Source organism: Hemitrygon akajei, chromosome 6 (assembly GCF_048418815.1).
Source record: "Hemitrygon akajei chromosome 6, sHemAka1.3, whole genome shotgun sequence".
In the NCBI taxonomy this organism is placed as follows: Eukaryota; Metazoa; Chordata; class Chondrichthyes; order Myliobatiformes; family Dasyatidae; genus Hemitrygon; species Hemitrygon akajei.
Window position 1 is genome coordinate 84,875,403 of NC_133129.1, and position 72,089 is coordinate 84,947,491.

The 72,089-nt window shown below is 47.9% G+C and overlaps 1 long non-coding RNA gene across 1 annotated transcript; it reads right to left on the bottom strand.

The window, feature by feature from the left end:
* Positions 1-14,150: 14,150 nt before the first annotated feature.
* LOC140729209 (uncharacterized) lies at positions 14,151-54,634 on the bottom strand. The gene is made up of 2 exons (XR_012099286.1): positions 54,336-54,634; positions 14,151-14,277 (listed from the first exon to the last, which is right to left on the bottom strand). It is a non-coding gene; the product is annotated as an uncharacterized lncRNA (long non-coding RNA).
* Between the last annotated feature and the right edge of the window lie 17,455 nt (positions 54,635-72,089).

The window sequence follows — 72,089 nt, forward strand, 5'->3', positions numbered from 1 at the left end:
GGTAGTCAGGGTGGCAAAGAGGCACTCACCTTTATTGAGACAGGCACAGAGTACAAGTTGCACACTGTGCAAGAAGTTGGAAGGACTTGCACTTGGAGTATTGTGTGCAGTTCTGACCAGCTAGTTATAGGAAGGGTGTTGTTTAAGCTGCAGAAAGGATTCACAGGACTATTACAGAGTTTGTTAAAAGGAGAGATTGTAAGGGTAGGACATTTTTCTCTGGCCTTAGTAGGCTGAATGGTGATCTTATAGAAGATAATAAAATCACAAGGCACACCGAAAATGTGGATGGTCACAGTCTTTGCCCCAGAGTAGGGCACTAGAGGGTTCAGGTTTAGAGAAGAACTGAGGGGCAACCATTGAGCACATCTACATGAAATGCTGTCGCAGGAGAGCAGAATCCATCATCAGGGACATGGTCTCTTCTCACTACTGCCATCAAGGAAGAAGGTACAGGAGCCTCAGGACTCACACCACCGGATTCAAGAACAGTTATTACCCCTCAACCATCATGATCTTACACCAAAGAGGATAACTTCATGTACCCCATCATTGAACTGTTCCCACAACCTATGGACTCACTTTCAAGGAGTCTTCATCTCATCAATATTTATTACTTATTTACTTATCTCTTTCTTTTTGTATTTGCACAGTTCGTTGTCTTTTGCACTCTGGCTGAACACCCAAGTTGGGTGGTGATTCCATTATAATTATTAGTTTATAGATTTATTGAGTACACCCACAAGGAAATCAATCTCAGGGTTGCATATGGTGACTTACATGTATTTTGATAATAAATTTACTTAGAACTCTTTCAGACAGAGGGCAGTGGGTACGGAGCTGGGCACAATTACAATGTACAAGAGACACTTGAGCAGGTACATGGATAGAAAAGGTTTAGAATGACATGGGTCAAATGCGGGCAAATGGGACCAGCTCAGTTGGACAACTTGGTGAGTATTGACAGGATGGGCCGAAGGTACTTTACTCACAGAGTACCAGCTGGCAGCCTTACAACCGCCTCTTCTCCCTACCAGTGGCAGAGTCTCATCAGGACACACAGACTTGGGAGGGAACAATGCCAATCCCACCCCCCCACCCCCAATTCTGCCAGCGAAGAAGATAATAAATGCACCACTTTAACATGAAGGCCAAGGCCATAGATTGTTTAATGCAGCTTGGAGACAAATTGTCTGATACCTACCCACTCCTGTAGGAGCCTTAAGCTTTGTTGCAACATTTCAGGGACACGGGAAATGTAAATCCAAGGTGGAATGAGTTAAAAACTCATCAAGTAACAATCAACAACTGATTATGTCATAGAATAAACTACAGGCATTGTTTAGACAAATAACACAATGTGGTTAGCTGTTCAGCAGCGTGGATCAAATCCGTTGGAACACTCACATAAAGGAATTGCAGAAGAAAACTTGTAACGGGGGAAGTTGACTGGACATTCATAATAAGGGAGAGAAAACTCGTCAAATGTATTGACGGGATTGCGTTGAGAGCTAGCATAGATGTGATAGCCTGAATAGCCTCATGAGCAATATAGCCTCATAGCCTCCTTTAATTGGCAGGAGAAAATAGCAAAGGGTGTATCCAACAAAACAAAACTGGTTCAAATAAAGAGATATTAGAAAAGGCAAAAAAAAACCTGCAGATATTAGGAATCTGAAATAAAGACCAGAAGGTATAGGAGCAGAATTAGGCCATTTGGCCCATCGTATCTGCTCTGTCATTCAATTATGGATGATTTTCTTTTTCTCAACACTCTTCTCCCGTCTTTTCATTATAACCCTATTATTGATCAAGAAACTCACTCTGTCTTAAATATATCCAATGACTTGGATTCCACAGCCTCCCTGGCAACAAACTTTTACAGATTCATTACCCTCCAGCTGAGGAAATCTCCCCCGTCTCTGTTCTAAAGAGACACCCTTTATTCTGAGACTCGGATCCTAGGCTCTCCTCCCGATGGGGACATCCTCTCCTTTAACTGGCAAGAGAAGAGAGAGCAGGGAATTCTGGAGAGCGGGCGGGTCAGACAGCGGCTGCGAAGAAAGCATCTTTTCCTTGCTGGGCAGTTCCACAATATCGAGGCCAGTTTACATCCACTCTGACCTTGTGCATTCCGAGGCGGATGATGTGGTGTGTGCAGATCCCCAGCGATAGGGAGACCAGGGGCTGTGGCTTGTCCATTCCGTCACCTTTGACGCTGTGTATATCCTCAGTTCTCAATGGCCACTGTAAATTCCCTCAGTGTAAGAGGCAAAGTCATCAGATCAAAAAGAAAATCACTGTGCAGGTGAGAGAGGGAATTGCTACGGTGGGGGAGGGGTTTGTGTGAATGAGACCAATGTGATTGTTCTGCTGGGAGGTAGCATGTACTCAAATGGGCTGAATGGCCTCCTCTGTGTGAGATGAATTTTGAATGGATGCTTTCTCTAAACTGACAACTTGACTTTCTGGACTCTGAAGCTGAGGGCAATCACCAGCCCCCTCTTAATTTTTAAAACAACTGATAATGGCTTGTGAGCAGAACAGCAGCTGAGACACAGACACAAAGGCAGACAGAAACAGAGACAGACATAGAGACAGAGACAGATACAGACAGAAAGATCGAGAGAGACACAGAGAAACACACTGAGACAGAGTTACAAAGGCAGACTCAGATACACAGACAGAGAAACATTTACCTTGAGAGATACTAAAGCAAGCACAAAGAAGCCAAGATGTGGATGCAGACACAGACGGAGAATCAGACACAGATAGAGAGACGGACGTAGAAGCAGAGGCAGCCAGACACGGAACTGGAGGCAGATGCAAACACAGGTACAGGTACAAAGACAGATCACAGATGTGAACACAAGCTCAGATGCAGACATACTGTAGATACAGACACAGGCCCAGACGCAGACACGGGATCAGGCTCAGCTACACAGTGGCAGACACTGCTCTACAGTGTACACACACATGACTGTGGCTAAGCACAGCTCCAGACCATCTACATATTCAGCAACAACACCACAGCTGTTCAGCTCCTACATCTTATGATAAGGAAAGCTATGCACTGTTCTTTCGTGACTTCTTGTACGTATTTCTTTTTTGTGAAGAGTCTATTTTTGAAAGAAAGGGATCGATCCTAACCCCTCTCTGGTGTGTGTGTGTGTGTGTGTGTGTGTGTGTGTGTGTGTGTGTGTGTGTGTGTGTGTGTGTGTGTGTGTGTGTGTGTGTGTGTGTGTGTGTGTGTGTGTGTGTGTGTGTGTGTGTGTGTGTGTGTGTGTGTGTGTGTGTGTGTGTGTGTGTGCTAATTTTGAGTTTGCATGCTCACCCCTGTAACCATGTGGGTTACCCTCAGCTGTTCCTTCTTCCTCCCGTATCCCAACGATGTGTGGGATTGATGGGTAAGCAGCCACTGTACGAAAAATGTGAGGGTGAGGGGTGGAATCAGAGAGCAGACTGTGGGAGAGTTGGGAGAAACTAATGGAAAATGGGATTGCTCTGTGAGGCCGGATGGATTTCCTAAGATGTTGTAAGGAAAGACAGGAATATAGTGCAAGCAACTGGGAGATGGAGTGGGTTCCTGATGCATAGGTAATGAACTGTGACCAGATTGGCTGCAGCTACAGTTTCGGGAAGAGAACCAGCCAAGGGGGCTCTGTCCAGGATGTGTGGACCAGGAGCAAGACTCATGGTCACAACACCACCTCACTGACCCAACACCAGTCCAAATAACATTCGAGGTGTCTGATCAGAAGTTCCACGAGTATGTACACAGAATGTGGACATGGATGAACATACGAGGAGCTTTTGCTGTCCCTGGGCCTGTACTTAACGGAGTTCAACAGAATACGGGCATGGGTTAATATACGAGGAGTGTTTGCTGTCTCTGGGCTTGTATCTCATTGAGTTCAGAAGGATGAAAGAGGAGAAAATCTCATGGAACAATATATTCACCCACACAGTTGTGCCAAACTAATTAAACCAGTAATTAAATACATAACCCAACTAATCTCTCAGGATGAGGACGAAGGACATGTCTTCCTTTTTTAAACAAAGGGGCTTCCTTTCGTCCACCATCAACTCTGCTCTCAAACGCATCTCTCCCATTTCCCGCACATCTGCCATCACCCCATCCACCCGCCACCCCACTCGGGATAGGGTTCCCCTTGTCCTTACCTACCACCCCACCAGCCTCCAGATCCAACGTATAATTCTCCGTAACTTCCGCCACCTCCAACGGGATCCCACTACCAAGCGCATTTTTCCCTCCCCCCTCTTTCTGCTTTTCGCAGGGATCACTCCCTACGCGACTCCCTTGTCCATTTGTTCCCCCCCCCCATCCCTTCCCACCGATCTCCCTCCTGGCACTTATCCTTGTAAACGGAACAAGCGCTACACCTGCCCTTACACTTCCTCCCTCACCACCGTTCAGGGCCCCAGACAGTCCTTCCATGTGAGGTGACACTTCACCTGTGAGTCGGCTGGTGTGGTATACTGCGTCTGGTGCTCCCGGTGTGGCCTTTTATATATTGGTGAGACCCGACGCAGACTGGGAGACCATTTTGCTGAACACCTACGCTCGGTCCGCCAGAGAAAGCAGGATCTCCCAGTGGTCACACATTTTAATTCCACATCCCATTCCCATTCTGATATGTCTATCCATGGCCTCCTCTACTGTCAAAATGAATCCAAACTCAGGTTGGAGGAACAACACCTTATATACCGGCTGGGTAGCCTCCAACCTGATGGCATGAACATTGACTTCTCTAACTTCCGTTAATGCCCCTCCTCCCCTTCTTACCCCATCCCTGACATATTTAGTTGTTTGCCTGTTCTCCATCTCCCTCTGGTGCTCCCCCCCCCCCCCTTTTTTTCTCCCAAGGCCTCCCGTCCCATGATCCTTTCCCTTCTCCAGCTCTGTATCACTTTCACCAATCACCTTTCCAGCTCTTAGCTTCATCCCACCCCCTCCGGTCTTCTCCTATCATTTCGCATTTCCCCCTCCCCCCACTACTTTCAAATCTCTTACTATCTTTCCTTTCAGTTAGTCCTGACGAAAGGTCTCGGCCCAAAACGTCGACAGCACTTCTCCCTATAGATGCTGCCTGGCCTGCTGTGTTCCACCAGCATTTTGTGTGTGTTGTTGTCCCAACTAATCCTTTCTGCCTACACAATATCCATAATCCTCCATTCTATCTACACAATGTCCATATCCCTCCGTTCAACCTACACAATGTCCATATCCCTCTGTTCAACCTATACAATGTCCATATCCCTCTTTTCTATCTATACAATGTCCATTTCCCTCCATTCTACCTACACAATGTCTATATCCCTCCATTCTACCTACACAATGTCTATATCCATCCATTCTATCTACATAACATCCATATCCATCCATTCTACCTACACAATGTCCATATCCCTCTGTTCTATCTGTACAATGTCCATATCCCTCCATTCTACCTACACAATGTCCATATCCATCCATTTTATCTACACAATGTCCATATCCATCCATTCTATCTACACAATGTCCATATCCCTCTGTTCAACCTATACAATGTCCATATCCCTCTGTTCTATCTGTACAATGTCCATATCCCTCTTTTCTATCTATACAATGTCCATTTCCCTCCATTCTACCTACACAATGTCTATATCCCTCCATTCTATCTACATAACATCCATATCCATCCATTCTACCTACACAATGTCCATATCCATCCATTTTATCTACACAATGTCCATATCCATCCATTCTATCTACACAATGTCCATATCCCTCCGTTCTATCTATAAAATGTCCATATCCCTCCATTCCACCCACACAATGTCTATATCCATCCATTCTACCTACACAATGTCTATATCCATCCATTCTACCTACACAATGTCTATATCCATCCATTCTACCTACACAATGTCCATATCCATCCATTCTACCTACACAATGTCTATATCCATCCATTCTACCTACACAATGTCTATATCCATCCATTCTACCTACACAATGTCCATATCCCTCCATTCAACCTACACAATGTCCATATCCCTCTATTCTATCTACAGAATGTCCATATCTCTCCACTCTATCTACAGAATATCCATATCCCTCCATTCAACCTACACAATGTCCATATCCCTCCATTCTATCTACTGTGGTCTTCCAAGCCCTCACTTCAGGAAGTCTGATCACCTAGCTGTACTTCTACTCCCTGAGTATAGGCAGAGATTGAAGACTGCAACACCTGCAGTAAAGACCAAGAAGGTTTGGACAAGGGAAGTGTAAGAGCGCCTACAGGACAGCTTTGAATCGGTGGACTGTATTGCATTCAGGGATTCGTCTTTGAATCTGGATGAGTACGCTGCAGTTGTTACCGACTTCATTAAAATCTGTGTTGTTGAGTGTGTGCCTACAAGGATTTAAAGTACATTCCCAAACCAAAAGCTATGGGTGAACCAGAAGGGATGTCATCTGCTGAAGGCTAGATCTGTGGCATTCAAGTCTGGCGACCCAGGTCTGTACCAGAAATCCAGGTATGATTTGCGGAGGGCTACTTCAAGGGTGATAAGACAATTTCGAATGAGGTTGGAGGCAATATCAGATGCACGGCAACTCTGGCAGGGTCTGCAAGACATTACTTCCTACAAAGTGAAACCCAACAGTATGAACGGCAGCGATGTTTCACTACTAGGTGAATTCAATGCCTTCTATGCAAACTTTGAAAGGAAGAACGCAACTACTGCTGTGAAGATCCCTGGTGCACCTGAGGATCCTGTCATCTCTATCTTAGAGTCCGATGTTAGACTGGCTTTAAAGAGAGTGAACCCTCTCAAGGCAGATGGAGTACCTGGTAAGGCTCTGAAAACTTGTGCCAACCAACTAGCAGGAGTATTCAATGACATTTTTTAACCTCTCACTGCTACAGGCAGAAGTTCCCACTTGCTTCAAAAAGTCAACAATCATACCAGTGCCTAAGAAGAATATTGTGGGCTGCCTTAATGACTATCGCCCAGTAGCACTCACATCGACAGTGATGAAATGCTTTGAGAAGTTGGTTATGAATAGACTGAACTCCTGCCTTAGCAAGGGCCTCTACCCATTGCAAATTGCCTATTGCCACAATAGGTTAATGGCAGATACAATCTCAATGGCTCTTCACACGGCTTTAGACCACCTGGACAAAACTAACACCCATGTCAGGATGCTGTTCATTGACAATAGCTCCTCAGCATTTAATACCATCATTCCCACAATCCTGATTGAGAAATTACAGAACCTGGGCCTCTGTACTTCCCTCTGCAATTGGATCCTCAACTTTCTAACCGGAAAGCACAGTCTGTGCAGTTTGGTGATGACATATCCTCCTCGCTGACAATCAACACTGGTACACCTCAGGGGTGTGTGCTTAGCCCACTGCTCTACTCTCTGTATACTCGTGACTTTGTGGCTAGGCATAACTCAAATACCATCTATAAACTTGCTGATGATACAACCATTGTTGGTAGAATCTCAGGTGGTGACGAGAGGGTGTACGGGAGTGAGATATGCCAACTAGTGGAGTGGTGCCGCAGTAACAACCTGGCACTCAACGTCAGTAAGACGAAAGAGTTGATTGTGGACTTCAGGAAGGGTAAGATGAAGGAACACATACCAGTCCTCATAGAGGGATCAGAAGTGGAGAGAGTGAGCAGCTTCAAGTTCCTGAGTGTCAAGATCTCTGAAGATCTAACCTGGTCACAACATATTGATGTAGTTATAAAGTAGGCAAGGCAGTGGCTATACTTTATTAGGAGTTTGAAGAGATTTGGTATGTCAACAAATACACTCAAAAACTTCTATAGTTGTACCATGGACGGCATTCTGGCAGCCTGCATCACTGTCTGGTATGGAGGGGCTACTGCATCGGACCGAAAGAAGCTGCAGAAGGTTGTAAATCTAGTCAGCTCCATCTTGGGTACTAGCCTACAAAGTACCCAGGACATCTTTAGGGAGTGGTGTCTCAGAAAGGCAGCGTCCATTATTAAAGACCTCCAGTACCCAGGGCATGCCCTTTTCTCACTGTTACCATCAGGTAGGAGGTACAGAAGCCTGAAGGCACACACTCAGCAATTCAGGAACAGCTTCTTCCCCTCTGCCATTAGATTCCTAGATGGCATTGAAGCTTTGGACACTACCTCACTTTTTTTAATATACAGTATTCCTGTTTTTGCACATTTTTAAAACCTATTCAATATACGTAATTGATTTACTTCTTTATTTATTATTATCTTTTATTTTATTTATTATTATTATTATTTCTCTCTCTGCTAGATTATGTATTGCATTGAACTGTTGCTGCTAAGTTAATAAATTTCAAGTCATATGCCGGTGATAATAAACCTGATTCTGATTATGATTCTGATATCCATCCATTCTACCTACACAATGTCTATGCCCCTTCATTTACCTACACAAGCTCCACATCCCTCCATGCAACCTACACAATGCCCATATCCCTCCATTCTACATTCACAATTTCCATTTCCCCCATTCTGCCTACAAATTGTCCATATCCCTCCATTCTATCTACATAATGTCTATATCTCTCCATACAACCTACATAAGGTCCATACCCCTCCATTCTCTATGTATCCATCTCAATGAAACCACAACAATCTGAAAGGCCTGGATAGAATGGATGTGGGGAGTATGCCTCCAGTGACAGGAGACTCTAAGACTGGGGCTACAGCTTCAGAATCAAGGGATGACTCCACAGTACAAAGTTCAAGGTAAATATATTATCAAAGATCATATCTATAGGAGCAGAATTAGACCATTGAGCCTGCTCCATCATTTCATCATAGCTGATCCATTTTCCCCCTCAGCCATGACCTCCTGCTTTTACCCTGTAACCCTTCATGTCCTGACTTATCATGAATCCATCAACCTCTGCCTTAAATATACCCAATCACTTGGCCTCCACAGCCGCCTGGGGCAATGAATTACACAGATTTACCTCTTTCCGGCTGAAGAATTCCCTCCTCATCGCCATTCTAAAAGGATGTTCCTCTATTCTGAGGCTGTATCCTCTGATTCTAGACTCCCACCAAGAGAAACATCCTCTCAACGTCCACTCTATTGAGAGCTTTAAACATTCAATAGGTTTCAATGAGGTTGTCCCTCATTCTTCTGAATTCCAGTGAGTACAGCCCCAAAGCCATCAAATGCTCCTCATATGATTGTCACGGTCTTGATTGTTAATTCCCCATCTTTCTCCTAAATTCCTTTGATTGTGCACGGTTCTGACCGTTAATTTCCCATTTGCTTCTAATTCTCTTTGATGACGACACACCTGGTTTCCATCAAGACCTGCAGCATAAGAACTCCGGCGTTACAACCACTAGTCGCCAGATCGTTGGTTTTGCCTGTGTGGTAATTAAGGTTTCCTGGCCGCTTAAGATCGTGTATTCTAAGTTTTGCTCCAGTTTCAAGGTTTACGTATGAAACTCCGTCTCTCTGTGTCAAGATCCCTACTGTTTGCTGTTCAATGTTCATCCTAACCCAATCTCCGTGCCTGTGTCCTGCACTTGGGTTTGCTTTGTTCACTCATTGCAACAATGATAAACCTTTCAATCCCGGAATAATTCTCGTGAACCTCCATTAAACAGCCTCCAACGTCAGCACCTCCTTCCTTTGAAAAGGGGCCCAGAACTGCTCACAATACTCCAGGTGAGGCCTCACCAGTGCTTTATAAAGCCTCAACATTACATCCTTGCTTTTATATTCTAGTCAAAGGCAAACCGTGCAAAAACATACAAGATAGATAGATAGATAGACAGAGAGAGAGAGATTCATACATACATACATAAATAATACTGAGAATTTGAGTTGCAGAGTCCTTGAAATTGAGTCAGTCAATGGGCTGTGAAATTAGTTCAGTGTGGAGCTGAGTGAAGTTATCCACTTTGGTTCCAGAGCCTGATGGTTGGGGGGTAATAACTGTTCCTGAACCTGGTGGTGTGGAACCCAAGGCTCCTGTACCTCCTGCCCGAGAAGAGACCATGGCCTGTATGGTGGGGGTCCCTGAGATTCGATGCTACTTTCCTGCAGCAGCGCTTGAACACTGAGATGAGGTAAGATTTCTTCAGACAGAGATTGGTGAATCTTTGGGATTCGTTGTACAGGTGGCTCCGGAGGACAAGTCATTTGGATATATTTAAGGCAGAGATTGATAGGTTCTTAGTGGTAAGGGGAGAAAATGGGAGAGAGATAAAAAAAATGAGCCACGTCTGAATGCTGTAGAAGACTCAATAGGCCGACTGGCCTGATTCTGCTCCTATACCCCATGGGCACAGTCCAGATCCCGGCTGGGCGAACATCCTAGAACGTCCTCCAGGGACAGCCGAAGGTGAGGACCCGGGCAGCCGAAGGTAAGGACCCGGGCAGCCGAAGGTGAGGACCCGGACAGCCGAAGGTGAGGACTCGGGCAGCCGAAGGTGAGGACCCGGACAGCCGAAGGTGAGGACCCGGACAGCCGAAGGTGAGGACCTAGGCAGCCGAAGGTGAGGACCCGGACAGCCGAAGGTGAGGACCCGGGCAGCCGAAGGTGAGGACCCGGGTAGCCGAAGGTGAGGACCCGGGCAGCCGAAGGTAAGGACCCGGGCAGCCGAAGGTGAGGACCCGGACAGCCGAAGGTGAGGACTCAGGTAGCCGAAGGTGAGGACCCAGACAGCCGAAGGTGAGGACTCAGGTAGCCGAAGGTGAGGACCCGGACAGCCGAAGGTGAGGACTCAGGTAGCCGAAGGTGAGGACCCGGGCAGCCGAAGGTGAGGACCCGGGCAGCCGAAGGTGAGGACCCAGGCAGCCGAAGGTGAGGACCTAGGCAGCCGAAGGTGAGGACCCGGACAGCCGAAGGTGAGGACCCGGACAGCCGAAGGTGAGGACCCGGACAGCCGAAGGTGAGGACTCGGGTAGCCGAAGGTGAGGACCCGGGCAGCCGAAGGTGAGGACCCAGGCAGCCGAAGGTGAGGACCCGGACAGCCGAAGGTGAGGACCCGGACAGCCGAAGGTGAGGACCCGGGTAGCCGAAGGTGAGGACTCAGGTAGCCGAAGGTGAGGACCCGGACAGCCGAAGGTGAGGACTCAGGTAGCCGAAGGTGAGGACCCGGACAGCCGAAGGTGAGGACTCAGGTAGCCGAAGGTGAGGACCCGGACAGCCGAAGGTGAGGACTCAGGTAGCCGAAGGTGAGGACCCGGACAGCCGAAGGTGAGGACCCGGACAGCCGAAGGTGAGGACCCGGGCAGCCGAAGGTGAGGACCCAGGCAGCCGAAGGTGAGGACCTAGGCAGCCGAAGGTGAGGACCCGGACAGCCGAAGGTGAGGACCCGGACAGCCGAAGGTGAGGACCCGGGTAGCCGAAGGTGAGGACCCGGGCAGCCGAAGGTGAGGACCCAGGCAGCCGAAGGTGAGGACCCGGACAGCCGAAGGTGAGGACCCGGACAGCCGAAGGTGAGGACCCGGGTAGCCGAAGGTGAGGACTCAGGTAGCCGAAGGTGAGGACCCGGACAGCCGAAGGTGAGGACTCAGGTAGCCGAAGGTGAGGACCCGGACAGCCGAAGGTGAGGACCCGGACAGCCGAAGGTGAGGACCCGGGTAGCCGAAGGTGAGGACCCGGACAGCCGAAGGTGAGGACCCGGGTAGCCGAAGGTGAGGACCCGGACAGCCGAAGGAGAGGACTCAGGGTAGCCGAAGGTGAGGACCCGGACAGCCGAAGGTGAGGACTCAGGTAGCCGAAGGTGAGGACCCGGACAGCCGAAGGTGAGGACCCGGACAGCCGAAGGTGAGGACCCAGGCAGCCGAAGGTGAGGACCCGGGTAGCCGAAGGTGAGGACCCGGACAGCCGAAGGTGAGGACCCGGACAGCCGAAGGTGAGGACTCGGGCAGCCGAAGGTGAGGACCCGGACAGCCGAAGGTGAGGACTCGGGCAGCCGAAGGTGAGGACTCAGGGCAGCCGAAGGTGAGGACCCGGACAGCCGAAGGTGAGGACCCGGACAGCCGAAGGTGAGGACCCGGACAGCCGAAGGTGAGGACTCAGGTAGCCGAAGGTGAGGACCCGGACAGCCGAAGGTGAGGACCCGGGCAGCCGAAGGTGAGGACCCGGACAGCCTAGGATCTGGTTGGTGCAGCTCCAGAGCAAAGAGCACTGTGCAAAAGCAGGAGCAGCGACACTTCGCCCCCACCTCCCCCGCCTTCCCCAGACATCTCAGAACTTGCCAGCAGACCAAGATATTCCAGTGGGATTATCCCTCTCCACGAGACCCTTTGTCCAGTCAAAGCGCCCCGTCTGCTGCCGCTGAACCACAGAATCCTAGCCACAAACATTCAAACCAGGCACCACTTCTCCTAACGATCCAATAGGTCAACAGCCCTTCGAGCCTGGGATTCCCCTTCACTTTTCCACATTCTGCCTTCTCTCTCCGTAGCAGAACAGAAGGAGGGGGCTGCAGGGGACACCCCCCAAAACAACTTCTGCCAACCCCCCTCATTAAGTCCCCCTGATCACAGAAAAAGACACACAGGGACAGAACCTGCATTACAGTTCCCACCTTTGCATCCGATTTCAGTGCCGCCCACTTTCTGCATCAGCCTGAGAGCAGAGTATGACCTCACCTTGTGTGTTTGAGAAGGAGTTTATTGCACGTTCTATTTCAGTGATTAGAAGTTTATTACAGGTGATCGAGATCTTGCTCAACAGACTAGATTTGTCAACACCAGGGTTGTAAAAGTGCTAAGAGTGCCAGCCTTTCATCGAACGTGATGATATCTTCATTCAGCAGTGGTTGCCAAATGTTCGACGGATGATAGCAGGACCTGCTCGCGGGAGTTTTTAACGTGGAAAAGTCATTTCACTGGGGCACTTCCACTCTCTCGAATTCAGAAGTCCGGGTCCAGTTGTACGAACGAGAGTTTCAAACTGGGGCTCCAGTGGATGACCATGACGTCTCCTGTGGCTTGTCATGCCCTTCGCTCTCCATGGAGCGTTGCAGAACTGCTTTCCTGGCTGTTGGACCTCATTCAGTACAGGTCCAGAAATACTAGTGATTCATTCCAAATTTTATCATCCCTTTGAAACTCATTTCAACACTATCAACCTCAAGCCTCATCAATAAGCTCCAAGACCTGGTCTTGATTAGTCCTTGAGTAACTGGGTCTTCAGTTTCCTCACTTGTGGCCCCCAGTCAGTTCAAACTGGCAACATCTCCTCCACGATCTCCATCAGCACAGGTGCACCACAAGGCTGTCTGCTTAGTCCCTGCTCTACTCATGATACACTTATGACTGTGAGGCTAAGCACATCTCCATTGCTGTTGCTGATGGCACGACTGTCACTGGCTGAATCGTGGGTGGTGACGAATCGCCACATCAGAGGGAGACTGAAAATCTGTTTGAATGGTGCCACAACAACAACTACTCACTCACCGTCAGCAAAACCAAAGAGCAGATTATTGACTCCATGAGCCAGTCCTCATCGAGGGATCAGAGCTGGTGAGGGTCAGCATCTTAAAACTCCACTGTGTTACTATTTCTTTCATAGGATCTGTCCTGGGTCCAGCACGAAACTGCCGTTACCAAGAAGGCATGAGAGCCCTCCGACCTCCTTAGAAGCTTGCACAAATTCAGCATGACATCTAAAATTTTGACAAACTTCTATAGGAGCAGAGCAGAGATTATTCTGATTGGTTGCACCGCGGCCTGGCATGGAAACACTAATGGCCAAGACTGGAAAAGTCACAGTAAGAGGCGGATACAGCCCGGTCATCACAGGCAAAACCCTCCCTGTCACTGAGCACATTTACAAGGAGCTCTGCCACAAGAAAGCAGCATCCATCATCAAGGACCCCCTCCGTCCAATCCATGCTTTCTTCTGACTACTACTACCAGTGAGGCCCCAGACCATCAGGTTCCTGAACCAGTGTGGGTAACTTCACTCACCTCACTGCCAAACGGATTCCACAACCTAGGGACTCTGCAACTCATGTTCTCAATATTACTTATTATATTTTTAGATTTAAATTCTTACTGTAATTTAGTTTTTTTATCGTGCATTGCAGCGTACTGCTGGCCTACAACAAAGAAAATCACAACCCATGCCAGTGATTTAAAACCAGATTCTGATTCCGACTATTTTTACTTGCACGGCTTGTCTTTTGCATGTTGGTTGTCGGTCTTTGTTTTTATATAGTTTTCATAAATTCTATTGCATTTCTTCTTTTTCCTGTAAATGCCTGCAAGAAAGTGAAACGCAGGGTAGTAAATGGTGACGTATACTGCACGTAGTTTTATAACAACTTTACTCTGACATTGACTTTAACAAGATGACACCACCTTATAATCTATTTGCCTGCCCCTCAGGAAGAGCTTGAAGAGTCATACATTAGCCATTCCAGAAGCCACAGCACCAGAGTGGAAGCAAGTCAGCCCCAAATGCCTGAAAAGACCGTACACAAAGCACACTGTCGACTCGGTTACAGGGACAGGCACGAATGCATCTGTCGCTCGTCCAGAACGAAGCAGTCCTTCACTGTGTCATTTCAGTTAATAGGGCCCCTCACAACGGGAGATAAAATCTCGCCAAAGTTAACACTGGTGTTGTGGGTGCCGTTACAGAGGAAATAAACAACAATCTTTGCAGTTTTTTATTTATTATAATTGATTAAACCAAGACTGGGGGAAATCACTCTTTGCTTGACTTTAAACTCTGAGCCAGCTGTAAACGTGTGTGTTTTTTTTAAATGGAGACACTAAACTCAGAGACGCTGGCACCCAGAGCAACGTGCAATCTGCTGGATGGCCACAAGAGGGCAGAGGACTCTCTTCCTCCACAGATGCTGCCTGGTCCGCCAGCTTCCCCAGCACTTTGTTTGTAGTTTTTCCTCGATGCTCAGAGACCTTGGAACAGCACTCTCTGATCCCGGGTAGATGCTCAGAGGTCGAATGTTAACGATAAAAAGCCCTGGAGTGGGCATTTATGCTATAAAAGGCGATTCTGCTAGAGAAATAGAACATCGAATGGAACAGCATACGATCAGGCCCTTCAGCCCACAATGCCTGTACTGAACACAAAACATTCTCTTCTGCCTACAGGGGATCCATATCCCACCAATTCCTGCATGTTCGCGTGTCTAACGAATGCCTGAGCTGGTCCAGTAATTAGTTTTGCTACAACAAGTGTATGGGACATTGGAAAAAAAGTTGAATTTCCCCAATAAAGTATCTATCTATCTATCTATCAACTCTGAACAATCACAGATTATTCTTCGGCCCATTGAGTCTGCGCTGGCCATCAATAGTGACCACTGACCACCAGTCCCATTTGAGTCTCACCCTCACTGGTGGGCGGGGAGGGGTGCAATTTACAGCGGCCAATTAATCCACTGACCCCACATGCCGTTACGATGTGGAAGGAAACCAAACCATTCTGGGAAAAACCACTCCATCTCAGATTAAGCCCTCCCCACCACCGAGAACATCTACACGGACTGCTGTTGCAGGAAAGCAGCATCCATCATCAGGGACCCCCACCACCCAGGGCAGGGACTCTTCTTGCTGCTGCCATCAGGAAGAAGGTACAGGAGCCTCAGGACTCGCACCACCAGGTTCAGGAATGGTTATTACCCCTCAACCAGCAGGCTCTTGAACCAAAGGGGATAACGACACTCAGCTTCACTTGCCCCATCACTGAAGTGCTCCTGCAACCTATGGACTCATTTTCAAGGACTCATCTCATGTTCTCGATATTATTGCTTATTTTTTATTATTATTTCTTTTTTCTTCCTTTCTTTTTGTATTTGCACGGTTTGTTGTCTTTCCACTCTGGTTGTCCGCGCTGGGTGCAGTCTTACATTGATTCTGTTACGGGGTTTTTTGAGGATGCCCACAAGAAAACCAAATCAAATCAAGTTTAATTATCATTCAGCTATACAGCTGAACGAAGTGAATCTCAGGGTTGTATATAGTGACATATAGGTGCTTTGATAATAAAATTACTTTGATCTTTTGAAACCCCACGCAGTCACAGAGAGAACGTGAAGCTCCGCGCGCGCACGCACACACACGCACACACGCACACACGCACACACGCACACACGCACACACACACACACACACCACACACCACCCACACACACCACACCCCACACACACACACACACACACACACCACATCCCACACACACACACCCACACACCACACACACCACACACACACCCACACACAACCCACACACACACACACACACCACACACACCACACACACACCCACACACAACCCACACACCCACACACACGCACACACACCACACCCCACACACACACCACACACACCACACCCCACACACACACACCCACACACCACACACACCACACACACACCCACACACAACCCACACACACACACACACCACACCCCACACACACACCACACACACACACACACCACACATCACACCCACACACACACCCCACACACACACACACACACACCACACACCACATCCCACACACACACACCCACACACCACACACACCACACACACACCCACACACAACCCACACACACACACACACCACACCCCACACACACACCACACACACACACACACACACACCACACCCACACACCACACACACCACACACACACCCACACACAACCCACACACACACACACACCACACCCCACACACACACCACACACACACACACACACCACACACCACACCCACACACACACCCCACACACACACACCACCCACACACCACCCACCACACACACACCACACCCCACACACACACACACACACACACAACCCACACACACACACACACCACACCCCACACACACACCACACACACACACACACACACACCACACACCACACCCACACACACACCCCACACACACACACCACCCACACACCACCCACCACACACACACCACACCCCACACACACACCACACACACACACACCACACACCCACACACACACCACACCCCACACACAACCCACACACACACACACCACACCCCACACACACACCACACCCCACACACACACACACACCACACCCCACACACACACACACACACACACCACACACCACACACCCACACACAACCCACACACACACACACCACACCCCACACACACACCACACCCCACACACACACACACACCACACCCCACACACACACACACACCACACACCCACACACAACCCACACACACACACACCACACCCCACACACACACCACACCCCACACACACACACACACCACACCCCACACACACACCACACCCCACACACACACACACCACACACCACACCCACACCACACACCACACACACACACACCACCCACACACCACCCACCACACACACACACACACACACACACACACACACACACACACACACACACACACACACACACACACACACACACACACACCCCACCCCCCCCGAACTCAGGTCTCCGTACCTCAGCGGACCAACTCCATTCTGACCACTGGACATTGGCCACTAATCATGCATTAAAGATCAAATTATTTGAAATTGTTGAAGCTGTAATGAGACTTGGAGTACAAACGTGGGAACACTCATTCACCATGGCGACAGAGCCTGGCTTCTGCCTGCTTCTCCTGAGGGGGCCAAGGCTTTTCATTGTTCGTAATGCTGCCTGGAAATTATAAAACTGAGGCCCATTCAGTATCTGCCAGGGATAGGAATGGCCCTGGCAACGTCACCAGAGCGTCTCTTCAGTGCTCTGTGCCCAGGAAGGAAACGGGCTGCGAATGGAGGGGCCTTTCATTGTACCTGCTGCGCCCGGACAGAGTGCGCCAGGCGCTGGATGAACGAAGGGGAGCCGGGGGGCAGTGCGGGCAGCAGGGCTGCACCACACACCGAGTGCGGGTGAATGGAAATCAGGGGAAACTTCTGTGGTTCAGGGCTCAATGGCCGTGCTCCAGCACACTCCCAAAAGCATAAAGGTGGCAGGGGCGAAGGACAGGTGTCCTTCCGGGAGGAACAGCATCCCTAAGAGCGCTGCAGAATTCCTGGACCGCGTCCCTGTTGTGTGTTTAATAGTTCAGTAGTATTTGAGTCAATGGATTGTTTGATTAAGCATTCTTGGTTGTTTAAATAATTCATTACTGGTTATATTAAAAGTACTGAATTGCACACACCATGACCCTAGGTCGTGATACACACAAGCCACGCTTAAAAGCAGATAAAGTAAGACTTGCATTGCCGGCTCCTTATTTCCTTTGAATTCTTTTAAAGTTTTGAAGTTAACAGTGGCGACGAGACGAATCCTGGACGACTCCCGACCCGTGGAAGTACAGCGAGACGTTCGAGTTTTTAAAACAAAAACGGCGCAGCATCTGTCTCTTCGGAAGGGAGAGTGAGAGAGACGATTGTTAAAAAGAAGGCAGAAAGAAGAATTCACGGGTTCATGAACAGTGAGTACCGAATGATAATAATCATTTTTTAAAAAGAGCAGAAGTGGCCTGCGAAATCGGAAAGAAGCCACATTGGGCTCGAATGTGGATAATTCAGTTGTAGTTGTCTCAGCCAGTCACGTTCCCACAATGCTGGTCCTCCTGGTTTATCCACCATTTGCATGCCACATCCCCTGCAACAGAATCAACTGAAAGCGACTTACAAAGGTACCGGATGATGCCACAGTAGTGTTCAAGGATGGAAAACTCAATCTTATTAAATGAAAATGCCACACCCAAGTTTTGCAAAGCCCGACCGTTCCTTATACCATCCACGATAAAGTAGCCGGTGAGCGGGATTGCATGGAGGCTGAAGGGATTGAGTGGAGCCCATGAACAATGCCAGTGAAGAACGGGCCTGTCAGGATCTGTGGTGATACTGAATGTAGATCAGTACCCTCTGCCCAGGATTGATGGCCCAGGATTACCCTCTGCCCAGGATTGATAGCCCAGGATTACCCTCTGCCCAGGATTGATGGCCCAGGATTACCCTCTGCCCAGGATTGATGGCCCAGGATTACCCTCTGCCCAGGATTGATAGCCCAGGATTACCCTCTGCCCAGGATTGGTAGCCCAGGATTACCCTCTGCCCAGGATTGGTAGCCCAGGATAGCCCAGGATTACCCTCTGCCCAGGATTGATGGCCCAGGATAGCCCAGGATTACCCTCTGCCCAGGATTGATGGCACCTTCACAAACATTTCAGGAGGGAAACACTTCAGCAAGGTGGACTTCGCTAAGAGCTGCTTACAGATGGAGACGGAAGAAAAGTCCAAACTGCTTCTCATCGTACACCCTCACAAGGGCTTTGTTGCTGAAGAGGCTGTTTCTGAAGCACCTGCATTCTGGCAGAGAGCTATGGACCAGGTGGAGCGAGGCTGACCAAGCACTGCGCGTCACCTGCTTGACATCATTGCTACAGTAAGGATGACAAGGGACATCTCCAAAACCTCAAATCAGAGTTTAAAAGATTAGAAGATTATGGGCTCAGAGCACGACGCAACGTTGCGAATTCTTTACACCAAGCATCACTGACTGTGGTCACTCCACTGACGCAAAGATCGCACAAGTGCGCTGGGAACACTCACAGCAGTGGCGGATGCCCCAAGGCCAGAGGACGTGTCACAGTCGTGGTCCTTTTTTAGGATCTATCAATTACTGTAACAGATTCCTGCTCAACCTGGCTACAAATCTCCCCTCCTTGAACTCATTACAACAGATCGGGAAGAAACGGCAAAGGACAAAGCAGTGTGAGGTGGCTTCCAAACGACAAAGGAAAGGTGACACCAGGCACTGTTTTCTCACATTCTGATCCGCGCTGTCCTGGGAAGCTTGTCAGGATGCCAGCACTGCTAGAAGAAAGGTGTACAAAGCTGTCAAACCCACTTCCTGCAGTTCCTGAGACAACTCCTCCGACCAGCATGGAGGAGGCAGTGCCGCTGATCTCTCAGCCTGGCACAGTTCAAACCTGTGGCCGGAGTGTTGGATCCAGCTACTCCCAGGCCAGAATCTCATGTCTCGGGCTTTTCCCTCTCTTTGGCTCTTGGTACTTGGCGTTTCATTCACACAAAGCATAGAGAGCTGTGTCAGCGGGGTGCTGGAGTCAGATGCGTCAGCGGCGTTTAAATAGGCACTTCGAAGGTCAGGAAGTGGAGGGATATGACCCCTGTGCAGGCAGCAGGAACGAGGTGATCTAGTGCAGCACAGTATTGTGGGCTGAATGGCCTGTCCCATGTAAAATGTAATCCCAAACCTGGAAATGTATTTTCTCCCTGGCTGGCTGCATTCCCAGCACTTTCTGAATTCCAGATTTTCAGCATCTGCAGTATTTTGCTTGCTGTCCACCGTTGTACCCCTCCCTCAGGTACACCTCATTTCCCTGAAACTTTCATCACCTCCTCCATCCCTCCCTCTGCCCAACATGGGTCTCTGCCCACCCAACTTGCCCCTGTAGCCTTGTCCCTGCCTCAGTTCAGACCCTTCCCAGTTCTGGTAAAGAGTCTCTGAACTTCGCCAACCACTTCTCTCCCCACAGATCCACCTTCTCTCTCTGATACAATTTCCAGCAGTCACTGGTGCTGTGAGTGTGTACGTGAGTGAGAGAACAACAGACCGAGAGGGAGCTTGTCTGTGTGTGTGAGCGTACATACACGTGTGTAAGTGCACACGTGTCCACACTGAATTTTTCTGTGAGCATACACGTGTTTCTGTGGAGACACGCACCAATACGCATATGCAGAAATGCGCAGGCCCACACAAACTGACGCAGACACTCAGACAGATGTGTATACAAACACACACACAGACAAGCAGACACATGGGGACAGAGATTCAGACACACACACTTACATCTGCAGAAGAATATTCCTTTTTTGCACCTCAATGTCCCTTTATATGCCACCTGCGTAGGTTTTGAGGGAGTGCTACATGGTGGTTGGCTTTGAGGGAGTGTTACATGGTTGATTTTGAGGGAGTGCTACATGGTGGTTGGCTTTGAGGGAGTGTTACATGGTTGATTTTGAGGGAGTGCTACATGGTTGATTTAGAGGGAGTGTTACATGGTTGATTTTGAGGGAGTGCTACATGGTTGATTTTGAGGGAGTGCTACATGGTTGATTTTGAGGGAGTGCTACATGGTGGTTGGCTTTGAGGGAGTGTTACATGGTTGATTTTGAGGGAGTGCTACATGGTTGATTTTGAGGGAGTGTTACATGGTTGATTTTGAGGGAGTGTTACATGGTTGATTTTGAGGGAGTGCTACATGGTTGATTTTGAGGGAGTGTTACATGGTTGATTTTGAGGGCATGCTACATGGTGGTTGGCTTTGAGGGAGTGTTACATGGTTGATTTTGAGGGAGTGTTACATGGTCGATTTTGAGGGAGTGCTACATGGTGGTTGGCTTTGAGGGAGTGTTACATGGTTGATTTTGAGGGAGTGCTACATGGTGGTTGGCTTTGAGGGAGTGTTACATGGTTGATTTTGAGGGAGTGCTACATGGTTGATTTTGAGGGAGTGCTACATGGTTGATTTTGAGGGAGTGCTACATGGTTGGCTTTGAGGGAGTGCTACATGGTTGATTTTGAGGGAGTGCTACATGGTTGATTTTGAGGGAGTGCTACATGGTTGGCTTTGAGGGAGTGCTACATGGTTGATTTTGAGGGAGTGCTACATGGTTGATTTTGAGGGAGTGCTACATGGTGGTTGGCTTTGAGGGAGTGCTACATGGTGGTTGGCTTTGAAGGAGTGCTACATGGTTGATTTTGAGGGAGTGTTACATGGTGGTTGGCTTTGAGGGAGTGTTACATGGTTGATTTTGAGGGAGTGTTACATGCTTGATTTTGAGGGAGTGCTACATGGTTGATTTTGAGGGAGTGCTACATGGTTGATTTTGAGGGAGTGTTACATGGTTGATTTTGAGGGAGTGCTACATGGTGGTTGGCTTTGAGGGAGTGCTACATGGTGGTTGGCTTTGAGGGAGTGTTACATGCTTGATTTTGAGGGAGTGCTACATGGTTGATTTTGAGGGAGTGTTACATGGTTGATTTTGAGGGAGTGCTACATGGTTGATTTTGAGGGAGTGTTACATGGTTGATTTTGAGGGAGTACTACATGGTGGTTGGCTTTGAGGGAGTGTTACATGGTTGATTTTGAGGGAGTGCTACATGGTCGATTTTGAGGGAGTGCTACATGGTGGTTGGCTTTGAGGGAGTGCTACATGGTGGTTGGCTTTGAGGGAGTGTTACATGGTTGATTTTGAGGGAGTGCTACATGGTTGATTTTGAGGGAGTGCTACATGGTTGATTTTGAGGGAGTGCTACATGGTGGTTGGCTTTGAGGGAGTGTTACATGGTTGATTTTGAGGGAGTGCTACATGGTTGATTTTGAGGGAGTGCTACATGGTTGATTTTGAGGGAGTGTTACATGGTTGATTTTGAGGGAGTGTTACATGGTTGATTTTGAGGGAGTACTACATGGTGGTTGGCTTTGAGGGAGTGTTACATGGTGGTTGATTTTGAGGGAGTGCTACATGGTGGTTGTCTTTGAGGGAGTGCTACATGGTGGTTGGCTTTGAGGGAGTGCTACATGGTTGATTTTGAGGGAGTGCTACATGGTTGGCTTTGAGGGAGTGCTACATGGTGGTTGGCTTTGAGGGAGTGCTACATGGTGGTTGGCTTTGAGGGAGTGCTACATGGTTGATTTTGAGGGAGTGCTACATGGTTGGCTTTGAGGGAGTGCTACATGGTGGTTGGCTTTGAGGGAGTGCTACATGGTTGATTTTGAGGGAGTGCTACATGGTGGTTGGCTTTGAGGGAGTGTTACATGGTGGTTGATTTTGAGGGAGTGCTACATGGTGGTTGGCTTTGAGGGAGTGCTACATGGTGGTTGTCTTTGAGGGAGTGTTACATGGTGGTTGGCTTTGAGGGAGTGTTACATGCTTGATTGTGAGGGAGTGCTACATGGTTGATTTTGAGGGAGTGCTACATGGTTGATTTTGAGGGAGTGTTACATGGTTGATTTTGAGGGAGTGCTACATGGTGGTTGGCTTTGAGGGAGTGCTACATGGTGGTTGGCTTTGAGGGAGTGTTACATGCTTGATTTTGAGGGAGTGCTACATGGTTGATTTTGAGGGAGTGTTACATGGTTGATTTTGAGGGAGTGCTACATGGTTGATTTTGAGGGAGTGTTACATGGTTGATTTTGAGGGAGTACTACATGGTGGTTGGCTTTGAGGGAGTGTTACATGGTCGATTTTGAGGGAGTGCTACATGGTCGATTTTGAGGGAGTGCTACATGGTGGTTGGCTTTGAGGGAGTGCTACATGGTGGTTGGCTTTGAGGGAGTGTTACATGGTCGATTTTGAGGGAGTGCTACATGGTTGATTTTGAGGGAGTGCTACATGGTGGTTGGCTTTGAGGGAGTGTTACATGGTTGATTTTGAGGGAGTGCTACATGGTTGATTTTGAGGGAGTGTTACATGGTTGATTTTGAGGGAGTACTACATGGTGGTTGGCTTTGAGGGAGTGTTACATGGTGGTTGATTTTGAGGGAGTGCTACATGGTGGTTGGCTTTGAGGGAGTGCTACATGGTGGTTGGCTTTGAGGGAGTGTTACATGGTTGATTTTGAGGGAGTGCTACATGGTTGATTTTGAGGGAGTGTTACATGGTTGATTTTGAGGGAGTGCTACATGGTTGATTTTGAGGGAGTGTTACATGGTGGTTGTCTTTGAGGGAGTGCTACATGGTGGTTGGCTTTGAGGGAGTGCTACATGGTTGATTTTGAGGGAGTGCTACATGGTTGATTTTGAGGGAGTGCTACATGGTTGGTTCCGAGGGAGTGCTACATGGTGGTTGGCTTTGAGGGAGTGTTACATGGTTGATTTTGAGGGAGTGCTACATGGTGGTTGGCTTTGAGGGAGTGTTACATGGTTGATTTTGAGGGAGTGCTACATGGTTGATTTTGAGGGAGTGTTACATGGTTGATTTTGAGGGAGTGCTACATGGTTGATTTTGAGGGAGTGCTACATGGTGGTTGGCTTTGAGGGAGTTTTACATGGTTGATTTTGAGAGAGTGCTACATGGTTGGTTCCGAGGGAGTGCTACATGATTGGAGGTGCCTGTCTGAGATGTCGAAGAGCTGGGTTATGGACTGTAGTTTTTTGATGGACTCTAGATCAAAATATCTTTAGGGGCTTTGCTACTGCTTGGGGGGTTGTGCTTCTGCTAGTGCAAGTGGGGGGGCGGGGAGGATCACTGGTCCTGCTGTTACTTTGGGGACTTCAGGGTTCTGACATTACTGTCATTAGTTCTTTGGGGTTTCTTGTTCCATGGATGTCTCTGTGAAGAGCAACAAATTCAGGTTGTAAACTGTATACATTCTCTGATGTTAAATTGAACCATGTGAAGTCTCAATGTTCCTGAAGAATAGCAGAGTTTTTTCTCTTCAGTTTCAACAGAGTCATCAAACATTGCAAGCCCTTCAGCCCATCTAGTTCATGCTGGCCTGGTCTTCTGTCTAGTCCCACCTACCTGCACCCAGACCATAGCCCTCTATACCTCTCTCATCCATGTACCTATCCACACTTCTCTCAAATGGTGCAGTTAAACTCACATCTGCTGGCAACTCGTTCTACACTCTCAACGACCTCTGAGTGAAGAAGCTTCCCCCTAAATATAGTGTCACTGCTGCACTTGTAGAAGCTGGAAATATCTAGATTAACCAGAGGTTTAAAGTTCAAAGTAAATTTATTATCAAAGAAAAAATGTATGTGAAAGGGTTTGTCATGTCCCCTCAAGTCAGCTCACCCATCTTTGGTTCTCAGTTGTAGCTGCGGCCATGCCCCGATGCACTGCTTCAACAAGTGGGCTAAACCACGTGAGAGTAGCTGGTTTTCCTCAAACTTCAGTGAGATAGGGATATGTCTCTCCTGGCATGTGAAGTTAGTTCCGGCGGACTGGGAGGATGAGATCACCAGCGAGAGCCAATGGCCAGGAAGGCGGTGCTCCTGCGCTCTGTGGAGAGCGAAGGAAGTGGCGAGGCACAGGAGATACCATGGCCATCCACTACAACCAAGGAGATCTCCAGCTGTGATAACCACGTGTACTACCGACACAGGGCTTCTGAGGTCAAGAGAGTGGAACTGCCCCGGTTTAAAAGCTTTCCCACACAGGTTCCTGTCATCATCATCGAAATTGATGGACAACCAACACAGACAACCCAGAGACTCATTTTCTTGCTAGTTTACCACATGATAACACTGAGAAGACCTCAAAGTCTTTCACTGCTGGCATTCTGACACCAGGAATTACCAGGTCAGGTCTTTACTGTTTGCAAGTGGCGGGTGATCTGGAATGGTGGTGGAAGTAGATGGTGAAGATTTCAGAGAGGAATTGAACACCTTACACCCCACGCGACCAATCTCAGGAACAGTACCGTAGATGTCGGATTATAAGCCGCTACTTTTTTCCCACATTTTGAACAGCTTTGAACACTGCGGCCTTTAATACGGTGCAGCTAATGCATGATTTTTTTCATGCCGCCAAAAACATTTTGCCTCGTAACAGTAGACCAATAAAATTGATGAGTAGTTCACAGAGGTCCAATGAAATTGTACGATAAATCAAGCGCACTTTCACAATTAAATTATTGTAAATCAGTCATTTGTACTCACCCTCATCAACATGGAAAACACTCGAAGAAAAGCATTGTGCTGCCTTTATGGCAGTTATTTAGTTTATAATATTTTCGCTTAGTAATTCATTTTCTAGTTAAAGTTAGAAGTGTTTTAACTATATTTGTTTTCTGTACTACATCGCGGGATGCTATGACGTCACACCCGGTTTCGCCGCGTCTTGTGGGAAAAATGCCAGTTTGCGATAAATGGAAAGGAGGGGGGCGAGCACATTACGCGAGCGGCATTGGATCTGAGCGAACGCTGCTTTTAAGTTAAAGGCGATCAATAACTTTTCCTGGTAGGCTGCAGTATATATATTTTTTACCAGTCGTTAGGAGATATTGGAATGTTGTTCAGTAAAAAAGTATACGCAACGTATATTTAAAAGTAGCCGCGTTACAGGCACGGTTCGAAAAAAAGCATTTGCAATATGTATTTGTTTATGTTACCATATGGATTTAATTAAAAGTTAAAAAATCCTCACGTGTAATATCTTTCTGTGTAAATATCTCATATTACAACGTGGGACACCTGCGGCCGAAAATCCGGTGCGGCCTGTACAAGTAAAAAATAGATTTTCTTTCTAAAATTAGAGCCAGCGGCTTTTAATCAGGTGCGCTCTGTAGTCCAGAATCTACGGTAATTACTTTTCAATCATCAGGCTCCTGAACCAGCGTGCATAACTTCACTCACCTCAACACTGAACTTGATTCCACAACCTATGGACTCACCTTCAAGGACTCTACAACTCATGCTCTCAGTATTACTTATTTACTTATATTCTGTTATTACTTGTTTATTTTGTATTTGCACAGTTTGTCTTCGTTTGCACATTGGTTGCTTGTCAGTCTCTGTGTGTATTTTTTTTATTGATTCTATTGAATTTCTTTGTTCTCCTGGGCGAATGCCTGCAGGGCAGTATATGGTGATATACGCTCAGTGGCCACTTTATTAGGTACTCCGGTACACCTGCTCATTAATGCAAATATCTAATCAGCCAATCATGTGGCAGCAACTCAATGCACAAGCGCATGCAGACATGGTTCAGTTCTTGTTCAGACCGAACATCAGGATGGGAGAGAAATGTGACCTGTGCGACTTTGACCAGGGAATGATTGTTGGTGCCAGTTGGGGTGGTTTGAGTATCTTAGGAAGTGCTGATTTGAGATTTTCACACACAATAGTCTCTAGATTTTACAGAGATTGGTGCAAATAACAAAAAAAACAGTGAGTGACAGTTCTGTGGATAAAAACATGAGAGAGGTCAGAAGAGACTGGACCTCTCTGGATGTGGTTCAAGCTGACAGGAAGGCAATGGTGACTGAAATAACCACACATTACAACAGTGGTATGCAGAACATCTCTGAACACATAACACGTCGAACCTTGAAGTGGTTGGGCTACTGGAGCAGAAAACACTAACATTCACTCAGTGGCCACTTCATTAGGTACAGGAGGTACCTAATAAAGTGGCCACTGGGTGTTTAGAACTTTGATAATAAATTAATTTTGAACCTTGAATATTCTTGAAGGGGAGAGACTTGTACAGGATGGGGCTATAGGGCTGAGGTGAAGGACTCTGCTTAAACAACCCAGCCAACTCTTCCTGTGCTGTGGGACTCAACAAATTGCCAATCCCGCTCTGAGCAGACATTTAATCAGCCTAGTCACTAATGCTTTCACATTAATCAGGCCAACTGTAATTAGGGAAAGGATTCTTTAAAGATAATTTTAGCTCCGAGTCATTTAGTTTCTGTGATGTCAAATGAGACACCCGATCAGGGGCACGATATTCTCTCCACTGGCCTACTGAGGGTGTAGGTGGTGTGGATCACACATTAAGTGGTAACATTATAGGCTCCCAACGCAGGATGTAACTCAGCCAACGATCCCTGTGGCCAAGTGTCACTGGAGCCTCACTGCAGACTGCTCTTACGTTACCCGTGAAGCTTTACACAGGGAACTGATCTCCCTTCAACAGTGGATGAAAGGTAAATGGGGCTGACAGGTTCAGATGACTTCCACCTCTGTCTAACGTGACCCCAGCAATAAAGAGGGTACTAGCATTGTACAACGCTGGCTGCTCACATTCATACACCATCAACAGAACTTAACGTCTGTAAGGAACTGCGCCACTGCCGAAAAAATAGATCATTTTAATCACATTTATATCCTGGATACGTACGGTATGCCCTTGACAATAATATTGAACTAGAAACTAAGGTTCTCCCTGCCTCGTTCAAAGGACAGCGATACAAGAGGACTCGTGTATCCGGGACCCTCGGGTGGCCTGTCTAGGAATTCAGAGGGGAGGGTCCACGGACTGAGAAGTGTTCCCTGCTGAGTCTTCTTGACTTCAATCGGAGGAAGCTGCAGAGAGCTTCTGATGCAGCTCAGCACGTGACCGAAACCAGCCTCCCCTCCGTGGACCCTGCTAACACTTCTCATGCCTCAATAACGTACCCACCCTGGATGTTGTGTCTTCTCCTCCCTCCCATCAGACGTAAGATAGAAAAGCCTGCGAGCATGAACCACCAGGCTGAAGGGCAACTTCTGCCCTGCTGCTATCAGAATGGAGCTCTGATGCTGTTGCAGGTTTTTCATTGCACCTGTGCAAACACGGACTTGTGCAGATGACAATAAACTTGACTTTAACATCAGGACCACTCCAGCAATTAAAGCAGGTTACAAGCTCTCGTGAGACCCGCTGCAGAGGCTTTGCAACAAAGAGCCAATGAGGCAGCTTTAAGCCTTAAAAAGAAACGCTATGAGATTAACCAAGCTTTGTTTATTTTCGGAGCAGCTTGTTAAAATGGTGATTGGAGATAATCTGCCCTTTTCTACATTGAGGACGACATCCTGTTCCTACCACCTGCTCCCCACACACACCAGCAGATCTCCCAGCCGAGATTAACCACACGTCTGCGTACTAGCCCGTCTGAGAGCCAAGCAAAGGAGGGTCAAGTAGAGGGGAATCGTATGGGAGGATCCTAATGAGAAATGGGGAATATAGACCACAAAACCACCTAATCAGAATCAGGTTTATTATCACCGAGTTTTCTGTTGCCTTGCAGCAGCAGTACTGAGCGAGACATAGAAACATTAAAAGTCGCAAGAGAAGTTGGGCAGCACAGTAGCACAATGCTTAACAGTGCAGGTGACCCAGGTGCAATTCCTGCAACTGCCTGCAAGGAGCATGTATGTTCTCCCCGTGGCCGCATGGGTTTGCTCCGGGTGCTCCGGTTTCCTCTCACAGTCCAAAGACGTACCAGTTACTGGGTTAATTGGTCACTATAAATTGTCCTGTGATTAGGCTAGGGTTAAATTGGGGGATTGCTGGAGGGCCTATTCCAAGCTGCATCTCAATAAATAAATAAATACAATAATGTAAAAATCACAAATAACGAGGTAGTTCTCATAGGTTTGTGGACTGTTCAGAAATCTGACGGTGGAAGGTTGAAACGGTTCATCATGGTCACATGTGCCGAGAGGCCATTGTGTCCATACAGATCGTTCCATTGTGTCAGAGAATTCAGGCAGTACAGGGAAAAGAGTAACGAAATGCAGAATAAAGTGCTACGGTTCACAGAGATAGAGAGTGACAGAGATAGAGAGTGACAGAGGTAGAGAGTAGAGAGAGGGACAGAGGTAGAGAGAGGGTGAGGTAGAGAGAGGGTGAGGTAGAGAGAGAGAGGGCGAGGTGTAGAGAGAGGGAGAGAGAGGTAGAGAGGGGAGAGGGGGAGAGAGTGCAGTAGAGGGAAAGTGACCTTGGGGTGCAGGAAAGGAGGGAGCTCAGGGTACAGGAATGGAGTTAGATTGAGTAGGGGAGTGTTCAGAATCAGAATCAGATTTATTATCACTGGCATGTGTCATAAAATTTGTTAACAGCAGCAGCAATTCAAAACAATACATAATATAGAAGAAAAAAATAAAATAATAATAACAAATAAATAAATTACAATATACATATATTGAGCAAATTAAAGATCATGCAAAAAACAGAAATAATATATATTTAAAAGGTGAGGTCATGTCCAAGGGTTCAATGTTCATTTAGGAATCAGATGGCAGAGGGGAAGAAGCTGTTCCTGAATCACTGAGTGTGTGCCTTCAGGCTTCTGTATCTCCTACCTGATGGTAACAGTGAGAAAAGCAATGCCCTGGGTGCTGGAGGTTTTTAATAATGGACGCTGACTTTCTGAGGCACCGCTGCCTGAAGATGTCCTGGGTGCTTCGTAGGCTAGTACCCAAGATGGAGCTGACTAGATTTACAACCCTCTGCAGCTTCTTTCGGTCCTGTGCAGTAGCCCCAGCACCCCCCCCCCACCACCCCCCTGCACCAGACAGTGATGCAGCCTGACAGAATGCTCTCCACGGTACAACTATAGAAGTTTTTGAATGTATTTGTTGACATGTCAAATTCTCTTCAAACTCCTAATGAACTATTGTCATTTCTTGCCTTCTTTGTAACTGCATCTATATTTTGGGACCAGGTCAGATCCTCAGAGATCTTGACACTCAGGAACTTGAAACTGCTCCCTCTCTCCACTTCTGATCCCTCTATGAGGATTGGTATGTGTTCCTTCATCTTACCCTTCCTGAAGTCCACAATCAGCTCTTTCATCTTACGGACATTGAGTGCCAGGTTGTTGCTGTGACACCACTCCACTAGTTGGCAAATCTCACTCCTGTACACCCTCTCGTCACCACCTGAGATTCTACCAACAATGGTTGTATCATCAGCAAATTTATAGATGGTATTTGAGCTGTGCCTAGTCACACAGTCATGGGTATACAGAGAGTAGAGCAGTGGGCTAAGCACACACCCCTGAGGTGCGCCAGTGTAGATCGTCAGCGAAGAGGATATGTTATCAGCGATCCGCACAGTTTGTGATCTTCTGGTTAGGAAGTCGAGGATCCAATTGCAGAGGGAGGTACAGTGGCCCAGGTTCTGTAACTCCTCAATCAGGATTGTGGGAATGATGTGGTTTGGAATGGAGGGACTTTGGGATTTAGGAATGCAGGGACCTCGGCGTACTAGATGGAGTTAGATTGAGTAGGGCCCAGGGGAGTGTTGTGGATTGGAGGGACTTAGAGGTACAAGATTAAGTGAGGAAATAGTGAGGCCTAGGGGAGTGTTGTAGAATGGATGAACCTCCGGGTATAGGTACTTTGTTCTCTGAAAGTGGAGACCATAAGAGAATAAAGATATAGGAGCAGGATTAGGCCATTCGGCCCATCTTGCCTGTTCCACTATTCCATCATGGCTGATCCATTTTCCCTCTAGGTCCCAATCTCTTGCCTTCTCCCCATATCCCTTCATGCCCTGACTAATCAGGAATATTTCAACTTCTGCCTTAAATACACTCAGTGACTTGGCCTCTACAGTCAACAAATTCCACAGGTTCACCACCCTCTGACCAAAAAAATTCCTCCTCATCTCCATTTTAAGTGAACATTCCTCTATTCTGAGGCTGCGTCCTCTGGTCCTGGACTCTCCACCATAGGAAGCATCCTCTCCACATCCATTCATTTGAGGCCTTTCAACATACATACAGACAGACAGACATACTTTATTGATCCCAAGGGAAATTGGGTTTTGTTACAGTCGCACCAACCAAGAATAGTGTAGAACTAAATAATTAAATAATAATAAGTAAATAATGCCAAGTGGAAATAAGTCCAGGACCAGCCTATTGGCTCAGGGTGTCTGACACTCCAAGGGAGGAGTTGTAAAGTTTGATGGCCACAGGCAGGAATGACTTCCTATGACGCTCAGTGTTACATCTCGGTGGAATGAGTCTCTGGCTGAATGTACTCCTGCGCCTAACCAGTACATTATGGAGTGGATGGGAGACATTGTCCAAGATGGCATGCAACTTGGACAGCATCCTCTTTTCAGACACCACCGTCAGAGAGTCCAGTTCCACCCCAACAACATCACTGGCCTTACGAATGAGTTTGTTGATTCTGTTGGTGTCTGCTATCCTCAGCCTGCTGCCCCAGCACACAACAGCAAACATGATAGCACTGGCCACCACAAACTCGTAGGACATCCTCAGCATTTTCTGGCAGATGTTAAAGGACCTCAGTCTCCTCAGGAAGTAGAGACGGCTCTGACCGTTCTTGTAGACAGCATGTGTTCTTTGACCAGTCCAGTTTATTGTCAATTCGTATCCCCAGGTATTTGTCCACCATGTCCACAACGACCCCTTGGATGGAAACAGGAGTCACCGGTGCCTTAGCCCTCCTCAGGTCCACCACTAGCTCCTTAGTCTTTTTCACATTAAGCTGCAGATGATTCTGCTCACACCATGTGACAAAGTTTCCCACCGTAGCCCTGTACTCCGCCTCATCTCCCTTGCTGATGCATCCAACTATGGCTGAGCCATCAGAAAATGTCTGAAGATGGCAAGACTCTGTGCAGTAGTTGAAGTCCGAGGTGTAGATGGTGAAGAGAAAGGGAGACAGGACAGTCCCCTGTGGAGCCCCAGTGCTGCTGACCACTCCGTCTGACACACAGTGTCATATATTCGATAGGTTTCAATGAGATCCCACCTCATTCTTCTGAACTCCGGTGAGTACAAGCCCAGAGCCATCAAGCGCACCGCATATGATAAGCTTTTCTATCCCAGAATCACTTTTGTGAACCTCCTTTGAATCTTCTCCAACGTCAGCACATCCTTTCTTAGATAAGGAGCCCAAACAGCTTACGTTATTCCAAAGGAGCTCCCACCAGTGCTTTATGAAGCCTCAGCATTCCGTGCTTGCTGACGGGGTGACGAAGGCTGTGCTTGGCATGTGTGTCTTCATTAGTCTGGGCATTGAGCACAGGAATCAGATTGGCCCAAGACGTTGGTGGGACCACTTTTGAAATACTGAGATTATTTCCGGTTATTTGGGTATAGGAAGGATGATATTAAAGCTATAAGTGTGTGCAGAAGAGAATCACAAGGATGTTGCTGGGACTGGGGAGCTTGAGTCGTAAAGAAACATAGGACGTGCTGGGATTATCTTCTCTGGACCAGCGGAGGCTGAGGGATGACCTTATTGAGGTAAATAAAATCATGAGGGGCATCAACAAGGTGAACGTATTTTTCCTAGGATAGTGGAGCCTAAAACGAGAGGGTCAGGGCTTCATGTGAGAAAGAAAAAGACCAAAGGGACAACTTTTCATGCAGAGGCTGATGGGCATATGGAATGAGTTGCCAGAGGAAATGGTAGAAGCAGGTACAATTACAATGTTTAGAAGATATTTGGGCGGGTACATGGACAGGAAAGGTTTAGGGAGATACATGCCAAACGCAGGGAAATGAGACTTGCTCACGTAGACATGGTCAAGGTGGTCTGAAGTGCCCATCTGCATGCTTTATCTCTACAGGTTCCATGAATGGATAATCTGCACCCAAAGGTTTTAGAGCATGGAAACAGGCCATTCAGCCCATCAATTCCAGGGCAACCATCAACCGCCCTCTTACACCGATTCCACTTTCCCACCAACTCCCCACAGATTCTACCCCTCACCTACATACTGAGGGGGCAGTTTACAGTGACCAATTAACCTGCTAATCCACGTGTTGGTGGGATGCGGGAGGAAACCGGAGTACCCAGAGAGAAACGTATGCAGTCTTAGGGAGAGCGTGCAGACTCCACACAGAGACTATCGGAGGTCAGGATGGAACCTGGGTCACTGGAGCTAAGGAAAACAATTTCTCCTGGCTGATCCACTAAGTTCAGATGGAGGCAGCTTTGGAGATAGTAGATACGACGACGTTTATGTTCAAGATCCTGAAAGATTCCAAGAAACTTTCCACAGAAGGACCAAGTGACAAGGGAGGAAACTTTGGAGCCGTGATCCTGGCAATGGATGTAGGGAAAATCCTGTGACACACCGATGAGGAACAGAGCACTTCGAAGTTCAAAGTACATTTATTATCAAAGTACATATGCAGTATACAACCCTGAGATTCATCTTCCCACAGCCACGAAACAAAGAAACACCATGGAACTCGTTCAAAGGAAATCATCAAACACCCCCTCCCCATATGCAAAATAAACAACAAATCACACAGAGAAAAAATGAGCAATAAACACAAAATATAAAACACAAAAATGAAAGAGTCCAGGCATATTCAGTTTGGTTCAACCTAACACCGTGGTGTTTGTTATCTGCAAGCTGTCCCGATCAAAATCACCCAAAATAGCAACGAACTACAAAGACCAATCCACACACCGTGGCAATTAAACCTTGCACAAGACCCAGGTGCCCAGCGCAATCCTCTGGCATCATCAATCGCGAGGGAGGGAGAGAGAGAGAGGTCGCATGCACATGCACACATCTCTTGCTACTGGTGCACAAAGGAATTTAAACTGCGCGCAAAAGGTTGTCACCCTGTACCTCGTCGGCATGTTAAGTATATGTCACGATCTTACACAACCACATTTCCTTTTCCAGTTTCTGATGTGGACGGTGTCGATAACGCAGAGTTCACAATGATCAGTCTGCAGATTTTAAAACCGGCTTGTTTACACTGTTTTCATTGAAGAAATCATTCAGTGCGCACATGTTGTTGTCACCAGGGGAAAAGGTTGCACAGCACAAGATTTTTGAGCACACTGGTCATTACAAATTAAAGGGAACATTGCCATTTAAACGTAGGGACCTTTCTCTGGGAGCAATGAGAGAACTGGGTGGAGTCTACATAGCTTTTGTGAAGGGAGATCATCTATTAAAGATGATTTAGAGCAGGGGTCCCCAACCTTTCTCATGCCGTGGACCAATACCATTAAGCGGTGGTTCCATGGACTCCAGGTTGGGAGTGCCTGCTTTAGAGGTTGCTATTAGCGATATAGAAAAGCGAAGGCCAATAGAATGACAACACCACAGTGAGCCGAATCCCAAAGCATGGTGAGTCAGAGTACCGGGAGGAGATAGACAGCCTAATAACATTGTACCATGACAACAGTGCATTCTGTAGGTGGGACAAGCTGCTACTACTCTGCGTGGGTGGTGAAGTGAGTGAATGGTTGTGGATAGGGAGCCTATCAAACGAGGCAAGGAACCGTGGATGCAGCTCAGCACATCACAGAAACCAATCTTCCCTCCACGGATCATCTTTGTACTTCTCACTGCCTCAGTAAAGCAACCAGCATAAACAGAGACCCCATCCACCCTAGACGTTCTCTCTTCTCCCCTCTCCCGTCCGGCAGAAGATACAGAAAGCAGAAAGCATGCTCACGAACAACTTCTACCCTGCTGTGATATTGCGAAAAGATGGACTCTTGACCTCACAATTTACTTTGCTACAATCCCATATTTTTTCCCCTGTACTGCACTCTTTCAGTAGCTGTTAGATTTTATTCTGCATTCTGTTATTGTTTTCCCTTGTTTTACCTCAATACGCTGTATATGATTTGATCTACATGAACAGAGTGTAGAACAAGCTTTTCACTGTATCTCTGTACATATTATAATAATGATCCAATACCAAATCTTGAACCAAATCGCATGAACATTGACTTCTCTAAATTCCGTTAATGCCCCTTCTCCCCTTCTTACCACATCCCTGATTTATTTATTTCCCCCACCTTTTTTTCTCTCTCTGCCCATCACTCTGCCTGTTCTCCATCTCCCTCTGGTGCTCCCCTCCCCCTTTCTTTCTCCCTAGGCCTCCCGTCCCATGATCCCTTCTCCAGCTCTGTATCCCTTTTGCCAATCACCTTTCCAGATCTTAGCTTCACCCCACCCCATCCGCTCTTCTCCTATCATTTTGCATTTCCCCCCCCCCCCCTACTTTCAAATCTCTTACTATCTATTCTTTCAGTTAGTCCTGACGAAGGGTCTCGGCCCGAAATGTCAACAGTGCTTCTCCCTATAGATGCTGCCTGGCCTGCTGTGTTCCACCAGCATTTTGTGTGCATTACCAAATCTTCATACATTTTCACTTGGACCGCTCCTGCCTAAAATGTTAAAAGGCATCGCTATTGCACAGTGAGATCTGGAATTCTTTCATTGATTCTCAACCCAACTATTGTGGGAAACCCCATCACCATCAGTGGGAAAGTTTCAGGTCTCCCTGTGCTGACCAGTTCCATCTTAACTCTCGATTTAGACACAGTGCTAATACAGACTGACAAAATCAGGAGAGGCTGGGAGCCCTTCCGACAGAACAGGGGCTGACAGAGGTCTTTATAGCGCTCTGATTAGTAAGGTAGTGGGAAAGGACGTGTTGTCACTTGTGGATGAAACAAGAAACAGGGGCCATTAGCATGAATCAGTTACAGATAAATCTAGTCAGGAGTACAATGAGTTTAACCCAGGAGGTGGGTGAGATTAACACCAAAGCGAAGCTGGACAGACAGTTAAGGAAAAAAGGAATGGGAGGATGGGGGGACATGGAGAAGAGAGACAAGCCACTCTGGGTCAGCTGGCCTGCTGTCTTTGTACTCTGAATAATCTTATTTGTCTGGGTATTCCCTCAGCAAAACTGCTGACTCCAGCCATTGTTCAATATGGTCAATACCCTCTGGAAAAAAATCGCAGTAGAAAGGCAGAGAGTCTCACGGGACGAAAATGTGGTAAATGCTGGCTGGCTTCACTAACACATCTGTTTGTGATTAGTCAGTACAATGTAGAGACCCCAACACTTCCCCAGTCACGGGCCAACAGCCAAACACGTAGATCTCAGCTTATTAAAATGCACACGAAGAAAACAGAGTAGGGAGAGTAACTGAGAGAGACAGACAGACAGGGATAAACAGATAGAGATAGAAAGACAGCCAGAGAGAGAGAAACAAACAGACAGAGAGACACAGAGGGATAGACAGAGACAGAGAGAGAGGAGGTCAAGTCAGAGGAATAAGGGTGATTAAACAGATTGATGTGGTAGTCAGAGGTTAAGGGTTAAGAGATGGGGGTAGACAGTTGGGAAGAGGGAGGGGGTAGACTGAGGGGAGGAGGGGAGAGAGAGAGCAAGAAAGATGAAGGGGAAAGAGATAGAGGGTGGAGAGGAAGGGGAGAGAGGGGTAGAGAGAAGAAAGGGGATATAGAGGGGGATGGGTAGATGGGGAGAGGGAGAGGGGTTAAAGAGGGGAAAGGGAAAACAGAGAGAGGGTGAGTACGGGGGCAGCGGAAGGAGGGAGAGCGGTAGAGAGACAAAAGGGATAGAGAGAGTGAGATGGATATGGAAGAAGGAGGAGGGAGTGGAGTAGAGAGAGGAAAGGGAATAAAGGGGGAAGAGGCATAACAGAGACAGGAGGGGGGATAGAGAGAAAAATATTTCAGGGCAGGGAGAAGGAGGGTAAAGATGCTATAATTGGCATTAATCATTGTGGGGTAGATTGTTTCCTGGTAATACATTGCTATCTGGAAGGGAGATTTCATGGAATGACAGAATCTCATAATGCACAAGGCCATTCAGCCCATCATACTTCCTCTTCTTTCTAAACACCTCACTCCCTAAACTCTCCCAGCGATCCCCATCACTCCTTCAAAGAATGTGCCCGGTTCCCTCCAGGCTCTCTCCTCGTGACGCTGCTGGAGAGTTCCCGGCTGAGCTCAAGCAAACACACAGCCCATGCCAGTAAAAGACAATTCCTGTCAATCTCCATTCAGAGAGAAAGGGAGGGAGAGTCATATGCCGCACTTTTCATGCAGTCACGTAGCACAGATTCATTCACTTCAGCCAACAAAGAACCCCATGCCCTCTTCTCATTACCCCCATCGGGGAGGAGGTACTGTAGCAATGACGATAATGAACTCAATGATTCACAAATAACCTCCTCCCTTCCGCCATCAGATTTCTGAATGCTATAAAGTTCACGCATACACACAAAGCATTGGATCGTGCTCGTGACTGAACCCGTGTCTGAGCTCTGAGGCAGCAAGCAGCTCGACCCACTCACTGCCGATCAACACTCCTTCACAGCCCACACTCAACGGCACTGCATCACCACAGCTGGTGATTGGAGCAAGGTCAGGGAATACAGAAGCAGGGGACAGTCCCGCGGGGAGATAGGCATCAGTGAGAGGAACAGGGATCAGGCACGGGCTCCTGCAGTGTGTCAAACTTATGAAAGTCCCCAAAAGCCCTTCAGAGGAATTCTGCCAGACAGAAGCTGATACCAAGCCACTCAGGAACGTACTGAGGTACCGAGCTTAGTCAAAGAGTCTGTGTTAAGCAGAGCCTTTGAAAGAGGAGGAGCGATTGTGGGAGTAAAACGGAGAAGACCATTCAGGCATCCGGGAGGCCAGATGAGAAGGTCTACACAACTTTCAAAGAGCTTGTATGCGCTAAATCCTGAGCAGACTTGACGGGCCCAACGGCCTAATACTGCTCCCCTGTCTTCTGGTCTAATTAATTGGTCAACGGGATCCCACCACCAAGCACGACTTTCCCTCTCCCACTTTCCACTTTCTGCAGGGATTGCTCCCTACGCAACTCCTTTCTCCATTCGTTCCCTCCCCACCGATCTCCCTCCTGGCACTTACCCTTGCAAGCGGAACAAGTTCCACACCGGCCCCCTACGTCTCCTCCCTCACGACCATTCAGGGCCCCGAACAGTCCTTCCAGGTGAGGCGACACTTCACTCGCGGGTCTGTTGGGGTCATCTACTGCGTCCGGTGCTCCCGGTGTGGCCTCCGACATAGATTGGGAGAGCACTTCGCCGAGCACCTACGCTCCGCCCGCCAGTAAAAGCAGGATCTCCCGGTGGCCACACAATTCAATTCTACCTCCCATTCCCATATGTCAGCCCATGGCCTGCTCTACTGCCACATTGAAGCCACACTCAGGTTGGAGGAACAACACCTTATATCCTGTCTGGGTAGCCTCCAACCTGATGGTATGAACATTAATTTCTCAAACTTTGGTAATTCCCCCTCCCTCTCCTTCGCTACTCCCCATTCCCATTTCCCTCTCTCACCTTATCTCCTTACCTCTCTCTGGTGCTCCTCCCCCTTCCCTTTCTTCCATGGCCTTCTGTCCTCTCCTATCAGATTTCCCAATTCTCCAACCCTGTATCCCTTTCACCAATCAACTTCCCAATTCTTTACTTCATGCCCCCCTCCCAGTTTCACTTATCGTCTTGTACTCCTTCCTTACCCCTCCCCCCACTTTCTTACTCTAACTTTTCATCTTATCTTCCACTCCTAATGAAGGCTCTCGGCTCAGAATATCAACTGTTTACTCTTTTCCATTGATTCTGCCTGCCCCGTGAGTTTGTGTGTGTTACTTTGCTTTCCAGTGTCTGCAGATTTTCTCTTGTTTGTAATTAATTGGTAAATAGTTTATTATTAATCCATATATGGATTGAAATCTGCAGATCACGTAAACATGTGCTTCTGATTACCGGTTTCTCCTTTGGGCTATTTTGATCGGGGTGCGGGAGCGGGGGGGTGGCCAGCCATTAACAAATGACACTGAAGTGAACACGGCTGGACTCTCAATTCTGTGTTTTATATTCTGTGTTCTACGACTCATTTTTTTTACCGTTTGTGTGATTTATTTGTCTTGTGCATTGGGGGGAAGGGTTTAATGTTTTCTTTCATGACTGTGGGGAAGACGACTCTCAGGATTGTGTACTCTGTACTTACTTTGATAATAAATGTACTTTGAATCTTGAATCATCTCAGATAGAGTGAAAAGCTTTTGTTTGTGTGCCTTCCAACAGATCATTCCATCCATAGAAACACAGAAAACCTACAGTACAATACAGGCCCTTCAGCCCACAAAGCTGTGCTGAATGTGTCCTTACCTTAGAAATTACCTGGGCTTACCCACAGCCTCTATTTTTCTAAGCAACATGTACCTATCCAGGAGTCTCTAAAAGACCCTATCATACCCACCTCCACCACCATCACTGGCAGCCCATTCCACGCACTCACCACTCTCTGTGTAAAAAAACTTACCCGACATCTCTGTACCTACTTCCAAGCACCTTAAAACCGTGCCCTCTTGTGTTAGCCACTATAGCCCTGGGAAAAAGCCTCTGACTATCCACACTATCAGTGCCTCTCATCATCTTATACACTTTATCAGGTCACCTCTCAGCCTCCATCGCTCCAAGGAGAAAAGGCCAAGTTCACTCAACTTATTCTCGTAACGCATGCTCCCCAATCCAGGCAACATCCTTGTAAATCTCTTCTGCACCCTTTCTATCGTTTCCACATCCTTCCTGCAGTGAGGTGACCAGAATTTAGCACAGTACTCCAAGTGGGGTCTGACTAAGGTCCTATATAGCTGCAACATTACTTCTCAGCTCCTAAACTCAATCCCACAATTGATGATGGCCAATGCACCGTCTGCCTTCTTAACCACAGAGTCAACCTGCGTAGCAGCTTTGAATATCCTGTGGACTCGTATTGGAGTATAAAAGTATAAATTTACTTTGAAGTCAGTTTTGAAACTTGCTATTTGATATGCATGTGTAGGAGAATGAAATCTTAAGAATGTAGAAGACAATGGTGTGTTAATGAGAGGTAGCTAAAGAGATGTAGATTAGAACATTGGTCAGTTCTGAGTTTGCTATTTGCTAAGTCACGAAGTATTAAAAATGTAAACTTGCTATTTGCTAGAGACTGAAATCCTAAAAATGTAGAAGACAATGGTATGTTAATGAGAGGTAGCTAAGAGATGTAGATTAGAACATGATTCAGTCAATGGGTAGAAACAATAGGGATAAGATGTACGTGTGGTACGTGTAATGCGCAACTATAGATCGATTACATATGCTAATGCAACTGGACCAGGAGATTGCTATAAAAATTGCTGGGTCCGAGGATAGGTGGGCAATCAGCGACTAGCTCAATGACTGTCTCAGCTTTGATTTGCAAATTAAAGTTTAACCCTTCTTGAAGAATCTTCTGCGTCTCTTGGTCATTTGTGGGGCACGAGAAATCACAACAAAATTGGCGACTGCGGCAGGACCGGAAAGAGACCCGCGGAAAGGAAACAGCAGATTGGGGACGCTTCCCAGTCCTCTGGGGACCCCCATAAGGCTAACAGAATTAAGGGTGCACCCAAACAAAAGGTAAGCGCTTTTTGCGACAATTTGGACTAAGAATTCTGTTGGTTTGGGGAGGTCTTGGAGTCTCAGAAGTGTGTAACCACTGCCAAAGGGTCTCTCCAGTCCAAAGAATCTGGCAGAATTGGGGGTTAACGGAGGAGGCTCAGAGTATTGCTCAAGAACACTGCAGTGAGGGTAAGTACAAATAAGTTAATAAGACGTTAAGAAAAAGTCCACGTGGTGTTGGTAAATCCCTGTGGGTACCGCTTTGTATGAAACGAAGGGCTGAACGGGCAGGGAAAGGAAAATAGACTAGGTGTAGAATTAGAGTAAGTTTAGTTAAGAAAAAGTCCACATGGTGTTAGACTAGTGTATATAATATTATCCAGTAAACAAACTGTGAATCTCTGAAATACCTTAAAAAGAGAGAATAACATGACAAGTAAAGGAACGGCAGTAGAGATTCTGAGCAAAAAATTCCCGTTAATTAAAAATGAGATCACAAAAACTTCAGAAAAATGGGAAAAAAGAACCAAAAACCTGGTCACAAAGTGGCCAAGAGAAGGAACGTTTGATGTAAGTTTGTGCGAAGAAATGGAGGGACTAATTAAAAATTACAAACCAAAAGATAAATCTAAGAAAAGAGGGCAAAAAAGAGAATGAGAAGTGGAAGTGCTAAAACTCTTCAGAATGGAGGGGGAAAGGCTGAGGAGGACAGGTAGAATATTGATTACAAGCGAGGAAAACACTAAGGTGCTGGAGAAACAGCCTGTTAGAGACAGAGAAGGGTACGGTGAGAAGCTGGCTTCGGCTCCATGCCCGGATGCGAAAGAAACAGAAAAGCCCCCTCCCTATAATGAGGAAGGAACCCCTAAGCAGTGCCCCCTGCTGACGGGAACAGTAAACATGCAGGGAGAAGTACAGGTTTGGGATAATGAGTAGGAAAAAAAACAATACGAGAAGGAAAAAGCAGCGATATGGAAGGAGATACAGGCAGAAAGGATAAAGATAGAACAGGTACAGAGAGAAATGAAAGAAGGGATTGAATGGATGAAATACTTAAGAGAGGTAAAGGAGTATGAGGAGTATCGGTTATACTATAGAAATAAACAGACTAGAAAAGAAAGTGGCTCATCAGGGCAGGAAAAAAGAGAAGGTGACTCATTGGAGGAGCAAGAGTTAAGTGGAAAGAGAGAGGATGCGAGAATTTATGGGGAAGAGGTAGGAGGCAGAAACCTAGAAGGACAGAAGGAGGCAGTAGGGGAGCGACTTGTGGAAGTAGAGAGAGAGCTAGATAAGTTACTGAGAGGGGATTGCCAGGAGAGATGCGAAAAATACTCTAGGGGCCAACCAAGTATTGAATCAAGACAAAAAGAAAGGACTCCACAGGGAGACCGAGGGAAGAAGAGGACCCCGGAGACATTTGTGTGGGAGGCAGTAAAGACATACCCTGAGACAGATGGGGAGTTAGGCGAGGAGGAGAGCCAGGGCAGGTGGGAAGAAGGAGGAAGAATGATGCCGTTGTTAGTTAAAGGATCAGGACAAGTGCAGTATATCCCTTGGGGATCCCAGGACCTAGAAGGGCTGAAAAATACTCTGCCCAATCTATATGAAGGAGCAGGGAAATGGATTAGAGCCTTTGAAGAAGAAACAGCAGGACGATTATTGGCTATGGGAGATTTGAAGGCACTGTTGATAAGGTTGATGGGAACCTCCAAATTTAACGAACTAATGGAAATGGCTGGCATAGTAAACTCGAACGACCCAAGAACTGATGGAGATGGGTTTGACAGAGTGAGGCAGGGGGTATGGCAGGCCCTCAGAAAGCTTTATCCACCCAAAGTGGACCCCAAAGCCTTAAAAGGGGATCCACTGGGAGACACTGAAAACCCAGCAGCCTACGTAGAAAACCAGTTGAAAAGGTGGAGACTGGAGACTGAGCAAGAGGTGGAAAATAGCTTATTTATGACCTCACTGTTCCGACATAGCATTTTGGATGCAATGCCTCCACAAGTAAAATCCAAACTGGAGGAAGTGGTTGGGCTGACGTCAATGACCCCACAAGAATTTAGCGACCATATAGTCCATGCGGTTGAAAAATACCGGAAAGACAAATGAAGGTTGGCTGAGCAGCAGGAAGAGGTGCAAAGAAAGTTAATACAAATGCAGCTCGAAGAACTCAAAAAGAAGGAAAAAGAGAAAAACAAAAAAGCTGCTGCCAGCAACCACCGGTTCGAGTACAGCCATCGAACTGGACAAAGCACTGCTATATGGAGGGACCGATCATACTGTAAGACAAGAGCTGGAAAACCCCATGCCAATAATTGTCTTTGAGGGAGCATTCCCACAAATGCCCTATCAGGAACAGACTAAATTCAAACAGCCCAGACAGGACTGGAAGTCCCAAGGAGGGGGACAGAGGAGCTATGGGCAGAGGGGGCCAGTGAGGAAACAGTGGGAAACAGAGGTAGAGAGATTGTGCTGGGAATGTAACCAGCCAGGTCACATGAGAAGAGATTGTCCGTTTACACCATGGCCTGTCACATACCAGCAGGAACCGATAAGAAGGGAACTAAAGTTTAGCCAAGGACCAGCCCCCACAGGCCCAAGCGGACCTGTGAACCCCTATGCAAGGTATTAAGGGGTGCCCCGAGAACTTGAGTGGGAAGGGACATTACCCAATGATAACAAGGGAGGCAGATGAGGAACCCATTGTTCAGGTTATGTTAGAAGGGCAACTGACACCAATGACGATAGATACTGGAGCCACGTACACTTGTGTACAGCCACAGTATGCCCTTCACCTTCCCATGACAGGAAAGTTTATTAAGACGGTAGGGTTCTCGGGGAAAACACAGTTGACACAGTGCACGGCTCCAGTGCGGTTGAGAATGGGAAATAAAGGAATTGTTTTGCCGGTGCTAGTATTTAAAGGAACTCCGATTAATTTGTTAGGCAGAGATGCCTTATTGAAACTGGAATTAAAATTAGAATGCACCAGAAATGGGCTGAGTGTGAAAAGAGCAGGGGCTCAATTGATAGTGCGAGAAGACAAGAAGGCTAATGTCTTTTGGATAGGAGACATCGCAGATCAGATTCAGGAAACCTGGGAAAAATGGAAAAAGGGCGTGCAGGCTATATTACCCAGGGCTGTAATGCCCAAATCTGAGCTACATTGTACAGTGATTTTTGACGAGACTCAGAACAGGGAGTTAGAGGAGAAATGGCACCTGGAGGCATGTACCCAGCAGCACCTGGAAGGGGAGGCTGTGATAATTGGAAAGCAAGGGGCAGCTTTACAAGTTAAGTGGAACACCTTTTTAGAAAAATGGATACCGGAGGCTGCGCCCCACATAACGTTATTGGTAAATAAGGGATATCAGTCTAAAGACTTAGGACCTTTAGTTAAGAGTGCTGAAACCGTAACAGTGTGGAGGAAAATCACGCCAGAGGTGTGGATATCAGAAGACAACAATTGCATTAAAATCATGGTAAGTGTAGATATGGTAGGGACAGTGAGAGAGGTCGAAATAACTCCCCAACCACACATGCCCTTGCTGGGAAAGGAAAGAGGCCAGCAGAAAGATAAAAGGTTAGATGAGTTGCCGTCTATTCTGTGGTCACAGCATGACACGGACGTAGGGAAAATAAAAACAGCTAGTCCGGTGGAAATAAGGCTGAAAAAAGGAGCAATTCCACCCAGGAGACCACAATACCCTCTAAGACCAGAAGCAGAAGAGGGAATAGCGTCGACAGTGCAGGGGTTGCTTAAAAGAACAAACAGTCCATGCAATACCCCGTTGCTGCCGGTCTTAAAAGCAGATAAATCTAAGTGGAGATTGGTGCATGATTTGCGAGCGGTAAATGATGTGGTGGAGGACTGGCCAGTGGTAGTCCCCAGTCCACACACGCTTTTGACTAATGTTCCACCAGAAGCAAGTTACTTTTCAGTGATTGATTTGTGTTCGGCTTTCTTCAGCATTCCTCTGGCCGACCAGTGTCAGTATCTGTTTGCATTTACTTACAGAGGTGCTCAGTATACCTATACCAGAATGCCGCAAGGATTTAAACATTCACCACACATTTTTAATCAGGTATTGAAGGCAGACCTAGAGGGCATACCATTGGAAAGTACATTGTTACAATATGTAGATGACCTGTTGATTTGTTCCCACAGTAAGGAACAGTGTAAGCAGGACACTATAACTCTGTTAGAGAAACTAGCGCACGGAGGACATAAAGTATCCAAAAAGAAACTGCAATTTTGCACGCAGCAAGTGGAATACTTAGGCAGGGTAATATCCAAGGAAGTGAAGGCGATAGCACCAGATCAGATTGAGGCAATAACTAAGGCCCCAAAACCCCAGACTGTAGGGCAGATGATGACATTTTTGGGAATGGCAGGGTACAGCTCAGATTGGATAGGAGAATATGCTGAGATTGTGGCACCTTTGAGAAAGATAATGAAAGAAGCAGGACATACAAATTTGAAGAACGGCTTACAGTGGAATGGAGAGGCGGAGATAGCTTTCAATACTATTCAGCAGGAATTGTAGTTAGCACCAGCATTAGCTTTGCCTGACTACGAAAAGGTTTTTCATTTGTATGTATCCAACCAATAGGAGGGTTATGTCACAGCGGTTCTAACACAAGAGACGGGCACAGGAAAAGCAAAGCAGCTTATAGCATACTACAGTACGAGACTAGATGAGGTGGCTCAGGGGTATCCACCCTGTTATCAGGGATTGGCGGCGCTGTACTATGCATATGGAAAGGCATCATCTATAACCCTGGGCTATCCTGTGACTCTGTACACACACCACAAAGTAGCAGAATTGCTGGAAAGAGGGAAATTTGTGCTGATGCCAGCCAGGATAGCAGCGTATCAGATGCTATTGACATTTCCAGATATAACTATACAGAGATGCACTACCAGTAATATAGCCAATTTTGTCCCTTTAGACTATGAAGGAGAACCCCATGATTGTGTAGGGAAGACGATGGCATTTGCCAAATTGAGAGCAGATTTACGGTCAGAACCACTAGAGGATGTAGATAAAAAGGTTCTGTTCATAGATGGCTCTTGTTATAGGGATTATGATGGAAATCACACAGGGTTCTCAGTAGTGCAGCAGGATCAGTCGAGCTATAAGATTATTAGGATGAAGTCCTGTCCCCAACCGTGTTCCGCCCAACTAGCAGAAATCAAAGCCCTGACAGCTGCATGTGAAATGATGGAAGGGGAGAAAGTAGACATCTATACTGATTCGGCACATGCTCATGGAGTATGCCATTTGTTCGGGGCAGTGGGAAGCAGAGAGGTTTTAAAAAAAGCAGTGGAGATCCCATACAACATTGTCAGCGAATTCTAGACTTAATAAAAGCCATAATGAAACCTAAAGCATTGGCTATAGTAAAATGCCAGGCACATAAAAAGGGAAATGATGTAATAACAAAGGGAAATCAAGCTGCGGATGAGGCAGCCAGAAAAGCGTCTGGGTGTACATCAGCTGTCATTGCCCCCCAGGTAAGCCTAACTCCAGAACCTGGGGTAGAGGACCTAATTGAAATACAAGGTAAGGCAACTTTGGCAGAACAGACAATGTGGAGACGAAGGGGGCCAAGCAGAACCCAGAAGGCTTGTGGAGCACGGAAGACGCTTTGTTGGTAGCACCCACCCCTCTACTGACGATTCTGATTTCAGAAGCGCATGGGATGGACCATTGTGCAAGGGGGGAAGTGATAAGGAAAATAAAGAAGGATGGTTTTTGGTCACATTATTTACAGGCTTCAGTGGACTCTGTCTTGTCACAGTGCGAGGTATGTGCACAGAATAATGTTCGGAAGGGAATTACAACTCCAATAGGTCACATTCCTGTACCTGAAGGACCATTTAAAATCTAGTGATCGATTACGTAGACATGATAAAGACAGTGAGAGGGAAAAGATACATGCTGGTAGTAATTGGATCGATTTAGCAGATGGGTGGAGGCAGTACCTTCAAGAGGTCAAGGGGCAAAGACAGTGGTAAAATTCCTGACAAATGAAGTGATCCCAAGGTTTGGAATACCTACAGAAGTTAGCTCAGACAATGGTTCAGCTTTTATCCAGAAGGTGGTCAAACTGGTACTACAGGCGCTGAGGATAAAGCAGAGGTTTGGATGTGTATACCGCCCTCAGTCGCAGGGCATGGTAGAGAGAATTAATGGAACCCTGAAAGCCAAACTAAACAAAATTTGTGCAGACACTAAACTTAATTGGGTCGATGCTTTACCGTTAGCATTGATGAGTTACCACATGCAAACTAATCGAATAACATGCCTGACACCGCATGAGATGCTCACTGGGAGGCCCATGCCAGTGCCCCAGCGGAGAGGGCCGTATAAGGGACCTAGCTTAGAACAATTGGAAATAGAATTGAAACAATACATGCAGCAGCTAACTATGATACATAGGTCTATTTATGCCCAGGAAAAACAGAAAGAGCCGGAGACCGTACAGGCGGAAGGACCGATCAAACCAGGAGACCAGGTTTACGTGTGAGTTTTTCGGAGAAAGTGGAATGAGCCAAGAAGGGAGGGACCCTTTACGGTGACTAAGGCATCACCCACCGCAGTTCAGGTAGAAGGACACTCCACCTGGTACCATCTGAACCACTGCACGAGGGCAGTCCTGCAGGGCAATCAGGTGAAGTGTCCGAGGTAAGTGATGCGGAAGAGCAATTAGCAGGAGACAGACGGGGGAACAAGAAGCTAACACTGCACCACAGGAATTTGATCAATTAGTAAGGGAAATTTTTGATTCTGAGGATGGGCCTCAAGACCCTCAGGATGTGGTGGTGGATAATAGGGCTTCTTCAGGTAATGGGGATGAGCTGGGAACGATCAGCTGTGCCCCAGGGGACAAAGCACCCACATACTCTAGTGCAGACTTGGGTACCATTAGTGGGGCAGATATGGAATGGGACTGGTAACCTGCAGAAAAGTAAGAGGAGCACAACACTTACCTCCTCGCCATGGTTAAAGACACGTACTAATCAGTGGTATCAATGGGCAGCTTACACGGCAGGAATGATGAAGAGACAGAATTGTTACCTGTGCTCAAGGGAAAGCCCCACTCAGCATGTAGTTCCCATGCCTTATAACTCCTGCACTTGCACGCAGTGGCGAAGAGAGCACAGGGAACAATGTGAGCAACAGTGTCCAGGTCCGGTTAGGGCTTGTTTCATGAGGATTTGCGTTAAAGCAGATCCCTGCTATCAAAACTGTATGTTATATCAGGCTTCCTCGCAGTTTGATCAAAGCAAGCTTGCCTCTGAATGCAATTACAGCAGACCATGGGCTATAAACAAAAGAAGCCAGACACCTACACTGCAACAGCTTATAATGCAGGACCATCTGAATTATGAATGTTTCATGCAGGTGGGCACTCACCCGGTTGGCTATTTCCGAGGCAACTGCACTCAGACATGGGATGTAACCCCAGGTAAAAGACACTTGACAGGTTCCCCTCCTCTTGAGGGTGCTATGGACTCTCAGACTATCCCATTAGCAGACACTTGGTGGCTGTGTGGACAGGAAGGAGGTCTGAGATCTACCCTCCCCCTCAGGTGGGCAGGAACATGTACGCGTGTCATGCTGCTTCAGGAAGTTATAACGTCCCCTGAAGTACAGTCCAACGCTAACTTCCCTGAGCAGCGGACTCTGCTACGACAGAAGAGAAAATATGACCCGGATCCGACAATCCGGCTTGACAGTATAGGGCAGCCGAGAGGTATACCTAACGAATTCAAGGCACGAAATGAGATTGCTGCAGGCTGGGAAGCTATCATACCTGTGATAGGGGTAAGCAAAAATGTTGAATGGATAAACTATATATACTACATTTCAGCAGAGGTTCAACAACTACACCAATGATGCACTGGAGGCCTTAGGGCAACAGCTGGATGCAACTAGCAGGATGGCGTGGCAAAACAGACTGGATTGGCTTTTGGCAGAAAAAGGGTGTGTGTGTGTAATGTTTGGAGAACAATGCTGCACTCTCATACCAAACAATACTAGCCCAGAAGGGTCTTTCACCAGAGCAATTAATAAGTTAAAGAATCTGCGGACGGAGGTCAAACAGAACGCAGGGTTCGGACATCAGTTCTTTGATTGGTTAGAAAGTAGACTTGGAGGATGGGGAGCATGGCTGACTAAAATAGCAATAACTGTCAGTATTATATTGTTGAGCTGTGCGTTTGCGCTGTGCTGTTTTCTTCCTTGTCTCAAATCTCTTGTAGTGCGTGCTGCAACCAAACAATTTCCAATGCTCGTGGCAATTACTGAAGCAAGTTTAGTGGAGAAAGAAACACCGAAAATGTATCGTTACAGCCTACAACACCTGCAGGATGAACAAGAGCAAAACAACAGGGTGGGAGTAGATTGTAAGGGCTTCTGAGTCTTTTTCCCTGTCTCAGGTACAGAGGGACAGGTTTTTGGCTCAGCAGCCTAGAGTAACAGGGAGAGAATACTTTGAGGTCTTGGCGCAGAAAATTATAGTTTAACCCGAGATTTGGGAATAAATGCTTGAGTTTATTGGGGCTTTTGTCCACGGACTCTTGGCCTTCTTTCTCTGTGTGAGACCCTCTGGGTCTCAAAGGGGGGATATATTGGAGTATAAAAGTATAAATTTCCTCGTCATAGTGACCTCTCTTTTTACCATGTCACGAGTTATGCAGCTTGCAAGTTACGTCCTCCTTTGTCCTACTAACTACTGAGGCCCTCCGTTGGTCGGGGTTGACCATGGGTGTGGTGTCGAAGGTATCTGCACGATACACAAGCCAGGTCAATACATGTTGCCCATGCAAAAGGCTCCCCATCTCCACCCAGCTGATGAATTCAAAGGAACAGCAGAGACCAATAAAAGTTTGGTATCAGTGGCGTCACAGAACATGTCAGTCAGCGTTGAAGTCAACACCGGACTGCCTTAGTGATTCCACCTCTGGATTTATCCTCAGAGTTTACTCCTGAAGCCTTTCCCATGAACGGGTATAACAGCGCAGGCTTGAGATCAGTTTTCCTTCTCCTAGATGAGTTGCCAACCACCACTGATGAGCTCCATCTGCCTGAAGCGACTGGTTTTAAGGCACCAGTAACCCACCTTTTCCCCTCTCCTGTCAGTAGAAATGGTTCAGCCGGGTTTAGTAGCTAAGCCACACGTGAAGGTCACGAGCTGGACTTGGTTATCAGAGGCTATTTGAGGAGCACGTCATTGGGAGCATTTAATAGATAGTGGGAGCCTATCCCCATTACCTCTCCCAGCTAGGACAGCCTAAAGAAACTTTACTTACAAACTACAGTACATACAGCCATCAACTCCCCAACAATTGTCTGTCTCACCGGCAAATAAACTCGCCATGATTCCCTTTCTCACCGGCTCTGCAGTTCCCGACTATTCCCTGCTTCACCATCTCATCAGCTCACCTATCATTCCCTGTTTCACCAGCCAATCAATTCCCCTATGATTCCCTGCCTCACCAGCCTGTCAACCAGGCACGCCCGGGATCCGCTTCAGTTTGCGTATAAGGAGAAGGTGGGAGTGGAGGATGCTATCACGTATTTGCTGCACAAATCACTCTCTCACCTAGATGGGGTCAGTTGTGCTGTGAGGATTACATTCCTTGACTTCTCTAGTGCCTTTAACACCATCCAGCCCAAGATCTTAAAGCACAAACTAACGGAGATGGGAGTAGACTCTCACATGGTGGATTGGATAGTGGACTACTTGACAGATAGACCTCAGTATGTGCGGTTGGGAGACTGTAGGTCTGACACAGTGGTCAGCAGCACAGGAGCGCCACAGGGAACCGTACTCTCTCCGGTCCTGTTCACCCTGTACACATCTGACTTCCAATATAACTCGGAGTCCTGCCATGTGCAGAAGTTCGCTGATGACACGGCCATAGTGGGGTGTGTCAGGAATGGACAGGAGGAGGAGTATAGGAAACTGATACAGGACTTTGTGATATGGTGCAACTCAAACTACCTGCGTCTCAATGTCACCAAGACCAAGGAGATGGTGGTGGACTTTAGGAGATCTAGGCCTCATATGGAGCCAGTGATCATTAATGGAGAATGTGTGGAGCAGGTTAAGACCTACAAGTATCTGGGAGTACAGTTGGACGAGAAGCTAGACTGGACTGCCAACACAGATGCCTTGTGCAGGAAGGCACAGAGTCGACTGTACTTCCTTAGAAGGTTGGCGTCATTCAATGTCTGCAGTGAGATGCTGATGATGTTCTATAGGTCAGTTGTTGAGAGCGCCCTCTTCTTTGTGGTGGCGTGTTGGGGAGGAAGCATTAAGAAGAAGGACGCCTCACGTCTTAATAAGCTGATAAGGAAGGCGGGCTCTGTCGTGGGCATAGTACTGGAGAGTTTATCATCGGTAGCTGAGCGAAGGGCGCTGAGTAGGCTACGGTCAATTATGGAAAACCCTGAACATCCTCTACATAGCACCATCCAGAGACAGAGAAGCAGTTTCAGCGACAGGTTACTGTCGATGCAATGCTCCTCAGACAGGATGAAGAGGTCAATACTCCCCAATGCCATTAGGCTTTACAATTCAACTGCCAGGACTTAAGAACTTTTTTTAAAGCTATTATTAATGCTTTTTGAGTTAGTGATTTAGATGCATATCATATTATTACTGAGTTAAGTATTGTATGTAATGAGTTTTTGCTACAACAAGTGTATGGGACATTGGAAAAAATGTTGAATTTCCCCATGGGGATGAATAAAGTATCTATCTATCTATCTATCTATCTAACTCCCCTCCGATTCCCTGTCTCACCAGCCGATCTGGCATGGTGAGACCAGCAGAAAAGGCGTGTCAGAAAGGCAATGTCATGTTAATCATTGGGGATTTTAAAGAGAAAGAATTTGTAGACTGTCTAAGGGATGGCTTTTTGGAACAGCTTGTTGTTGAGCCCACTAGGGTTGGGTTGGGTGTTGTGCAACGATCCAGAAGTGATAAGAAAGCTTAAGCTTAAAGCGCCCCCAGGGAACAGTGATCACAATATGATCGAGTTCACATTGAAATTTGGGAGGGAAAATAAATCCATAATAGAATCAATAAAATCTGCACCAACTTGAGTGTTCAACCAGTGGGCAAAAGACAACAAACTGTGAAAATACAAAAGGAAAAATAACAAATAAGCAATAAATATCAAGAACATAAGATGAAGAGTCCATTTTGATGATGGGGTGAATGAAGTTGAGTGATTGCTGTTGAGTTTGTCTATGATTTAACTCTAACCCCTCCTCTACTCCATTTCAGCTCTCTCCCATGCTACTGCCAAGCAGGAGGCATAGGAGTCGGAAATCCCACACAACAGGTTTAGGAACAGCTACTTCCCCACAACTGTCAGGTTCTTAAACAAACCAACACAACCCTAACCTTACCTCAGCAACAGAGCCAACCGCCTCCTGCACTACCTCATCTCTTTCAAATCTCTTACTATCGTTCCCTTCAGTTAGTCCTGACGAAGGGTCTCGGCCCGAAACGTCGACAGTGCTTCTCCTATAGATGCTGCCTGGCCTGCTGTGTTCCACCAGCATTTTGTGTGTGTTGCTTGAATTTCCAGCATCTGCAGATTTCCTCGTGTTTGCTACCTCATCTCTAATTATTTTTATTTTGCACCAATGTCTTGTTTTTCTAGTCTTATGTAATTTACTCTGTGTTGCCTTTCCCTCTGATGCTGCTGTAAGTTTTTCTCTCTACCTGTACTACACCGTACCTGTGCATGTTACAATAAACACAACTGAATTCTCCTATATCTCTGCACGGAGGGGGGCAATTCGGCCCATCAGTTGCTTACTACCCTACCACAGGACCTCTTTCTCCCTCAAATGGTGATACCAACCCCTCTCTCTGTTGGATACCCGTCTACTTGGTCCTTCCTACCCCTGTTGCAAACTTACATTAACCCCTTGATTAACCCAAGACCCACTTTAATCAGACTCCTGGGCTTCCTTAGCTCTTGGACGCACAAGAGGCTGTAGCCAGGATTTTGCCAGAACTTGGGTGGTTGTGAAGACTAGGACCTTATTCCCCAAGTGTAAGAGATTGAGGGGTGACCTGAGAGAGGTGCAGAGAGGGGCACAGACAGAGTGAGGGAACATAATCTTTTTCCCAGGGAAGGGTTGCTAAAAACACGAGGGCCACAGGATTAAAATCAGAGGTGAGAGCCTCAGGGGCAGCTTGTTCAAGCGAAATGTGGTGCGTATTTGGAATGAGATGCCAGAAATGGTGGTTGAGACTGGCACATCAGCAAAATCTAAAAGCTATCTAGATAAATTCAAGCGTAGGAGAATGGAAAAGCCGACAGAAAGCAGTGGATATAGCCCAGCCCATCACAGGAAAAGCCCTCCCCACCATTGAGCACAGCTACATGGAGTGTTGTTGCAGGAAAGCAGCATCCATCATCAGGGACCCCCACCACCCGGGTCACGCTCTCCTCTCACTGCTGCCATCAGGAAGAAGGTACAGGAGCCTCAGGACTCACACCTCCAGGTTCAGGAACAGTTATCACCCCTCAACCATCCAGCTCTTGAACTAGAGGGGATACCTTCACTCACCACAACATTATAGTAATTCCACAACTTACTCTCAAGGACTCTACACCTGCTGTTCTCAATTTTTTTGTACTTTCACAGTTTGTCTTTTTTTTTGGAACACTGGTTATTTGTGTTTTTGTGTGCAGTTTTCATTAACTCTATTGTCTTAGGTTGTTCTACTGTGAACGCCTGCAAGAAAATGAATCTCAGGGTAGAATACGGTGACATATATTTTCTCCAATAATATACTTAAACTTTGAGGAGAGGTTTCTGCAGGCTATGTGCCAAACGCGGGATGTGACCAGTTGGCTGGGCAGAAAGCTCTACGTGACATCGCGCCTCTAAAACGCTGGAATTTGGAGGAACAAATTAAATCCTAGAGCAGGAGTTTCCAGCCTCTGTTATACCATGGATCCCCCGCCCCTAACTGAGAGGTGCGTGGACCCCGGGTTGGGAACCGCTGTGACCTGGAGGAACCCGGCGGAAGCGGAGGGGGTGGGGGAGGATGGGGGTAGCAGAAATCGTCGAGGTTTCAAGTGGAAATCTGGACCAGGGGAACACTCCCCAGTGTATCGGAGTTGCCTCTGCACCCTCGCAGAACTGATCCATCCGAGCACCTCTGCAGCTAACTTCCAACGCACAGTCAAACTCTCGGGGACCATCGTCGAAATTCCACACCCTCCCCAGAATTTCTCTCTCCGCGTCGGGATCCCTACCGATGTTTACCAGCACCCAACGAGCCCGCGTCTCCTCCCACTCAGTCTCCAGCGCCTCTTGGACACTCCTGACATATGCAATATGTATTTTAATTCCCTATCCCCGTCAGCCCTCAGAGATACCGGCCTGTACAACCCAGAGCTGTGGACAAACACTGGAAGAATTCACTCAGACACTCCTACCATTGCGATTTCAGCATTGTTTTCAAGGAGAGGGGGAAGTGAGCGCAGTGCTTGAGAAGATAGCTCCACCATCCCGGGACACTCGTCCCCACCCGGCCCGGGTACTCACCTCATGCCTGTGCCTCCGGACACTCTCCTCCCTCCGTCCCTCACATGCTGCCGTTTGCACCCGGCCGGGAGCAGCAGGGGCTCCACATCTGGCGGAGGGGCGGTGCCAAGTGCCGGCCGCTTAGTACTGCGACCCTCCCCAGCGGAGGCGGAGCGGCGGCCGCTGATCCAACTCACGGCCCGCGGACCGTTTCGCTAGTGTGGGACACACACACACGAACGTGTGGACCTAATCTACCTCCCCGAGCTCTCCTCCCTCTCGCCTCACGATTCCTCCCTCCGTCCCAACCATCGCTGCTCGCTGGATCTCGGTACACTGCGCAACAAAATAAATCGATTGCACAAACCCTGTTATTGATACACCTCTCCTCAACCACAAATCCCTTTCCCCTCTCCCTTACCCCACTCCCCTCCCGCCTTCACACACCACTCCACCTCCCCCACACGCCAACTCTCCCCCTCCCTCACATTCCCTTCACCACCTTCATCCCTCCCCATTCCTCTCATCCTCCATCCCTCCCCATTCCTCGCCATTCCCTCCATTCTCTATCACTCCCCTTTCCCCTCCCCTCCACCCCCTCACACTCAGCCCACCATTCCTCCATCCATCACCCTCACCCTCCATCAGTCCTCCATCCCCTCTAACCCTTCCCTCCCACTCACCTTCCAATCCCCTTTGCCCTTCATCCTTCTGCTCCCCTCTATCCGTCCCCCTCATCCTCTATCCTCCTTCCCTATTCCCAACCTTCTCCCTTCCCCTCACAATCCATCCCTCTCCCCTCCATCACTACCCTTTCCCACCCCTCCTCTCCATCCCTCCCTTCCCCTTCCATCCATTCGCTCAACCTCTCTTCTCCATCCCTCCTCCTCGCCTTCCATCCCCCTCATCCTCCTCCTCCCCTCCATCCCCATCCCTCCCCAGCCCTCCATTCCTCCACTTCACTCACCTTCATCCCTCCACTCCATCCCTCTCTTCCCTTCCCCCTCATCCCCTCCCCATCTCCTCCACCTGTCCTCACCCCTCCCCTCCATTAATCCCCCTTCATCCCTCCCACTCGCCCTCCATCTCTCCCATTCATCCCTCTCACTCGTCCCTCCAACCTTCCCACTTCATTGTCCGTCACTCCCCCTCCATCCCTCCCCAGCCCTCCATTCCTCCACTTCACTCACCTTCATCCCTCCACTCCATCCCTCTCTTCCCTTCCCCCAATGCACCATCTGCCTTCTTAACCTGGTAAAAAGCCTCAGTCAACCTGCGTAGCAGCTTTGAGTATCCTGTGGACTCGTATTGGAGTATAAAAGTATAAATTTACTTTGAAGTCAGTTTTGAAACTTGCTATTTGATATGCATGTGTAGGAGAATGAAATCTTAAGAATGTAGAAGACAATGGTGTGTTAATGAGAGGTAGCTAAAGAGATGTAGATTAGAACATTGGTCAGTTCTGAGTTTGCTATTTGCTAAGTCACGAAGTATTAAGAATGTAAACTTGCTATTTGCTAGAGACTGAAATCCTAAAAATGTAGAAGACAATGGTGTGTTAATGAGAGGTAGCTAAAGAGATGTAGATTAGAACATTGGTCAGTTCTGAGTTTGCTATTTGCTAAGTCACGAAGTATTAAGAATGTAAACTTGCTATTTGCTAGAGACTGAAATCCTAAAAATGTAGAAGACAATGGTATGTTAATGAGAGGTAGCTAAGAGATGTAGATTAGAACATGATTCAGTCAATGGGTAGAAACAATAGGGATAAGATGTACGTGTGGTACGTGTAATGCGCAACTATAGATCGATTACATATGCTAATGCAACTGGAACAGGAGATTGCTATAAAAATTGCTGGGTCCAAGGATTGGTGGGCAATCAGCGACTAGCTCAATGACTGTCTCAGCTTTGATTTGCAAATTAAAGTTTAACCCTTCTTGAAGAATCTTCTGCGTCTCTTGGTCATTTGTGGGGCACGAGAAACCACACACTGCCAAGAGTCTTACTATTTATACGATATTCTGCCATCATATTTCACCAACATAAATGAACCACCTCACACTTATCTGAGTTGAACTCCATCTGCCACTTCTCAGCCAAGTTTTGATTCTTATCAATGTCCCGCTGTAACCTCTGACAGCCCTCCATACATCCACAACACCCCCAACCTTTGTGTCATCAGCAAATTTACTAACCCACCCTCCACTTCCTCATCCAGGTCACTTATAAAAATCACAAAGAGAAGGGGTCCCAGAACAGATCCCTGAGGCACTCCACTAGTCACTGACCTCCATGCAGAATATGACCCATCTACAACCACTCTTTGCCTTCTGTGGGCAAGCCAGTTCTGGATCCACAAAGCAATGTCCCCTTGGATCCCATGCCTCCTTACTTTCTCAACAAGCCTTGCATGGGGTACCTTATCAAATGCCTTGCTGAAATCCATATACACTACATCTACTGCTCTTCCTTCATCAATGTGTTTAGTCACATCCTCAGAAAATTCAATCAGGCTCGTAAGGCACAACCTGCCTTTCACAAAGCCATGCTAACTATTCCTAATCATATTATGCCTCTCCAAATGTTCATAATAATCCTGCCTTTCAAGATCATTTCCATCAACTGATCAACCACTGAACTAAGACTCACTGGTCTATAATTTCCTGGGCTATCTCTACTCTCTTTCTTCAATAAGGGAACAACATCCGCAACCCTCCAATCCTCTGGACCCTCTCCCATCCCCAATGATGATGCAAAGATCATCACCAGAGGCTCAGCAATCTGCTCCCTCACCTCCAACAGCAGCCTGGGGTACATCTAGTCCGGTCCCGGTGACTTATCCAACTTGAAGCTTTCGAAAATCTCCAGCATATCCTCTTTCTTAATATATACATGCTCAAGCTTTTCAGTCTGCTGCAAGTCACCCCTACAATTGCCAAGACCCTTTTCCATATGTAATTACATAGAGATAATTAAAAGAAAGGAAAATATTTTGTGTGTGGTGCTCAAGATTTTGCAAAACTTGAAGAGTGAAGACTACGGCAGAAGAGTCCCAAAGTCAAGATCAGAGCAGTGACGTACCAGGGCCAAGATTGCAGAGGAAATGTTCCAAGTCCAAGACCTCAGTGGTTCCAGGATCAATTCTCCTTTGTGCAGGCTAACTGATCCGCTGAGTTCTTCAAGCGATTTTTGTTTTTGTTTATATGTTCCTCGCTAGGAAGTATTCCATTCAGTTCAGGCAGGAATATTGGAGAAGAAAGTGGTTGGATAATGCCAGTCTGTGGGACAGACACTTCCAACCACACAGCCACAGATCACGAGGGCTCTCCCATCTCGTTTAGTCTTCATACTGAAGTTTAACTGAGCGAAAGACAGCTGCTTCCTGCTTCAGGCAGGCAGGCAGAGAAGGAGTGAGCCCAAGTTAACAAACCATGCCAAATATCTTCAGTAATGTGAAACAAAAAAAATACCAACTTCCTCCTTCCAGCGAACAAAATCACCATATGTGACAGGGCTGGAGCCAAGGTTCAGATGGACAGGGGTAAGACAGGGGTCAGTGCTGATAATGCAAAGCATTTCTTCAACAGTACGGTGGTGTTCAGGAACAGGAAATGCCATTTACACAGCACTTGATGGTCATGATCTATTTGTCCTTCAAATTCGACACCCGAGCTTTTCAAAGAAGTGCACCCAGTGTTTAGTTAGTGCACAGTCAGGCTCCACAAAACCAAAACCAAAACCAGAAGCAATCAAACACTCTGGCTAAGTGCTGCTGTACGAGGGATGGATATTGATCTGGGAGTGGGGGACTGCACCCTAAACAAGCTATAGGGATGAATATTGATCAGGGGGGTGTTCAGCCTAGAGAAGCTGTAGGAATGGATATTGATCCAGGGGGGTGATGTTCACCCAAATAGGGATGAATATTGATCGGGGGAGTGTTCAGCCTAGAGAAGCTGTAGGAATGGATATTGATCCGGGGGGGGTGGTGTTCACCCAAATAGGGATGAATATTGATCGGGGGAGTGTTCACCCTAGAGAAGCTATAGGAATGGATATTGATCCGGGGGGGGTGGTGTTCACCCAAATAGGGATGAATATTGATCGGGGGAGTGTTCACCCTAGAGAAGCTGTAGGAATGGATATTGATCCGGTGGGGGGGGGGGGTTACCCTAGAGAAGCTGTAGGGATGAATATTGATCCGGGGGGGGGGGGGGGGGGGGGGAATGGGTAGCTCATCCTAGAGAAGCTATAGGAGGACAGGTAGAACAAGTGTCCACATAAAAAAGAGGAGCAAGTGTCCCCACAAAAGGGCAATTGTAGGGATGACTTACAGCGGACTAAAACACTTGAGCATATAGACATTAAGAAAGAGGATTTGCTGGAGCTTTTGATAGGTATTAAGTTAGCTAAGTCACTGGGACCGGATGAGATATGCCCCAGGCTACCGTGGGATGCGAGGGATTGGATCGCTGAGCCTCTGGTGATGACCTGGGCATCATCAATAGGGGCAGGAGAAGTATCGGAGGATTGAAAGTTTGCAAATGTTGTTCCCTTGTTCAAGAAAGGGAGTAAAGTTAACCCAGGAAATTATAGACCAGTGAGTCTTACTTCAGTGGTGGGCAAGTTGTTGGAGAAGATCCTGAGAGGCAGGATTTATGAGTATTTGGAGAGACATAGTCTGATTAGGGATAGTCAGCATGGCTTTGTCAAAGGCAGGTAATGCCTTATGAGTCTGATTAAATTCTTTGAGGATGAACAAAGCACATTGATGAAGGTAGAGCAGTGGATGTAGTGTACATGGATTTCAGTAAGGCATTTGATAAGGTTCCCCATGCAAAGCTCCTTCAGAAAGTAAGGTGGTATGGGATCCAAGGAGACCTTGCTTTGTGCATCCAGAATTGGCTTGCCCAGGGAGGGCAAAGGGTGGTTACAGATGGTTCGTATTCTGCAAGGAGGTCGGTGACCAGTGGTGTTCCACAGGGATCTGTTCTGGAACCCCTCCTCTTTGTGATTTTTATAAATGACCTGAATAAAGAATTAGAAGGGTGGGTTAGTAAGTTTGCTGATGGGACAAAGGTTGGAGGTGCTCTGAATAGTGTGGAGGGCTGTCAGAGGTTACAACGGGACATTGATAGGATGCAGAACTGTGCTGAGAAGTGGCAGTTGGACTTCAACCCAGATAAGTGTGAAGTGGTTCATTTTGGCAGGTCAAATTTAAAGACAGAATATAGTATTAATGGTAAGACTCTTGGCAGTGTGGAGGATCAGCGAGATCTTGGGGTCTGTGTCCATAGAACACTCAAAGCTGCTGCACAGGTTGACAGTGTTGTTACAAAGGCACATGGTGTGTTGGCATTCAACAACCATGGGATCGAGTTCAAGCCGTGAGGTACAGTTACAGCTATACATGACCTTTTAAGATGCTTGGAAATAGGTACCAAGGGGTAAGTTTTTCCACACAGAGAGTGGTGGGTGTGTGGAATGCACTGCTGGCAGTGGTGGTGGAAGTTGATACAATAGGGTCTTTTAGGAGCCCCTTAGGTAGGTACATGGAGCTTAGAAAAATAGAGGGCTATGCGCTAGGGAAATTCTAGAGTTTCTAGAGTAGGTTACATGGTCAGCACAACATTGTGGGCCGAAGGGCCTGCAATATGCTGTAGATTTCTAAGTTCTGTGTTTGGCCATTAATTAGTTCTGATTCATTAGCAGCTCTGCCCAAAGACATTGGATGTTTTCCTCGTCATAGTGACCTCTCTTTTTACCATGTCACGAGTTATGCAGCTTGCAAGTTACGTCCTCCTTTGTCCTACTAACTACTGAGGCCCTCCGTTGGTCGGGGTTGACCATGGGTGTGGTGTCGAAGGTATCTGCACAATTTACAAGCCAGGTCAATACATGTTGCCCATGCAAAAGGCTCCCCATCTCCACCCAGCTGATGAATTCAAAGGAACAGCAGAGACCAATAAAAGTTTGGTATCAGTGGCGTCACAGAACATGTCAGTCAGCGTTGAAGTCAACACCGGACTGCCTTAGTGATTCCACCTCTGGATTTATCCTCAGAGTTTACTCCTGAAGCCTTTCCCATGAACGGGTATAACAGCGCAGGCTTGAGATCAGTTTTCCTTCTCCTAGATGAGCTGCCAACCACCACTGATGAGCTCCATCTGCCTGAAGCGACTGGTTTTAAGGCACCAGTAACCCACCTTTTCCCCTCTCCTGTCAGTAGAAATGGTTCAGCCGGGTTTAGTAGCTAAGCCACACGTGAAGGTCACGAGCTGGACTTGGTTATCAGAGGCTATTTGAGGAGCACGTCATTGGGAGCATTTAATAGATAGTGGGAGCCTATCCCCATTACCTCTCCCAGCTAGGACAGCCTAAAGAAACTTTACTTACAAACTACAGTACATACAGCCATCAACTCCCCAACAATTGTCTGTCTCACCGGCAAATAAACTCGCCATGATTCCCTTTCTCACCGGCTCTGCAGTTCCCGACTATTCCCTGCTTCACCATCTCATCAGCTCACCTATCATTCCCTGTTTCACCAGCCAATCAATTCCCCTATGATTCCCTGCCTCACCAGCCTGTCAACTCCCCTCCGATTCCCTGTCTCACCAGCCGATCTGGCATGGTGAGACCAGCAGAAAAGGCGTGTCAGAAAGGCAATGTCATGTTAATCATTGGGGATTTTAAAGAGAAAGAATTTGTAGACTGTCTAAGGGATGGCTTTTTGGAACAGCTTGTTGTTGAGCCCACTAGGGTTGGGTTGGGTGTTGTGCAACGATCCAGAAGTGATAAGAAAGCTTAAGCTTAAAGCGCCCCCAGGGAACAGTGATCACAATATGATCGAGTTCACATTGAAATTTGGGAGGGAAAATAAATCCATAATAGAATCAATAAAATCTGCACCAACTTGAGTGTTCAACCAGTGGGCAAAAGACAACAAACTGTGAAAATACAAAAGGAAAAATAACAAATAAGCAATAAATATCAAGAACATGAGATGAAGAGTCCATTTTGATGATGGGGTGAATGAAGTTGAGTGATTGCTGTTGAGTTTGTCTATGATTCAACTCTAACCCCTCCTCTACTCCATTTCAGCTCTCTCCCATGCTACTGCCAAGCAGGAGGCATAGGAGTCGGAAATCCCACACAACAGGTTTAGGAACAGCTACTTCCCCACAACTGTCAGGTTCTTAAACAAACCAACACAACCCTAACCTTACCTCAGCAACAGAGCCGACCGCCTCCTGCACTACCTCATCTCTTTCAAATCTCTTACTATCGTTCCCTTCAGTTAGTCCTGACGAAGGGTCTCGGCCCGAAACGTCGACAGTGCTTCTCCTATAGATGCTGCCTGGCCTGCTGCGTTCCACCAGCATTTTGTGTGTGTTGCTTGAATTTCCAGCATCTGCAGATTTCCTCGTGTTTGCTACCTCATCTCTAATTATTTTTATTTTGCACCAATGTCTTGTTTTTCTAGTCTTATGTAATTTACTCTGTGTTGCCTTTCCCTCTGATGCTGCTGTAAGTTTTTCTCTCTACCTGTACTACACCGTACCTGTGCATGTTACAATAAACACAACTGAATTCTCCTATATCTCTGCACGGAGGGGGGCAATTCGGCCCATCAGTTGCTTACTACCCTACCACAGGACCTCTTTCTCCCTCAAATGGTGATACCAACCCCTCTCTCTGTTGGATACCCGTCTACTTGGTCCTTCCTACCCCTGTTGCAAACTTACATTAACCCCTTGATTAACCCAAGACCCACTTTAATCAGACTCCTGGGCTTCCTTAGCTCTTGGACGCACAAGAGGCTGTAGCCAGGATTTTGCCAGAACTTGGGTGGTTGCGAAGACTAGGACCTTATTCCCCAAGTGTAAGAGATTGAGGGGTGACCTGAGAGAGGTGCAGAGAGGGGCACAGACAGAGTGAGGGAACGTAATCTTTTTCCCAGGGAGGGGTTGCTAAAAACACGAGGGCCACAGGATTAAAATCAGAGGTGAGAGCCTCAGGGGCAGCTTGTTCAAGCGAAATGTGGTGCGTATTTGGAATGAGATGCCAGAAATGGTGGTTGAGACTGGCACATCAGCAAAATCTAAAAGCTATCTAGATAAATTCAAGCGTAGGAGAATGGAAAAGCCGACAGAAAGCAGTGGATATAGCCCAGCCCATCACAGGAAAAGCCCTCCCCACCATTGAGCACATCTACATGGAGTGTTGTCACAGGAAAGCAGCATCCATCATCAGGGACCCCCACCACCCGGGTCACGCTCTCCTCTCACTGCTGCCATCAGGAAGAAGGTACAGGAGCCTCAGGACTCACACCTCCAGGTTCAGGAACAGTTATCACCCCTCAACCATCCAGCTCTTGAACTAGAGGGGATACCTTCACTCACCACAACATTATAGTAATTCCACAACTTACTCTCAAGGACTCTACACCTGCTGTTCTCAATTTTTTTGTACTTTCACAGTTTGTCTTTTTTTTTGGAACACTGGTTATTTGTGTTTTTGTGTGCAGTTTTCATTAACTCTATTGTCTTAGGTTGTTCTACTGTGAACGCCTGCAAGAAAATGAATCTCAGGGTAGAATATGGTGACATATATTTTCTCCAATAATATACTTAAACTTTGAGGAGAGGTTTCTGCAGGCTATGTGCCAAACGCGGGATGTGACCAGTTGGCTGGGCAGAAAGCTCTACGTGACATCGCGCCTCTAAAACGCTGGAATTTGGAGGAACAAATTAAATCCTAGAGCAGGAGTTTCCAGCCTCCGTTATACCATGGATCCCCCGCCCCTAACTGAGAGGTGCGTGGACCCCGGGTTGGGAACCGCTGTGACCTGGAGGAACCCGGCGGAAGCGGAGGGGGTGGGGGAGGATGGGGGTAGCAGAAATCGTCGAGGTTTCAAGTGGAAATCTGGACCAGGGGAACACTCCCCAGTGTATCGGAGTTGCCTCTGCACCCTCGCAGAACTGATCCATCCGAGCACCTCTGCAGCTAACTTCCAACGCACAGTCAAACTCTCGGGGACCATCGTCGAAATTCCACACCCTCCCCAGAATTTCTGTCTCCGCGTCGGGATCCCTACCGATGTTTACCAGCACCCAACGAGCCCGCGCCTCCTCCCACTCAGTCTCCAGCGCCTCTTGGACACTCCTGACATATGCAATATGTATTTTAATTCCCTATCCCCGTCAGCCCTCAGAGATACCGGCCTGTACAACCCAGAGCTGTGGACAAACACTGGAAGAATTCACTCAGACACTCCTACCATTGCGATTTCAGCATTGTTTTCAAGGAGAGGGGGAAGTGAGCGCAGTGCTTGAGAAGATAGCTCCACCGTCCCGGGACACTCGTCCCCACCCGGCCCGGGTACTCACCTCATGCCTGTGCCTCCGGACACTCTCCTCCCTCCGTCCCTCACATGCTGCCGTTTGCACCCGGCCGGGAGCAGCAGGGGCTCCACATCTGGCGGAGGGGCGGTGCCAAGTGCCGGCCGCTTAGTACTGCGACCCTCCCCAGCGGAGGCGGAGCGGCGGCCGCTGATCCAACTCACGGCCCGCGGACCGTTTCGCTAGTGTGGGACACACACACACGAACGTGTGGACCTAATCTACCTCCCCGAGCTCTCCTCCCTCTCGCCTCACGATTCCTCCCTCCGTCCCAACCATCGCTGCTCGCTGGATCTCGGTACACTGCGCAACAAAATAAATCGATTGCACAAACCCTGTTATTGATACACCTCTCCTCAACCACAAATCCCTTTCCCCTCTCCCTTACCCCACTCCCCTCCCGCCTTCACACACCACTCCACCTCCCCCACACGCCAACTCTCCCCCTCCCTCACATTCCCTTCACCACCTTCATCCCTCCCCATTCCTCTCATCCTCCATCCCTCCCCATTCCTCGCCATTCCCTCCATTCTCTATCACTCCCCTTTCCCCTCCCCTCCACCCCCTCACACTCAGCCCACCATTCCTCCATCCATCACCCTCACCCTCCATCAGTCCTCCATCCCCTCTAACCCTTCCCTCCCACTCACCTTCCAATCCCCTTTGCCCTTCATCCTGCTACCCTCTATCCGTCCCCCTCATCCTCTATCCTCCTTCCCTATTCCCAACCCTCTCCCTTCCCCTCACAATCCATCCCTCTCCCCTCCATCACTACCCTTTCCCACCCCTCCTCTCCATCCCTCCCTTCCCCTTCCATCCATTCGCTCAACCTCTCTTCTCCATCCCTCCTCCTCGCCTTCCATCCCCCTCATCCTCCCCCTCCCCTCCATCCCCATCCCTCCCCAGCCCTCCATTCCTCCACTTCACTCACCTTCATCCCTCCACTCCATCCCTCTCTTCCCTTCCCCCTCATCCCCTCCCCATCTCCTCCACCTGTCCTCACCCCTCCCCTCCATTAATCCCCCTTCATCCCTCCCACTCGCCCTCCATCTCTCCCATTCATCCCTCTCACTCGTCCCTCCAACCTTCCCACTTCAATGTCCGTCACTCCCCCTCCATCCCTCCCCAGCCCTCCATTCCTCCACTTCACTCACCTTCATCCCTACACTCCATCCCTCTCTTCCCTTCCCCCAATGCACCATCTGCCTTCTTAACCTGGTAAAAAGCCTCAGTCAACCTGCGTAGCAGCTTTGAGTATCCTGTGGACTCGTATTGGAGTATAAAAGTATAAATTTACTTTGAAGTCAGTTTTGAAACTTGCTATTTGATATGCATGTGTAGGAGAATGAAATCTTAAGAATGTAGAAGACAATGGTGTGTTAATGAGAGGTAGCTAAAGAGATGTAGATTAGAACATTGGTCAGTTCTGAGTTTGCTATTTGCTAAGTCACGAAGTATTAAGAATGTAAACTTGCTATTTGCTAGAGACTGAAATCCTAAAAATGTAGAAGACAATGGTATGTTAATGAGAGGTAGCTAAAGAGATGTAGATTAGAACATTGGTCAGTTCTGAGTTTGCTATTTGCTAAGTCACGAAGTATTAAGAATGTAAACTTGCTATTTGCTAGAGACTGAAATCCTAAAAATGTAGAAGACAATGGTATGTTAATGAGAGGTAGCTAAAGAGATGTAGATTAGAACATTGGTCAGTTCTGAGTTTGCTATTTGCTAAGTCACGAAGTATTAAGAATGTAAACTTGCTATTTGCTAGAGACTGAAATCCTAAAAATGTAGAAGACAATGGTATGTTAATGAGAGGTAGCTAAAGAGATGTAGATTAGAACATTGGTCAGTTCTGAGTTTGCTATTTGCTAAGTCACGAAGTATTAAGAATGTAAACTTGCTATTTGCTAGAGACTGAAATCCTAAAAATGTAGAAGACAATGGTATGTTAATGAGAGGTAGCTAAGAGATGTAGATTAGAACATGATTCAGTCAATGGGTAGAAACAATAGGGATAAGATGTACGTGTGGTACGTGTAATGCGCAACTATAGATCGATTACATATGCTAATGCAACTGGAACAGGAGATTGCTATAAAAATTGCTGGGTCCAAGGATCGGTGGGCAATCAGCGACTAGCTCAATGACTGTCTCAGCTTTGATTTGCAAATTAAAGTTTAACCCTTCTAATAGAATCTTCTGCGTCTCTTGGTCATTTGTGGGGCACGAGAAACCACACACTGCCAAGAGTCTTACTATTTATACGATGCTGGGTGTGTATGCCCATGTACTGTGCTGCTCGGTGTGTATGCCCATGTACTGTGCTGCTCGGTGTGTATGCCCATGTACTGTGCTGCTGGGTGTGTATGCCCATCTACTGTGCTGCTCGGTGTGTATGCCCATGTACTGTGCTGCTCGGTGTGTATGCCCATGTACTGTGCTGCTCGGTGTGTATGCCCATGTACTGTGCTGCTGGGTGAGTATGCCCATGTACTGTGCTGCTCGGTGTGTATGCCCATGTACTGTGCTGCTGGGTGTGTATCCCCATGTACTGTGCTGCTGGGTGTGTATGCCCATGTACTGTGCTGCTCGGTGTGTATGCCCATGTACTGTGCTGCTGGGTGTGTATCCCCATGTACTGTGCTGCTGGGTGTGTATGCCCATGTACTGTGCTGCTCGGTGTGTATGCCCATGTACTGTGCTGCTGGGTGTGTATGCCCATGTACTGTGCTGCTCGGTGTGTATGCCCATGTACTGTGCTGCTGGGTGTGTATGCCCATGTACTGTGCTGCTGGGTGTGTATCCCCACGTACTGTGCTGCTGGGTGTGTATGCCCATGTACTTCACTGGGTGAGTATCCCCATGTACTGTGCTGCTGGGTGTGTATGCCCATGTACTGTGCTGCTGGGTGTGTATGCCCATGTACTGTGCTGCTCGGTGTGTATGCCCATGTACTGTGCTGCAGGGTGAGTATCCCCATGTACTGTGCTGCTGGGTGTGTATCCCCACGTACTGTGCTGCTGGGTGTGTATGCCCATTTACTTCACTGGGAGTGTATCCCCACGTACTGTGCTGCTCGGTGTGTATCCCCACGTACTGTGCTGCTGGGTGTGTATGCCCATTTACTTCACTGGGAGTGTATGCCCATGTACTTCACTGGGTGTGTATCCCCACGTACTGTGCTGCTCGGTGTGTATCCCCATGTACTGTGCTGCTGGGTGTGTATCCCCATGTACTGTGCTGCTGGGTGTGTATGCCAATCTACTTCACTGGGTGTGTATCCCCATGTACTGTGCTGCTCGGTGTGTATCCCCATGTACTGTGCTGCTCGGTGTGTATGCCCATGAACTGTGCTGCTGGGTGTGTATGCCCATGTACTTCACTGGGTGTGTATGCCCATGTACTGTGCTACTGGGTGTGTATCCCCATGTACTGTGCTGCTGGGTGAGTATCCCCATGTACTGTGCTCCTGGGTGTGTATCCCCATGTACTGTGCTGCTGGGTGTGTATGCCAATGTACTTCACTGGGTGAGTATCCCCATGTACTGTGCTCCTGGGTGTGTATCCCCATGTACTGTGCTGCTGGGTGAGTATCCCCATGTACTGTGCTACTGGGTGTGTATCCCCATGTACTGTGCTGCTGGGTGAGTATCCCCATGTACTGTGCTGCTCGGTGTGTATGCCAATGTACTTCACTGGGTGAGTATCCCCATGTACTGTGCTCCTGGGTGTGTATCCCCATGTACTGTGCTGCTGGGTGAGTATCCCCATGTACTGTGCTACTGGGTGTGTATCCCCATGTACTGTGCTGCTGGGTGAGTATCCCCATGTACTGTGCTGCTCGGTGTGTATGCCCATCTACTGTGCTGCTGGGTGTGTATGCCCATGTACTGTGCTGCTGGGTGAGTATCCCCATGTACTGTGCTGCTCGGTGTGTATGCCAATGTACTTCACTGGGTGAGTATCCCCATGTACTGTGCTCCTGGGTGTGTATCCCCATGTACTGTGCTGCTGGGTGAGTATCCCCATGTACTGTGCTACTGGGTGTGTATCCCCATGTACTGTGCTGCTGGGTGAGTATCCCCATGTACTGTGCTGCTCGGTGTGTATGCCCATCTACTGTGCTGCTGGGTGTGTATCCCCAATGTACTGTGCTGCTGGGTGAGTATGCCCATCTACTGTGCTGCTGGGTGTGTATGCCCATGTACTGTGCTGCTGGGTGTGTATCCCCATGTACTGTGCTGCTCGGTGTGTATGCCCATGTACTGTGCTGCTGGGTGTGTATCCCCATGTACTGTGCTGCTCGGTGTGTATCCCCATGTACTGTGCTGCTGGGTGTGTATCCCCATGTACTGTGCTGCTCGGTGTGTATGCCCATGTACTGTGCTGCTGGGTGTGTATGCCCATGTACTGTGCTGCTGGGTGTGTATGCCCATGTACTGTGCTGCTCGGTGTGTATGCCCATGTACTGTGCTGCTGGGTGTGTATCCCCATGTACTGTGCTGCTCGGTGTGTATGCCCATGTACTGTGCTGCTGGGTGTGTATCCCCATGTACTGTGCTGCTCGGTGTGTATCCCCATGTACTGTGCTGCTGGGTGTGTATCCCCATGTACTGTGCTGCTCGGTGTGTATCCCCATGTACTGTGCTGCTGGGTGTGTATCCCCATGTACTGTGCTGCTGGGTGTGTATCCCCATGTACTGTGCTGCTCGGTGTGTATGCCCATGTACTGTGCTGCTCGGTGTGTATGCCCATGTACTGTGCTGCTCGGTGTGTATGCCCATGTACTGTGCTGCTGGGTGTGTATCCCCATGTACTGTGCTGCTCGGTGTGTATCCCCATGTACTGTGCTGCTGGGTGTGTATCCCCATGTACTGTGCTGCTGGGTGTGTATCCCCATGTACTGTGCTGCTCGGTGTGTATCCCCATGTACTGTGCTGCTCGGTGTGTATGCCCATGTACTGTGCTGCTGGGTGTGTATGCCCATGTACTGTGCTGCTGGGTGTGTATCCCCATGTACTGTGCTGCTCGGTGTGTATGCCCATGTACTGTGCTGCAGGGTGAGTATCCCCATGTACTGTGCTGCTGGGTGTGTATCCCCACGTACTGTGCTGCTGGGTGTGTATGCCCATGTACTTCACTGGGTGTGTATCCCCACGTACTGTGCTGCTCGGTGTGTATCCCCACGTACTGTGCTGCTGGGTGTGTATGCCCATTTACTTCACTGGGAGTGTATGCCCATGTACTTCACTGGGTGTGTATCCCCACGTACTGTGCTGCTCGGTGTGTATCCCCATGTACTGTGCTGCTGGGTGTGTATCCCCATGTACTGTGCTGCTGGGTGTGTATCCCCACGTACTGTGCTGCTCGGTGTGTATGCCAATCTACTTCACTGGGTGTGTATCCCCATGTACTGTGCTGCTCGGTGTGTATCCCCATGTACTGTGCTGCTCGGTGTGTATGCCCATGAACTGTGCTGCTGGGTGTGTATGCCCATGTACTTCACTGGGTGTGTATGCCCATGTACTGTGCTACTGGGTGTGTATCCCCATGTACTGTGCTGCTGGGTGAGTATCCCCATGTACTGTGCTCCTGGGTGTGTATCCCCATGTACTGTGCTGCTGGGTGTGTATGCCAATGTACTTCACTGGGTGAGTATCCCCATGTACTGTGCTCCTGGGTGTGTATCCCCATGTACTGTGCTGCTGGGTGAGTATCCCCATGTACTGTGCTACTGGGTGTGTATCCCCATGTACTGTGCTGCTGGGTGAGTATCCCCATGTACTGTGCTGCTGGGTGTGTATCCCCATGTACTGTGCTGCTCGGTGTGTATCCCCATGTACTGTGCTGCTGGGTGTGTATCCCCACGTACTGTGCTGCTGGGTGTGTATCCCCATGTACTGTGCTGCTGGGTGTGTATGCCAATGTACTTCACTGGGTGTGTATGCCCATGTACTTTACTGGGTGTGTATGCCCACATACTGTGCTGCTGGGTGTGTATGCCCATGTACTGTGCTGCAGGTTGTGTATGCCCATGTACTGTGCTGCTGGGTGTGTATGCCCGTGTACTTCACTGGGTGTGTATGCCCATGTACTGTGCTGCTGGGTGAGTATCCCCATGTACTGTGCTGCTGGGCGTGTATCCCCATGTACTGTGCTGCTCGGTGTGTATCCCCATGTACTGTGCTGCTGGGCGTGTATCCCCATGTACTGTGCTGCTGGATGTGTATGCCCATGTACTGTGCTGCTGGGTGTGTATGCCCATGTACTGTGCTGCTGGGTGTGTATGCCCATGTACTGTGCTGCAGGTTGTGTATGCCCATGTACTGTGCTGCTGGGTGTGTATGCCCGTGTACATCACTGGGTGTGTATGCCCATGTACTGTGCTGCTGGGTGTGTATGCCCATGTACTGTGCTGCAGGTTGTGTATCCCCATGTACTGTGCTGCTCGGTGTGTATGCCCATGTAATGTGCTGCAGGGTGTGCATGCCCATGTACTGTGCTGCTGGGTGTGTATGCCCATGTAATGTGCTGCAGGGTGTGCATGCCCATGTACTTCACTGGGTGTATATGCCCATGTACTGTGCTGCAGGTTGTGTATGCCAATGGACTTCACTGGGTGTGTATCCCCACGTACTGTGCTGCTGGGTGTGTATGCCCATGTACTTCGCTGGGCGTGTATGCCCATGTACTTCACTGGGTGTATATGCCCACGTACTTCACTGGGTGTATATGCCCATGTACTTCACTGGGTGTATATGCCCATGTACTTCGCTGGGAGTGTATGCCCACGTACTTCACTGGGTGTATATGCCCATGTACTTCACTGGGTGTATATGCCCATGTACTTCCCTGGGAGTGTATGCCCACGTACTTCACTGGGTGTATATGCCCATGTACTTCACTGGGTGTATATGCCCATGTACTTCGCTGGACGTGTATGCCCATGTACTTCACTGGGTGTGTATGCCCATGTACTTCACTGGGTGTGTATGCCCATGTACTCTGCTGCTGGGTGTGTATGCCCATGTACTTCACTGGGCGTGTATGTCCATGTACTTCGCTGGGCGTGTATGCCCATGTACTTCACTGGGTGTATATGCCCATGTACTTCACTGGGTGTATATGCCCATGTACTTCGCTGGGAGTGTATGCCCACGTACTTCACTGGGTGTATATGCCCATGTACTTCACTGGGTGTATATGCCCATGTACTTCCCTGGGAGTGTATGCCCACGTACTTCACTGGGTGTATATGCCCATGTACTTCACTGGGTGTATATGCCCATGTACTTCGCTGGACGTGTATGCCCATGTACTTCACTGGGTGTGTATGCCCATGTACTTCACTGGGTGTGTATGCCCATGTACTCTGCTGCTGGGTGTGTATGCCCATGTACTTCACTGGGCGTGTATGTCCATGTACTTCGCTGGGCGTGTATGCCCATGTACTTCACTGGGTGTATATGCCCATGTATTTTACTGGGTGTGTATGCCCATGATATTAAAGCAAACGTACTTGTAAGTTAGGGGACGGATTAATGGCATGGACTCAAGGGGCTGAACGGACCCTTTCACGTGCATGGGTAGTCATTTCTGAATGGACAAGTCACACACATCATAAGAAAGGAGAGAGAGACACTCCCTTTGTTCTTCAGTGAGGTTCTGTGCCCTCTCAATCCCCATTAGTCCCAGCCTCACACATAAAAGCTGTGCTTCCACAAATCACCAGAGTGCAGAATGTAACGCCTGCCACGAGACAGAGCACCTTGTTGAGAAAACCACAAAAGAAATCTGCGGTTTCAGCAAAACCAGCATTTGACCTTCACACCTACTTGTGTCTGTGTCTGCAAACCCTCCTCGGTCCTAGTGCTTTCTCATGCACAAGCAAGTTCAGTGTGGCAGTGAGGTGGGAGCCAGGTCCAGCACCGCGGTAGCAGGAAGCACAGGCATTGGCCCCAGGCACTCTGATCCTCTGCACAGTTGAGAGCTGGCAACATCAGATTGAATGCCTGAATCTGAACACAAGGGAAAAAGGATTCTACTCACAAGTTCTCCGGTCATCCATTGCTCATCACTGACTGCCCGTGAGAAAGGACCAGAGTCTTTTTGAACCGCTAGTTATTCAGCACTATAGCACAGAACCAGGCCTACAGCCCACCTAGTCCATGCCAGCCTGAAACCTCTGCCTAGTTGCATCTAGTCCTGCTGGTAAGTGGGCCCAGTTTGGATGTGGCTCTTGGTTAGCATGGCCAGTTGGACAAAATGGACTGTTTCTGTAGCAACACAGACAAAATGCTGGAGGACCTCATCAAGCCAGGCAGCATATGTGGTGGGGAAATAAACAGTTGAAGTTTTGGGCAGA